Genomic DNA, 71,380 nt, shown 5'->3' with positions numbered 1-71,380 from the left:
TTCACCTTCGGTGGCTTAATCTGATTGCATTTCTGTCCTAAGTTGCAGGTGGTAAGTGCTGTGAGAGAAATTAGAACAGGGGAGGACTGTAGACGTTGCTCGGTTGGCAGAGAGGCTGCAGAGATGGCATTTGGTAAAGTGCAGGGATCTGAGTTCAGTCCTCAGCATCCATGTAGAAAGCCAGGCACTGGGTCACATGCTTGGGAGGCAGAGATAGGAGGGTCCCTGGGCCCTGCTTGGCAAGATAGTCTAACTGAATCGATGAATTCCAAATTCTCTGAGAGACCATGTCTCAAAAAGTAGGATTGGAGAGCAGTTAACAAAGACATAGAGTGACCTCTGGCTACCACATGAACACATGTACACACATGAACATTTGTACACAATACATGAACACGTATATATACATGAACACACACATGCACAGGGACTATGATAGCAGTCATGCCAAATCATGTCTGGATTCCACTGCTCAGGCTGATTTTGTCCTTGTGTCCTTGGGAGTTGGTTTTTGGGCCACTTTGTCTTGGAACCAGGTTTTGTGAGAAGCTGAAGCTACATGGAGTGTCCCTGGGTAGGTGCCATGGCATCAATGTCAGCCTTGGGGGTGGGGGTGTCTGCTCATCCCACAGCAGAGGGAGCCTTCCGATGTCAGAGCCCTCCACATCTGACTGCAGCCGCCACGGAGAGCCATCTGCTGAGCCCAGTCAGTCTCCTGAGCCGTGAAAGATGGCTGCTCTAAGCTGGTATTTTGGGTGGTTTGTTATATAATAAGATCCTACTGGAGGCCAGCAAGATGGTACAGTGGGGAGAAGCTCTTGCTACACAGCGTGTTGACCTGAGTTTGATGCCCAGTATCGACTTTCAGAAGCTGCCCTCTGACCTCCCACATGTGCTATGGTACCGCCCACCCCACTAAATATAGTAATAACAACAATAATAGCAATGATGATGATAATAATAATAATAATAATAATAATAAAACAAAGTGAACTTTAAAACTAAAGGACTGGAATAATGGTGACCTAAATGGAATATCTTTGAGTACAGACCACGGAGAAGGAAAGGGCTTTGGGTATCTGAAAGACCAAAAAATGGTCAAGTTTAGCTGGAGTCTAGCAGGCAGCTGGTGTGGCAGAAGCAAGCATGAGCCAGACTACAGGGACTGTTGAATGAACCCTCCTGGTGTCTGAGAGTAGGTGGCAGAAGGACACAAGACACCCTGGGGTACTCCTGGGCTTATGGGTGATTCCGGTGACTTGGAGCATGGAGGTCAGACTTAGTGGTTTGGGAGTAAAACTAACTCATCAGGTCTGGATGCGTAGGACAAAGGCTGAGGGAAGTTGGTGGGGTTTGGTTCTGAGCAACTGAAGGGCCAGTGATGCCTGTTACTAAGGTAGGACAGGGCAAAGAAGGAGCAGGTTAGAAAAGAGGATTCTTATTTAATCCATGGGAAGCTTGGAAGCCTCAGGAACAGCCTCACAGGGATGGATGTGAGTGAACAGTGGATGTGTCAATCTAGCATTTAGATGGATGTGAGTGGACAGTGGATATGTCAATCTAGCATTTAGATGGATGTGAGTGGACGGTGGATGTGTCAGTCTAGCATTTAGATGGATGTGAGTGGACGATGGATGTGTCAGTCTAGCATTTAGAGGAGCGTTCTGGGCTGGTCAGCGCACAAAGCTTCAGCTAGATGAGCTGAGCAAGTGGTATCAGGTAAAGAGGTGAGTGAGCTCTCAGGGGTCCTGTCGTCCGGGGTCAGGAAGAAGAAGAGGAAGCAGAGTGAAGCAGATGAAGAAGAGTGGCCCCATCAGTCAAGCAAAAAGCCCCGTGGCACAGGCCTGCTTTCTCTGTTCCCGGCCACCTTGAGGTAGGTCCTCTGCTCACTGTGCCGTCCCTGACAAAATGGAATGAAAACCCTCGAGCCGTGAACCAAGAACCAACACGAACCCTTCCCCTAAGGTTGCTCCAGTCGGATATTTTCTCACAGCAATGAAACGTTTGGCTAACACACACATTTTTAATACTTATTACTTATAAGATGTAGGTCCCTTCTGTCTGTGTTAGTAATCCTTGCCTATCTCTAGCCACCCCCAACCCTGGAGACAAGCGCCACGTCCTTAAAACAACTGCGTGGCTAATCACAGTACAGACCAGATGGTTTCATCATTTGATCATTCTGTGTTTACTTTAAGGAAAAAGAAAAGGGTATTTCCACAATGAATAAATCGGCAAATCAGGTCCAACGTGTTTCATTAGTATGGTGGTTCTCAATCTGTGGGTTGAGGCCCATTTGGAAAACCTCTATCTCTAAAAATGTTTGTAATTGTGCCTCATAACCACAGCAAAATTGCAGTTATGAAGTAACTATGAGAATAGTTTTATAGTTGGGAGGGGGTCACCACATGAGGAACCGTGCTGCCGTGTTAGGAAGGTTGAAAACCACTGCACCAAGAGCTCATTTCTTGAAGGAAGGCTGAGAAAGTGGACATTTAGAATGAACCCTCTGCACACTTTTAAAGATGCCATTCATAGCCTGGCGGTGGTGGCGCACACCTTTAATCCCAGCAGAGGCAGGCGGACCTCTGAGTTCAAGGTTAGCCTGGGTCTACGGAGTGAATTCCGGGACAGCCAGGGCTGCACAGAAAAACCCTGTTTCCAAAAACCAAGCAAATAAATAAAAATAAAGATGTCACTGCTGTTACTGTTTGAATGTGAGATGTCCCCTGCAGGATCGTGAATCTGAACATTTGATTCTCACCTTATGGAATGTTTAGGTAGGAGGATGTGGAACAGTTGTCAGGATGGCCAAGCGGACTAAGGAGGCTGTGGAACCTTTAGTTGGGGCTCATGGGTTATCGCCTGAGCACACTGTAAGGGCTAAGAGACTGACTCCAGCCCCTACCCAAGGTTTCAAATGTGCAATGCTTCTCCGGTGCAAAGGAGAGGGTGAAAGATCTGTATAATAACTTCACACACACTCTGAAGGTCATGTCCTTCATTTCAACTGCTCTTTATTGTTCTGTTTCTACTCTAATAATCCCATCCTACTTCTAACCTCTCCATACTTCTTCTATTCTAAAATCTCTTCTCCTATAGGAGCCTTGAAGCGATAAGAAGCTGAGCCGCTCACTGTGGCAACACAAAGGCCCAAAGCCATAGCAGCAAAATCTCAACCAAACAGGGGGAGCACAGTGCCCAGTGACAACTTTGAGACACAGATCCAATGTTAACAGACTGGCAAGTGAAGGATTGGCATGCTTTTTCTCAGTAACCTTGGTTGGACATCTGTGACTCTCACCTTGTGGAAGCTGTAATGTTTTCTTTTTACAAAAAGCCTTGAGTCTAGTTGAACTTGTTCTGAGGTGAAAGCGAACTAATTGTGTGTAGTTATCAAGGAAGGCTTTTAGGTGTCTGTGTTCCTCGTGAGACAACAGAACTAGTTATGAAGCATGTCCCGGTATATAGCCTACATATCAAAACTGTGTAGCTAAATCGAAAGTCATCTATCTGCCATCCAGGAATATGTGTGCCCATAAGATTAAGATGCAATCTTAAGATTTCATTGTATGAAAACGCATGGTGGTGGGGAGATATCATAGCTGTTATTGCACAAGCGAAATTCCAGGAGACAGCAACAGTTCTTAGAGTCAGCTGTAATTGCTTCAAGGCCTGCAATAGCTCGTGATGAACGCTCCTGACAGCACACTCCCGTCCCTGCCTGTCCCTTTCTGATCCACTGAGGTTTGAGCAAGCAGTCTCCTGCTCTGGCTGCCAAGGACCTGGCCATTCTGAAGGGCCCCCATGACTTCGTGCCATGATGGGTTGACTGCACCCTGTCAACCCATGGGTCATGTTTCCCCTTAGCTGCTACAGATAGCACAGTGGAGAGAACTATGTAGTAACTGTAGAGTTAACTGTCGATACCTGTGGCTTGCCAGTCCCAGTGCTGGGCTCTGGGCACTCAAAAGGTGAGAGGATGAGGTCTTCTGTCTCCAGAAGCTCATAATAAAGTAGCAGAGGTAAGGTGAGTCCTTAAATCTTGTCAACTGTAATAAATGTCAGCAACCCGATGGATGATGCCCTGTAAATCATCACATGCTGAGGGCTGAGAACCTCCAAGGAGTGCGAAGGACAGACATGTGCTTCTGACCAGAGTCTATTGAAGAAGTCTTCTTAATGGCCTTTGAGCCGGCCAGGTAATGGAAATCCACAGCTTGTAGTCACTGGAAGAAACAGAAGAAGGTAGGGGCAACTCGAGAGAGACAACAGCCTGAACAAAACCACAAGAACCTTCTTACCTTAAGATTTCATTTTCTGCTTGTGTGCGTGAGAGTGCTGTACCATGGAGGCATCAGGTGCCCCTGGAGGTGGAATTTCCATTGGTTGTGAGCAACCTGGTGTGAGTGCTGGGAATTGAACCTGGGTCTTCTGCAAGAGCAGCCTGAGCTCTTAGCTGCCGTGCTAACTCTTCATCCTAGTATCTTTTTATTTTAAGATGCTCTAATGAGATACCGTGTATGAACCACATGCTCACCTCCTGAAAGCGTGGGATCCAGTGTTCTCAAGTCTGCTTAGGACTCACAAGGCTACCATTGTTGTCTTTAAGTTTACAGGAGTTGCATCATTCCCAGAGAAAGCATTCATTAGCGGTCACTCTTGGCTCCACCCCTATGCACCCATGGCTGATCTACTCTCTGCCTACTGGTCTATTTGGGGCTATTTCACATAATGGAACCACAATGTGTGGTCTGTTGTGAGCAGCTTCTTTCTGGTAGGAAAATGTTTCAAACCCCATCCATGTTGTGGACACATCACTCCTCCCTTCCTTTCCATTGCAGGCTATTATTCCACTGTGTAGCTGGCCTCTATTGCCCCTTATCAGTTAGCTCAAGTCTGGACTGTGCCCACTCTTCGGCTGCTGTGAATGTTCACGGACAACTTTTGGATAGACCTGCAGCTCACTTTCTGGTTTCACCCTGGGAGGAGCCAGCTGGTCAGATGTTTACTCTGTGCTTAACCCTTTGTAATATGCAATGGTTTCCCCCAACAGCTGCAACACAGAGTGTCTCTAGGAGCTATGAGAGTGTCCCCGCTCTCCACATCCTGCCTAAGGGTCACAGTCCCAGGTAGGTGTGATGGATCACCTTGTGGTTTTGAAGTGAAAACTTCCCAGCTAAATATCTTTCCAGGTGCTCAGTAAGCCTTTTGTATAGAGCCCTTCCCTCTCTCTCCCCCGACTTCTTGTGTGGTGTGCTTACATGTATGTGTGTGGTGTGTGCGCGTGCACATGCGCGTGTGCATTTTATGCGATGATGACATAAAATCATCAATCCATTCCTCCTCTGGGTCATTGTAAGGGGCAAATGGTAAATGCATTCACAGTGCCTCACCCCGGGTCCCACATTAGCACGTGGTTACTTTTACTGCAATTATTGTTAAAATCTAGCTCTGGGCCTGGGAAGATGGCTCAGCAGTTAAGAGCACTTCATGCACAGGCACCAAAGCTACACAGAGAAACCCCAAAACAAAACAAAATGAAAAAGGGTGCCTCATGCCCTTGCAGAGAACCTGAGTTCAGTTCTTAACTCCCACATCAGGTGGTTCACAATCACCTGTAGCTCCAGTTCTAGGAGATCAGACACCTGCATGCATGCAGTGCACGCACGCGCATGCACACACATACATGTAAGCACATGTATAGGCACACATACATACACATAAAATAAAATAAATAAGTGTTTAAAAACAGAAGTTATAACTAAAATATTAATCCAGCTCTGCCCATTATTTGGTGGTGACTTTGGCCTCAAGTCATTTCCCTTTGCTGGGCTTCATTTTTCTCAGGACCACCAGGAGCCTCAGTAACACAGACTGTGGTAGCATCCAGTTCAAGAAGCACACCCCCTTCACCAAAGAGTGGGCCAGTGAAGCAGGAAAGAGAAAAGGGGGGTTCTCTATGATGGATGGGAGACAAATCACTAGGGCTAAGAGGATTTGGCACTGCAAAGCACTGGGTGTGGGCGGCTTGTCAGCACTGAGAAGAGCCAGCCAGGCCTGGGAAAGAATGGAGGGGGAGCTGGCAGAGAAAACCCTTTCGGGGGTTTGGGGTTGGTGGTGCCTGGTGGGGCTGGGATGCTGCTGTTCATCTCAGCCAGCCCTGTAGGGCAGGACCACTGTAGCTCCCTCCTCCTCCATCCCCATCATGGCCCCTACCCAATTCCCTCTACTCGGCTTTGCCCAAGCCTCCCAGCCCACCTCCTGCCTACCTCCCACCCACCTCCTCTCTGTTGTGTCCACCATGGAAGGCTTCTCTGCCATCTCCCTTTTTGGGCAACTTTGCAGCTATCCCTCCCAGGTGTCCCCACTTCTACCCTCGCCCAACACTCCCTAGCTGGATACAGCTTTCTAGAGGAACAAAAAGATTGGCTGCCAATGCCATCCAACCCTCTAGGAGGTACCTGTCATGAAAACACATCCCAACATTTTCCTGTCCTGAGAACAAGCCAAGGTTTTGAAGAGCCTCATGCTTAAATACCAGTGCAGGACAGCATTCCCATTCAGGTTTAACATGTACATAGAGAGGGCACAGATCAGCAGTGTGTGTGGGCTCGTGTCTTTAATCCCAGTACTAGGGAGCTGAGGCAGGAGAATTACTGAGAGTTTGAGGCCTAGGCTGCTTAGAGAGTGAAATCATCTCAAAAGAACAAGAAAGGGAAATGTGGGGAAATGGTTTAGTGGATAAAGGGTTTGCCTAGCAGTTGTGAGGACTTGGAGTTCATATCCCCGCATGTAAAAGCCAGGCAGGTCTGGTGGCCACCTAGAATTCCAACACAAGGAGACAGAGACAAGGCATTCCCAGAGCAAGCTGGCTAGTTCAACTGGCAGGAATTGGTGGGCTCCAGGCTCAAGGAGAGCTCTCGCCCCAATAAACTAAGTGGAGGTTGATGAAGGAAGACACCAATGTCAACTTCAGCACCCCCCCCACACGTGCACGCACACTTGAGCACACGCACACACATGCGCGCAGACACATGCACATTTGCACGTGCATGCACCACCTCACATGCAAACATACACATAAAGGCAGGCCTAGGGATGTAGCCTATTTGGTAGAGGGTCTGTCCGGACACGCACAAAACCCTGGATCCCATCCCCAGTACTGCATGTATACTCAGGAGTTGAAGGCAGGAGGATGAGAAGTTTGGAGTCATCTTCTGCTTCAGAGCAGCCTGAGGGTCAGCCTGAGATACCTGAGACCCTGTCTTAACTAAAACATTTCGTTATTGTGACAAAATACAAGGACAAAGGCAGCTTCAGAGGGGGGCGGGGTTATTCTACCACTTCAAGGGATACAGTCCACCATAAATGGGAAGGCACAGGCGACAGGACCAGAGTGCTACCTGGTCACATTGGATCTGCACTCAGGAAACAGAGTGGATTGGCGGTGGCCTGGGCTATAGCCTCAGTTCCCACCTCCAGTGAGACTCCACCTCCTGTAGGTTCCATCCCCATCAGCACCACCAGCTGGAACCAAGTGCTCAAACGTATGAGTTTATGGAGAATATGAATTTCATATTCAAACCCTTCCCCAGGCAGGGGGAGGAAAGAGGAGGAGACGCAAATGTTAAGTACACAGTTACCCGTGTGTTTTCTTAAACAACCCAGTCGGGCAACCCAGCATCCAGACTCCAAACACTGCAGTTCCCACCCCTGCCCCCAGAGGCCACCGCCACCCTGACCTCCATCATGGTGGGTCAGCAATGTCTGGGATGGAGCTGCCAGTGTGTGAAACCGTCCCATCTGTGCTTACCAGCAGATGAGACGCAGACTGCTGTCCCACAGCGCCATGTGGCCATTTCCCCTTCCTATGACAATATCTGCCTGACTGGCCCACGGATTCAGTATCTATGCTGTAAATGTCGGACCCTACATTGTTTTCAGCACTGGGGTGTCTGGGAAGAAAGATGCCCTGAGAATTCTCTGTTTAAATTGTTTTTATTGAGCTAAACATTCTTCTCTGCTCCCTTCCTTTCCTCCCCTTCCCCCTTTTACCTCTCCTGTAACTCTCATGCTCCCAATTTACCAGGAAATTTTGTCTTTTTCACCTTCCTGCGTAGATCCATATATGTCTCTCTTAGGGTCCTCTTTGTGGTCTAGTTTCTCTGGGGTAGTGACCTGTAGGCTGGGTTGTTTTTGTTTTTTTTTGTTTTTGTGTTTTGCTTTATGCATAAATGCCATTTATGAGTGAGTACATATTTATCTTTCTGGGTCTGGGTTACCTCACTCAATATGTTTTTTCTAGCTCCATCCATTTGCCTGCAAAGTTCAAGATGTCATTATTTTTTTAACTGTTGTGTAGTAATCCATTGTGTACCAAAATGTACCACATTTTCTTTATCCATTCTTCAGCCGAGAGGCATTTAGGCTGTTTCCAGATTCTGGCTATGACAAATAATGCTGCTATGAACATAGTTGAGCATGTGTCCTTGTAGCATGATTGAACATCTTTTGGGTATATACCCAACAGCAGTATCACTGGGTCTTGAGGTAGGTTGTTTCCTAATTTTCTGAGAAATCGCCATACTGATTTCCAAAGCAGCTAAACAAGTTTGCACTTCCACCAGCAAGGGAGGAGCGGTCTCCTTATCCCACATCCTTTCCAGCATAAGCTGTCATCAGTGGTTTTGATCTTGGCCATTCTGACAAGATGGATGGAATCTCGGAGTTGTTTTGATTTGCATTTCTCTGATGGCTAAGGATGTTTAGCATTTCCTTAAGCCCTTTGAGATTCCTCTGTTGAGAGTGCACTGAGAATTCTTGCTTGTGACTTTTGCAGGGCATGTGGGCTTGCATCTGTCTGCTCTCTGTCCAGCAGGGCTTGCTGGCCCAAAGGGAAAGATAAGCATGCCTCTATTTAAGCTTCTGCCTAATGTTCCCCAGGATGATGTGCCAAATCTCCCCTCCCAAAGCCTGTTGCACATCTTTGCTGACACAGTGTGTGTGTGTGTGTGTGTGTGTTACACTTACTGATAGACTGCTGTTTAGACTTTACTGTGGTGTAACAATATGCTCACGTGGGGATAACGTTCTTCACTTGTAGGGACACATTTAAAAATAAAAAATAAACAAACACAGCAGGGCAGGCTGTGATGACAAGACTGTAACCTTAGCACTTGGGCGGTGGAGGCAAGAGGATCAAGAAGTGAAGGTCATCCTTGGCTACAGAGTGAATTCAAGACCAGCCTGGGCTACAGGAGACCCTGATTCAAAACAAGAGAGTGAATAAACAAACAAAAGAAACAAATAAAAACTCCAGTCCCAAACCAAAGCCATGCGAGCTGGTCAAGTCTCTGTTGTGAAGCGGGCTTTGGCCCAGCCACAGGCTGTTGGAGTGGCCAGAGCATCTCTGAGGGAGTCTGAGCTGAACACGGATGTCCAGCTGGTCGTGCAGCAAATTCATTGTGCGGAAGAGGGTGAGGAGGTTTGCAGGGGCACTCGCCTGGGTGGGCTCAAGTGGAGGCCGGAAATGATGGCCAGATTTCTTCCTCAATCACTTCTTCATTTTAATTTTTGAGCCAGGGCTCTCTCCGGAACTGGGAGCTTGATGTTTTCATCTAGACTGACTGGCCAGGGATCCTCCTGTCTCAGCACCCCAATGCTGAGGTTATGGAGACAGTGCTGCCAAACTCAGCTTTTTACCTCCCGAGCCGTCTCCCAGCCCATAAACACATTTCTACTGTAAGGTTTTAAAGTTATTCTAGGACTCACTGGAAGTGGACAAATGTGTACTTTTTAAATTCCTTAATTTTATTCCCCTGGCAAGGCAACGGTAACTCTTCTTTTGGCGGATCGGATTTAAGGAGGAGACTACAAAGAAAAATGATGAAGAGCCATTTGGACACAAAAGTAAATATTTAGTAAGACGGAAAAGAAAGCACAGCAAATTGCTGGAGCCCTCTAAGCTGTGGATTCCTTTCTCCTGAAGTTTCTGAAGCTGTTTCCGGGGAGTACTTTCTCTCGGAGGCCTCCTGAGGTGGCCTGGCCCTGCCGGGGACACAGCGCAGATCCCAACGCTGGGCCCACCCAGATGCGCAGATGTCCCAGCCACCAGGAAGTTATCTCCCCCTCTCCCCTTCCAGCCTCCCCACCCAGCTGACAGGCTACCCTCGCTGCCTCCAGCAGCCCAGCTGCCACACTCCCTGCTTGTCCCTGACCGATCCCACTCAGGCTCTCTCCACAGCAGCTTCCTTGCTCCTGCCCGAGTCCGCCCCGTGTGTGTAAGGTACATTATACCAACAAATGGTCACGTGCCGGTTAAACTCACGGAGAAGCTGCCTCTGGAGGTGGGGTTTACCGCCCTCGTGTCTCAAAAGAAAAAAAACGTCCCCTAAGGCTCCTTGTCTGGGGATGGGCTGGCTACCCTAGCTCTGTGACATGGAGTGAAAGAACACAGTAAAGCAGTCGGAGAATAAAAACATGTGTCCTTAAAAACAGTTAGAAGGTAACTGTTCTCAGCGGACATTGCTGTGTTTATTCCACAATACAGAAGCTCAGTTGATAAACCATCCTCAGCCCGTCTCTGCCGGAGGTTGTAAACACCCAGTCTGCTGGTGTTGTCGTTTTGTTTTTGTTTTTTTGTGTTGTTTTGTTTTGTTTTGTTAAGGCAGGGTTTCAGCGCGTAACCCTAGCTGTCCTTGAACTCATAATATAGACCAGGCTGGCCTCGAACTCTCAGAGACCTGCCTGCCTCCTCTGGGATTAAATGTGTTTGTTCTTTCACCTGGAAGCCGTACCTGAGGGGACACTATGCTCTGCTTATGACTCTCTGTTCTGAGAACTGAAGCTGCCTGCCTCAGTCCAGCTTCCTGAGTCCATTTCTGCTGGATGTTTCAAACACCCAATCTGATTATGTTTTGATCTCTCTTTGGCTTGCTATCTACTTAACAAGTTCACTCACTCAAAATTAAAAACGTGACTAGCGTGGATTAGTCTCAGAACCACACAAAATGGTGTGACAGGTGATGGAAGCTGGGAACAGTGACTGTGGGCCACCTTGTCTGGCTGGTGCTCTGGGCTCTACCTATTTCTAACCTGTGTGACCTTGGGCCTGTGCAGTGACCTCCCTAGCCTCTCTTTGATCTGTTCTACTGCAGGACGGGGCTGTCAGGACCCAGGACCTCATGCATGCACGACATTTAAATGAAGCTTGGCTCTTAGGCCACCTGGCCAGCGGGTTCCTGGGATCCATCTGCCTCCACTCCCAATGCTGGAGTTATCTAGGTGTTGGGGATTCAGAGTCAGGTCCTCATGCCTACAGAATGGGCTCTTACCCACTGAGCCATTTTCCCAGCCTCAGCTTGGATCTTAGCCACATCTCCACTCTCCTCAGCCCAAGTCCCTCTTCTTGGCTCTTTTTTCTCCCTGGAGTCTGCCCTGACACTCCATAGGGTGGTAGTCTTGCCTTGGTGACCTTGTGTCCCTAAAGCCCAGTGTAGCACCTATCCATATTTACTCTGATCCATCCAGGTGTCTCCGAGCTATAGCTTCCAAGATGCTCTGAACCCTGCCCCACCCCTCTACCCACCCCGCCCCCGCTGGGCCCAGCAGCCCCTCTGCATTCCCTGTTGTGGGAGCTGATTAAACAAAGGAGCCCTGCCCCTGGGACCTATGCTGATCCCATCGGTGTGTGTCTTGCAGCCAGAGTTCCTGCTGCCCTCTGTGTTCTTGCCCTCAGTGATTCGTAAGGCCCCTCCCTTCTGTAATCTCAGTCCAAGACTGGGTAATAGGCAGTGTCCAGGTGCTCCATTACAACAGAGGCTCAGAGAGGGCAAGTTACTTTCTCATAGTCACACAGCAAAAGAGTGCTGGAAGACAGGGCATTAACCACCCAGAATTCCTCAGTGGCTCCATCTCACCTTGGATCCCTTCTAGGGAACTTAGCCAGCTAGCCATGTGGGGCCACTCAGCTCTTCCAAGAAAGGTAGGCTCAACTTTTGTTCTTTTTCTTTAAATGAGCATGCTCTGATCTCACCCATGTCTCAGTTTCCCCACCATAAAAATGGTAATCTTAGCAAATGGAGGCAAACCACTGTTCTGGCTGACCTAGCAGGCATTTTCCCTTAGTCTGTCTGTCTGTCCATTCCAGAATCACTCCACAGGAATGGATGTTGAACTGACGAAGCTAGACTTCCTGCTCTTGCCTCTGTCTGTCTTTACTTTCTTTTTCAGAGGAAGGGCCTCACGGCGTAGCCCAGGCTAGCCTCACCATGTAGCCTAGGATGACCTGAAACTCATCCTCCTCCTGCTGCAGCCTCAGTTCTGGGATGACAGGTACTACACTGCTCAATACTTCCTGACCTAGGGCAGTGGCTCAGGACACTATCCTGAGGTGGCTCATTGTCCCTTTGTGAAGTGTGCAGGTTAAGGGTGACCTGCAGGTGGCCAGAGCGGAAGTAGTGGTGAAAGATTAGGTGCTTACCAGGGCCCCTAGGAGCGCTCTGACTTTACCCTGGAGCACATGTAATCATGGACAGCTGTCATGAGACAGGTAACATGCTCCCGCATTGATGGCACTGCTCCTCCCTCTCCCTCACTTCACAGCAAAGACCCAGGGAGGGAGGGAGATTTTCACTGATAGTGCCCAGGCAGAGTCCCAGAGACTGAGCCCAGGCCCCTGCTCTGAGCTCAACCCTTTCCCGCCCCAGGCTCATATTAATTATCTGGACAGCTTTACTGAGATAGAACTCGCATGCTTCCCAAGTCACCCGTTTAAAGTACACAGCTCGATGGCTCCAGTCCAGACGGCTGCATCCATCGGTACAGGTTACAATGTTTCCATTACCGCTTTGGTTCTAGTTCCGCCTCCCTCAGTTCCTCAAGCCCCAGGCAGCCACCCATCGTGGCTGGGTCCACTCCCTGTAAGTGGACCGTGCATTCCGCTAGCGTTCATTTCTGTTTTCTTCCACTTACATGATGTGTGCATCCTTACTGATACAACATGTTTATTTGTCTCTTAATTAATGGGCATCTGGGTTGCTTCCACTTTTTGACTCCTATGAACGATGCGACTGTGGACAAGACCGAACAACTTTCTGTGTTCATGCATGTTTTCATTTCTCTTGAATAAATACCTGCAGGTGGAATTTCTGGGGTGTAGGGTAACTCCATATTTATCTGTCTGGTCTTTTCCGTCCTGACTTTCTCAGCCCCTGGGGCTGCTGATGACGAAACAATATGTGGATAAACTCAGGACGGGATAAACTTCCAGGTTCGGGAAACAAGCCCACCTGCTCTCTCCACGTCCTCTCCCCTCCTCTTTAGGCCTTTCTTCAGAGAGTTGTGGGCCAGCGGGATCCCAGCTCCTTTCTGCTTGCTGGGGCTTGGGTGAGTCTGTGACCTGTGATTCTGTTGCTCTGGTTGACGGCTGTGGATTCGTGTGAAAAACAAAATGGTGTTTCGTGTCTGCAGTTTCCCTCAGTGACCACTGAGAGTCTGGCCCTGCTCCTCAAGGCTAGACATGCTGTCCATTGGGCACAGCTTCTCATTTGGATGAACTATTTCTTTATCTCTCTTGTCAAGAACCCACAGGCTGCCTGGGGTTCCTAGGCCCTGTGTACTTGCTCAGGCCTGAGCTCAGGAGGAAGCAGGGAGGCCCTAAATAACACCCCTGGCCTGACAATCGATACTCGTGGCATACACGACTTGTCTTTTTTCTCCTCCTCCACTCCCCACTCCCCAACTCCCCATCCCCCGTGGCTTCCCTTTCCCCGTCTTCCAGAGAAAACATACCTTTTGGAACCTAATAATTAACTGTAGAATGAACCTTTACCAAGAACCAAAAAGACTCGAGTCACGCACTTCCCTAATCAGTAACTTTTCTTTAGACCTGCTGAACCCAGAGTACCCAGTGGCCTGCAGATAACGGGCAGCTTGGGAGAAAGGCCGACCCCACCCCCAGCCGGTCTGCCCCCACAGCCCTCTGTCTGTACAGGCACAGTGCTCATGCCTGGAGACGCTTTCTGAACAAATCTTTTCTTTGTCCCAGCCGCATGCCCTCCAGCCGCTGGCTTTTTTGACTGGGTGTCCCTGTAGCTCCAGCCCGGTAAAAGCGCTTAGAGGAGGCGTTGGCTTGGCCCCACCCACCCTCTCTTTTGGACTGCCTCAGTGTTCTGTTATTCCAGGCTTGGCCAGAGGCTGAGGGGTGAGCTGGCAGACATCCTAGGCAAATAAGAGCAGCTGGAAAGGAAAGAGGCCCCTGGGGTAGGAGGATGGACCTGACCCCCTACACAGCGAGAGCTGCCAGGCCTGTATGAAGGCCTCCATCCCAGGAGTCCTGGCTCCTGGTGAACATGGAGAATGCTGGGAGGAACAGGCCTTCGTGCCACGCTCTGTGCTGGGCATAGCTGCTTGTGTAGACTAAGGTTCAGTTTTGCAACCTGCCAGCTGTGTGACTTGGGGCAAATTGCTTAACTTCTCTGTCCCTCCATTTCTGTATCTACAAATAGGTGAAATGGCACAACCTCCAGGGTTTCTAAGTCCCAGAGGAAGATCTGGGAGTACGCCACATCAACACGTTTGAGACATTCTGCCTCTCCACGGAAGACCCACAACAGGAGCCAACCTGTGTGTGTGTCCTGTGCTAACAGCTCTGTTTCTCCAGGCTTCCACTGGAACTTTCTCTAAGTAGACAAAGGACCTGTTGTGTGAATGTGAGTGTGTGTGTATATGGGAAAATGTGTGTGTGTGTATGTGTGTGTGTGTGTGTGTGTGTGTGTGTGTGTACGTGCACACGGAGGCCAGAGGTCAAGATCAGGTTTCTTCCTCAACGTCTCCTCAGCTTACTTTTTGAGACAGGGTCTGTCACTGAACCCAGAGATCACCGATTTAGCTAGATTTAGCTAGACTGGCTGACCCTAAAATCCATTTGCCTTACCTGCTCAGCTTTGTCCTCTAGGACTGGGACTGCAGACTTGGGTGCTATGAACCCAGCTTTTATGTGTGTGCTAAGGATCCAGACTCTCAAGTCCTCACGCTTGTGCGACAGACATTTTTTCCTAGCCATGGCTCCAACTGTGGCTGTGCTTTCAGAGCATGAGGAACAAGAAGCAACAAGTAGAAGTGTTTATTGGGGAGACAGGGCTGGGTAAGCAAAAGAGGGGGCGCAAATCGGCTGAGCTAGGTACAGCAGGGCTGGCTGGGGCAGCTTGGTCTCTCCGTGTAAGGGGTTAGAGGTGAGCAGGCAGGCAGGCAGGCAGGCAGAGTTGGTGGCCTTGACTTCTCTGGAAGCCTCTTGCTGTGAGTCTGCCCCTGCCCTAGAGCACCCAGAACACAGGCAGGTGTAGAAATGGCTGCTCACAGCGCTGGCTGCCACCTGCATAAACATCTAAGGCAGAAGCATCTGGCACAGCCTAGAAAGGCCTCAGAGAGGGGACCTCGGTGGAACCAGGTTTCGCAAGCCCAGTAAGAGTCCTCCGTACGGGAAGTCAATGTCAGTAGGTCCCACCCAGCCCATCCTTTCCCTTGCTTGACCACCGCTGCTTTCCAGGGGACTTTCCCAGAGTCCTTTGCCAGCTGGTCTCTGGTAAGGATCTGCCAGCAGGTAACATGAAGGAGGATTAGCCAGAGCAGCCTGCTTCTGTAGTAATCCCTCGACAGTGGGCTAGCCTTTGGCACCCAATTGTGTGTATGTGTCCGCATGTGGAGATCAGAAGACAACTTTCAGAATCTCCCCTTCCACCACGTGGGTTCAGTCACCAGGCTTGGTGGTAGATACTTTTTCCTGTTGAGCCATCTCACTGGCCCTGTTTCTGACTTCTAGCACGTCACTTGTTGAGACAATGCCCAAGCTACTCTACCCAGCACAGGAATATAGTATTCAGGGACCACAGGAACTTGGCACCCAGGAAAGGTAATGTTGGGGTTATTTTGCTTTTTGTGTGTATGTGCACGTGTGTATAGGTGTGCAGACATGTGTGTGTGTGTGTGTGTGTGTATGTCTATACCAAATGTCAATCCTAGGTGTCATTTCTCAGGCACTGTTCATCTTGTTTTTGAGACAGTCTCTGGTGATGGAGGAGAGTTATCTGTCTATGTTTCTTTTATTGGTTAATTAATAAAGAAAACTGCCTTGGCCCTTTAAGAAAAAATTAGGTAGGTGGAGTAGACAAAACAAAATTGTGAAAACAAAAAAATAGAGTTGGGGAGACGCTTCAGACAGTCGCCATAGGAGTCTCCATGCTGCTGCTCTCCGAGATGGACACAGGTTAAGATCTCTCCTGGTAAGCCACAACTCGTGGTGCTACCCAGATTACTAAATATGGGTTAAAACAAGATGTAAAAATTAGCCAATAAGAGGCTACAGATAATGGGCCAGACAGTGTTTTAAAAAAATACAGTTTCCGTGTAATTATTTCGGGTGTAAAGCTAGCCGGCTGTCGGGTGGCGGGACACAGCCCCACCGCTTTACACTACAGATTGGCGCCCAACGTGGGGCGAGGGGGAGTGTGGCGGGGCGCGCGAGCGGCACGCGGAGCCGAGGGAAGCCGAGGGGGCGGATCGCGCGCGGGCGTGCGCGCACGGCTCTCAATGGCGGGTGTCTGTACCTGGCTACTGGGACGCACGCTGAGCGCAGGAGGGAGCTGCGGTTTCTGGTCCCGCTGCGCAGAGCGGAGCGACCAGTGAGGCCGGGCAAACAGCTCCTGGGCCGAGCAAAGCAGCAGGCCCGGCACAGTAAAGGATACTGTGTTGCTCCGAATGGAGGCGTGGGAATAATAATAATTAAAAAAAAATGCGTTCTCCGGCTCAATCAGCTTAATTAAAGTTGAGCCGGCTCCACCCGCCTATGAATTTTGAGCAGGAATCTGCTGACCGCAGCAGACTGTGGGATAGGAGTGGTTTCAGGTGGCTTGGCTGCCGTAATTATTTCGGGTGTAAAGCTAGCCGGCGGCCGGCGGGTGGTGGGACACAGCCCTGCCGTTCCTTCTACACTCTGGTTGGCCTGGAGCTCACTTAGTAGGCTAAACTGTTTAGCCACTGAACTGGGATTACATCCCTAGAGCTGGGTTTATAGATGGGCACCACCACGTCATGGTTTGTTACCCTAGCACACAACCAAAGGTGACCTTCGTGTTAAGCCAAGCAGATGACTCCAAGCACAGGGAACCGCATGCAAAAACTAAGAGGTGCACAAGAGGGAAGGACATTGGGGAACACAGGAAGTTCCTGGCTCTGCTAGTGGGAGGGCTTTGTGGGTAGAACCTTGAGTGTCAGGAAAGTGTGGGATCGGGTTGAAGCATGGGTGATGAAGTGTGGGCACAGGTGTGAGTGAGCCTCTCCACCCACCCCCCTCAAAAGCTCCCAAAGGATAAGGGCAGACCTTGTTTGAATGTGAAAAATAGACCTTTATTTCAGTGCTCACACGTGCTTCAAAAGCATGCCTACTCCTGCCTGGAACCCGAAGCTCGCACAAACCAACAGAAGCAGAGCTGTGTGGGAATGGGGCAGATACATGGCTCATGGTGCAATTCTCTGTGTAAAGCGGAACGTGTTAAAGGCATCTGTGTGATTCTTCCCAAGCTCCTCTCTGGGATTTCAGGGGGTCCCAGGGTCTCAGACCTCTTTACCCCGAGACCCCCCTCTACCTCTGAAGTCTTCCAGCTTGAGGGCCCAGTCATGGGGAGGTAGTAGGGGATGGTGACTCATAGGCTCCCATGCTTTTTCTGTAGACAAGTGTCGTGTCTGGGGTTGCTGGCCAAGGAGGAAGGGCTGGTCGGTGGAGGCATGGCCCTGGTGGGAAGTGACCAGCATGGACACTTAAGGCTCCTCCTGTGAAGTCTAGTCTAGGCACTGTGAAGGCAGCTTCTGGGTAGTCCTGGGACTGCATCTGAGGGATCCGGACATAGGTCTGGTGCTGCTGTCTCCTTCCCAGAGTGCCCTGGGCCTGGGTGGCAGGTTTCAGAAGCAGAGGGCCAAGAGACTCTGGAGGTGGGACTGCCAATCATTGCTCTGGTGAAGGAGCATCAAGCCCAGAAGAGGAGGGCAAAGTGTGGCCCTCCTTGGGGCTCAGACCTAGGCTCTGACTCCCAGCTCCCCAGCCTCTCTGACCTCTCCTTACCTCCTCAGCCCAACTGTGTCCTTCCAGATTGGTCCCATATGACCTCTCTGACTCACTCAGGTCAGGGCTGATGTCACAGCAAGAGTACTAGAGTCCAAGTCAGACAGCGCAGGCTCTGTTTCCAGGCTCACCCACTGGCCCTGTAAGTGGTGGCCAGCCTCCTGGCACAGCGCAGCATGGGCAGTCTCAATTTCCACCCTGCAGTTTCTCATGGACATTGAACAGGCTGGTGACCCTGTGAGAACCTGAGGTGTCTAGCACAGAGTTCCCTTTTTGGGGGGGACTGGGGGTGAGAGACCAATGGCCAGGGCAGCTGGGTTCCTTCATTGAGCCAGTGGACTCACCATCCCTTTGCGCTTGCTCTGAGGATCTAGGGACAGTCCAAACAACACAGGGTGCTGGCAATGGCTCTCCTCTTCTCCTAGCTCTGGTCTGCCAAGGCCAGGGTTCCAACTGTGTTGGCACAGAACATTCCTCACAGCTAAGGGGACAGGTGGGGAACAAGACCAGAGGAACGGGATGGATTAGGAGTACATCTCCTCCCAAGGAGCCCCAGGCAGCCATGTCAGCCTGAAGGGGTAGAGTTGCTCATTATCTCGGGATTAAGACCAGGCTGAGTTGAGGGTTGGCAGCAGGTGGGGTGGAGCCGGGTGAAAGGGTCCCTTAGGCTGGGCCAATGATGACGTTCCGGTAGCCCTTCACTGACTTCAGCTTGTCACACTGGAAGTTCACCACCAGCTTGTGGAGGCCAGCTTCAGTCGGGAACAGGTCGACCCTCACCTTGACCACTTCTCCTGCTGGCACAGGGTCTGAGCTGAAGAAAGAAGGAAAGCGAGTGAGGAGACAGGCCTGGCTGCCACGTGAAGCGTGGGGCACCAGTGAAGACACACAAGACATAGGCCAGAGCCTCAGCGAAGGAGGACTAAGGCCAGAATTCACGACAGTTCCTGCTCATGGCCTCTGCAGGGCCCACAGAGTTGGTAAGAAGTTCCACACCTCCTAGAGTGGTGTGGGTGTCGGTGTGCACGCATTTGAGTGTGTACACAAGTTTGGGTGTGTTTGAGATGATAAGTATATATGCTCATGTGTGCACAAGTATCTATAGGCGTGCGCAAGAATGTTGCTTGTCGATGGGCAATCATATGTGGTGAGTAGATGTGCCCCATGTGCTGGCAATGGGGGTGGGTAACACATACATGCTCAGTGGCTACAGGAGAGATAATACATTGTGTGCATTGTGCATGTGCATTGTGTGTGCACTTGACTTGTTTTGACTGTGTGAGTTACATGGCACCAGAAATGAAAAACAGCATGTGTGTGTGTGTGTGTGTGTGTGTGTGTGTGTGCAGATTTGAGTGGGTGAGGACACACTCATGCCTGTGTGTGCATTTATACATAGACACATCTGCGGGCACCGAGTTCTGTGAGGACTCTGGAGATGGCACACTGTGACCCATGTGTCTCAGGTCAGGTGTGTGCTGGTGTGGCCAGCAGTTGGCACACTGTGAGAGCTGAAAGGCTACCTGTGGGTACTCTGGCTTGGGGCTTAGGGTGGGTGGGACGCAGGTGAGCAGGAGATGAGTGGAGTGGGCTACAGGCTGGGCTGGGTCCAAGGGCCTTGCCTCCTGGCTCCTCCAGCCTCCTCCTCTCTGAGACTTGGCTTCCCAGTACCTACACTTCCACAGACTTCTGCTCCTTGGTCAGGCCAGCCCCCTCCACGGTGAAGATGCAGTCATTCAGGGACTCAGAGAGTGGGTTCCTCAGGGACACCTCAGCCACCAGTTTGCGGTTCTGCTTGGGCTCCCCCAACATCTGGAAAGGAAACAGATGAAGGTTAGGGCAGGGAGTCAGACTGGATGCCTATGGAGTTCGTCCCAGTGTTTGCTAAATGAAGCTGCTCTCAGCTCTGACACTCCCAGAAGAAATCTTGGTGACTGTTTCCTATCTGTAGAACAGGTGATGGCTGCTCCCAGGCCTCTTTTGGGGGGCTTTATTGAGGCTCCCCCATGAACCCGGGATGTGTGAAGGGTCTCCTGTTTCCCAGAAGTTGAAGTTGAGAGGTCAGGACTGGAGCTTACTGACCCTGCTCTGCTCTACTGTGTGATACTGGACCCTCTCTGAGCTCTGCAAAAGTTGCCAGTTCTTCAGAACAGGTGAACTAAGGTGTGTAGCACTCGGCAGACCCTGGACCATGACTACAAGGTACTCTAGTGCAACTGAGTCTGGGGCTCAGGGGTACCTCAGAAGAGGGCTTGGAGGAAGATGGTGGTGATGGCACAGTCAGCTTTTACCAAGTCTCCAAACATGCAGGGCACACCCTAGATATTTCCTGTGGCCTTACTTGGATTCTCACAGCATCCCTAAGTGCCAGCATTGACCTGGTCCTATAGAGGAGTGAACTGGTGCTCAGAAGGGTGAATTAGCATCTTTGGCACCACCCAGGAATAAGCCTGGGTCACCATGCTTGTCACCCTTCTCTGGCCCCAGCAGTATCACCAAGGTGGGTACCTGGGTCCCAGATCCCAACAGTCCCCTGACCCCAGGGCTCTAGAAGCCCTTCCCAGAAGCTCCAGTCCTGCATTCTCTTATCTTTATGATACTCTCCTTTTACAAGGATCCTGAAACACAGAAGGGCTCCAGGCTGCCGGGAAGCAGGCGTATGCATGGGTGCAGGCTGCCTTCTCCCCAACCCTGGACTGTTCTGGGGCCCTGACTGCTCCTTACCCTGATCTTGATTTCAGGATTCTCCAGGTAGATATCTCTCTCAGCCAGCAGGTAGCTGTTGGAAGCTGGCTCGACGAGGAGACCCCGCACCTTGATGAGGTTTGATTCTGTGAGGTACTCATTGTACTTCTCGTAGAGGATGCGAAGGGGGATGCTGTTCTCTGTGATGAGGGAGAGGGGGGTGATGTGATGTGTGAGTTGTGAGGGCTGGATCCAACCAACTGCTGAGATTACAGACACGCCGGTATCACCACACCGGGACAGAACCCAGAGTCTCAAGCACGCCAAGCAAGCACTGGGTCACTGAATTGTGTTCCCAGTTTGCCTCTGTTCCTTCTAGCGGATGACACAGCAAGTGTCCACCTTCTGGGACCTATTAATAGTATCTGGGCAGTATGGGTACTTAGGAGGCTAGGAAGGGTTTCCAGAATGGGACGGGGAGGCACCTAGCTGCTGCAGGGGGTGGACAACAGCTGGCCACCAGACACCATGCCTCTCCCAATGCCTCCCATTTTACCTTCTTGACAACCTAAGTGTGGCTGTGTTTAGAACATCACCCCCGGCTTACACGCCAGGAAACCAAGGCCTGGGCAAGTAAAATGGTATTGTCATGCATCATCACACAGCTGAACATGCCACCCAGGCACCTGAACCAGAGCCCAAGCATCACCTGTCCCCTGAGGGTGAACTCACTCCCCACTGGGCCCACAGCCTTGACCCATTTTACAGATGAAGACATGCCTCTGCCAGGAAGCACTCACCAACTGGCTGTGAGAGCCCAGGAAGATGGCCACCCTGTCTGTTCCCTCTGTTCCTGGGGTTACTAGCATATGCAGGGCAGAGCTCTGACCTTAACAATGGCACACAACCGAGGGACTGAGGGTGGACTTAATCCCATTTTCTTTTCCTGGCAAGAAAATGGAGGCCTGAGGGCAATAGGATTCTGTAGGACGCAGGAAGGTTTGGAGAAAGGAGCCCAGAGCTGGGATCTACTGCTTGCGCATTCTGTCTCCTCATCTACTGAGATCCTGAGCAAATCCCTTTTGCTATCACATCACCATCACCACCATCACCACCACCATCACCATCATCACCACCATCACCACCATCACCATCACCACCACCATCACCATCATCATCACCATCATCATCACCATCATCACCACCACCATCACCATCATCACCATCATCACCACCACCATCACCACCATCACCACCATCATCACCACCATCATCATCATCACCATCATCACCACCATCATCATCATCACCATCATCACCACCACCATCACCATCATCACCACCATCACCATCATCACCATCACCACCTTCATCACCACCTTCATCACCATCATCACCATCATCATTATCACCATCATCACCACCATCATCACCACCATCATCACCATCATCACCATCATCACCACCATCACCACCACCATCACCATCATCACCACCATCACCACCATCATCATCATCACCACCACCATCACCATCATCACCACCATCACCACCATCATCATCACCACCTTCATCACCACCTTCATCACCATCATCACCATCATCATCACCATCACCACCATCACCACCATCATCACCACCATCACCACCATCATCACCACCATCACCACCATCATCACCACCATCACCACCATCATCATCATTATCACCACCATCATCATCACCACCACCACCACCACCACCACCATCACCACCACTACCACCATGATCACCTTCATGATCATAATCACCACCATCACCATCACCACCATCATTACTATCATCTTTTGCTAAGAGAAGGTCTTCAACATTATTTATAGCAAACTAACACCACAATAAATATAAATACAAACCAACAAAGTCTTGCTTACTGCACTCTGGCAGAACGTTCACGTCACGGGGGCCAGGGCTAATTGATAATGAGGGGACTTGCTAGGCCTGGGAAGCCAAGGACAAATTAGCACTGCTCAGTTCCTACCAGGGGACTGCTGCTCGGGTCAGCTGGAGGATTGAGAAAGCTGGAGGGCAGTGGCCTGCTCGCTGTTGGCTCAAGCAGCAGGTGGTGCAGGCTTTACAAAACTAGGCAGTGGATGGCCTTCCCAGGTGCATCGCCCCCAGAGGGACCTATTCCAGCCCAATGACATGATTGGGAATCCAAGCCCTGTGCCAATGAGGACAAAAATGTGGAATGAACAGCCCAACCCTGGGGGCAAAATAAAGGAAACACTGGACATTAGGAAGATGTGGCCATAATTGTTGGCTTTGCCAGAAGGGCCAGGCCAGGGCAGGGCAGGTCCTGGAGAGCCAGTGTTCAACAGATCAGTAACCAGGCCTCAGCCTCGGGCCAAATGCTTGCTGGGAGGAGAAACTAAATGTTGTCAGCCTCAGTCCTCCCTTGGACATCATGCCCTGTTCTAGAAGGCCCCCTGGGGATGGTCAGTGAGGCACACTGACTGCTTTCCTGACCTACTGGTGGCCGAGGAAGGAGAGAGAGAGAGCAGGGTGGAGGAGGGGGAGAGCAACTGGGCTGCAGCCAGCCTGGGACAACTGGACTCCATTCAACTGTCCTGGGCCTGGTTTCCTGTCCATTAGCACATGGAAGTCCCCAGATCATATCAGCAAAGAGCAATAAGCGTCAGCAACTGCCAAAAAGGGAGAAGAATCGGCCAGGTGCTCCCTGGATTTGGAAGCCCCAACAGGCCATGTTGGATTAGCTGTGCCTTCCAGCCAGAGCCCAGCACACAGAGCCCCTGCCCTGTCCTCCCTGTTCCCTGGGCTGTCCCTCATGGATTCCTGGCAGGCAGAATATCCTCAACTGCACTGTGAGCCCTGCCAGAGCTCCTGCAGCACAATGCAGGCGCTCTGATGCTATCTGTGGGGCAGAGGTGATTCCGCAGGGGGAGTAAGGGCTTGGCCGAGGTTCATCACTGCCTCCCTCAGGGTAGCTCATAAAAGGCTCAAGTGAGTGGTACCACCTGCAGGGCCTCAAAATGGGGGCCTGTGGCCTAAATGGGAAGAGAAATGCCCAGGGCAACAGCACAGGTGGTGGCAACTAGAATATGGGTATCCAGGCTACCTTACATAGCTGTGGTGATGAAGCCCTGCCCTTTACTTGGGATCTAGATAGAGAGGGGTCACTTGTGTTCTTCCCATGCCATCAAGGGTCACTGAGATACCCTGAGCTGATACTGCCTCTTGTCACCCTAGGGGTAAGGAAAGACCCGGCCTCTCAGTTGCCCTGGGTCTCACACTGAAGCAGAAGTGTGGCACCAGGTCCTGGCCACAGTGACTCTACATCTGCTCTGAGTCCCCAAAGCTGTCCATCAGGTGATGGGCGTGGTCACCTTGCCAGTCTGTACATTGTGCACTGTGAAGGTGGCAGAGGCAAACACCACGCAGGTCCAGCTGGCTTCAGAACGCATCTTTTCTGTAGTGTCAGTGCTGGGACCCTGGCCCAGGCTAAGGGGATTTTCCAGGCCTGGGAGTCAAGAGCTGGTCCCAAACACAGGCCTGTCTGTCCAGGAAAGCTGGCCTTGACAAAGGGCCTGAAGCATCTGAGTGCGGGCAGGGGTGGGAGCAGGGAGCCTGGCTGCCCCTTCTGCTCTCCATGACCAAGTATTGACGGTCCAACAGTACACGAAGTCCACACTGGCCAACGGTGAATGGGCTATGGAGCGGGACTGTGTCCTGGCACTGTGCTAGCTACGTGTGTGATCTCAGGGTCCAGAACAATTTTAGGAGAGCACTGAGGAAGGGAATTGGCTGTGGCAGAGGAGCACAGTGGCTGGGAAAGCCAGCAGGGTCGTGGGAAGATGCCATGAAACATGACAGGCTCGAACCCCTGGCTTGACCACTGTGTGCCTCCATCTCTTCATCTAGAAAATGGGTGCAGGGATGGAATCTACACCTGCACCCCCACCGCTATTTTTTCTTGAGACAAGATCTCACTATGTGGCCCAGGCTGGCCACAGATTCTCAATCTTCCTGCCTCAGCCGCCAGAGATCTGGGATTGCAGGAGTCTTCTGTCATGCCGGCCCCCACTTCTCTTTGGGCTGTAAGAATTAAGCATGCTGGGAGGCTAGGGAGACCGCTCAGTTAGTAAAGTGCTTGCCTTGCAAGCATGAGAACCCAAGCGGGAGATGAGGGGGCTTGGGAGTGGGAGCATGGGAGGGGAATCAGGGTGGCAAGGAGGGAGGGACTCAGCGGCAGAGCCTGGCTTGTAATCGCAGTGCTGATAAGAAGGGACAAACAGATCCTTGGGACTAGCTGACCAGTGAGAGAGCCTGACATATACAAAGATGATACCTGAGGGATGACCGTCTGGCTTATACACGCACACACTCACACCTGCACACATGCATGCACATGCACATGTGCACGCTTAAATACCACGGTACTAAGAAAGTGCTTAGCACGGGCTTGGTCCCCGTGATGCCTGGCAAAGGGTCTGGGAGGTGAGGTGCACACGTGAAGTACTGGATGCTCTAGGTAGGCAGAGCCTTACCAGAGTAGGGGTCCAGGGTCAGGCTGAGGTTCTCAACACCGCACTCGGGCCCCAGCACCCCGTTGTAGCTGACGGTGCGGGCACAGAGCAGGAGGCGACAGTCACGGCTCTCGGAGGTGTCATTGCCGATGTGGGCGAACACGTCAAAATCGTTGCCCATGCTCATGCTCTCGCCCACGCGGATCCGCATGGACACCCCTGTCTCCTCCTCCTCCGCCAGTTTGTTCAGGTGGTTGGCCCTGGTGAAGGCTTCTCTCTCCTCAGGCGACCCTGCACAAGAGGGAAGAGAACTCTGACCTGATCTGCAACAATGGGAGAGGGTTGGGACAGAGCAAGCTGGCTACAAGGTTACATTTTTGTTTTAAATCTCCATGCCACATTCAGAGCTGTGACAGTGGCTGGTGCACAGGAAACGGGGACACAGTGGTTTGTTTGGACCGGGACTACTCCGCCTGACTGCCCTTCCCTCTTCCTCACTGAGTCTTCCTCTGTGTTCCACTTACCTCTCTCCCGTGGGCCTTTTCTTTTTCTTCCCCATGTTATTAGGTACATATCTGTTCTTCATTTTTTAAAGATTTATTATTGCATGTGTATGGGTGCTTATATGCATATATGTATGCAAAGCACATGCATGTCTGGTGCCCATGGAGGCCAGAAGAGGGGGTCGGATTCCACGAAACTGGAGTTACCAATGGTTGTGAGCCACTGTGTTGGGGGGTGCTGGCACTTTGGAGGTGCTGGGAACCAACCCATGGATTGTCGTAAGAGTAGCAAAGCCAACCCTCCAGCTCCACATCTGTTTTTCTATCGGTCTATCAGCCCTGGACCTTTTGAAAGCCAGAGGAAGCATGTTTTCTTCTGTCTTTTCCTTTCCAGCTAGAGCATATCCATACCGTACTAATCCCTAGGCAGCCCTGGACCCAGCAAGGGCCAGGCAGGGCAAGGATTACAGTATTTCAGTCAGCTCTGTTAGTGTCACGGAGGCTGGCACACAGTGAGACTTGGTACTGAGTGGGCTGGTAGACACAAAGCCTTTTCCTTTCCTTACTGATTCTCCAGTAGCAAGAAAAGATGCTGCCGTCTAGGTGGGACTGAACCTGTTACTGTCAGGTTTCTAGGAATGTACCTCATGTCCTCCCTGAACTGCAAGTTCTTCTGGCACAGATATACTGTAACAATGTACAGCTAAAGACCACACCCTTATGCACCCATTAGTACCATAAAACAACCTAGACATACCACTTTCCCTCCTGAGATCCATGTCTCTCCTACTTAGCAGCTACGCTCTCCAGTTTTATTGAGACTCAGAGCAATGAAAAAAGGAGACTAACAAACCAGGGGGACAAAGGTGGGGACATGAGTCAGCTCACTTCAGATCCTTGGCACCCTTGTAAGAACCAGGCACCCTTGTAAGAACCAGTCTCGGGGAGATAAAGATAGGGGGCTCCTTGTAGTTTACTGGCTGGCCAGTTTAGCCAACTGGTGAGCTCTGGGTTTAGTGAGAGACTGACTTAAAGACTGGGAGATGCTCAGAGGTTAAGAGCACTTCCCACGCCACCACAAAAGCCATTTCCTGATTTCTCCACAAAGCCTTGTTGTGGCTGTAGAACCTTCAAACGGTGTGAACTATATGCAGATATCCTGCAAATCCTGAAACCGGAGGTTAAGAAAGAAGGGCCTAGGCTGGCGAGATGGCTCAGTGGGTGAAGGCTTTTACCACCAAGACTGACAACGTGACTGAGTCCCAACCCCAGGACCCATAGGGTGGAAGGAGAGAACTGATTCCTGGAAGCTGTCCTCTGACTTCCATGTACATGCTACGTCACACATGCTCTGTAAAAAATGGTGACGGGGCAGAGAATGTAATAAAAAAATTAAAATAAAAAAAGCAAGACCTGAAAATCTAATTTTTCTATCTGGTACCAGTCAGGTCCTCCAGGTGCTCCTGACTCTGCATGAATGATACCCTGATGAATCTTGTTTAACCTTGGTTGGTTTAGCAATGGAATAATGAAAATACAGTGTCATTTGTTTCTAAATGCATGAGCCCTGGGAGGAAAAGGAGCACTTCCTGTTCTTCCAGGGTACCTTAGTTCATTTCCCAGCACCCACATCAGTCAACCCACAACTGTCTGTAACGCCAGCTCCAGTCCAGCACTCCATTCTGGACTCCTTGGGCACACACACACACACACACACACACAGACACACACAAACACACACACACACTTCACATGAATAAAAACTAAGTCTTTTTAAAGAATGGAGAGCAGTAGAGGAGGAAACTAACACCTCTGGCCTCCAAATGCTTGCACATATGTGCATATGCATATGTCACACGGACACACACATACCAGATGCATACATGTGCACGTGCATATGCATATGTCACATGGACACACACATACCAGATGCATGCATACAGGTACATGTGCATATGCATATGTCACATGGACACACATAAAACCAAATGCATGCATACATGTACATGTGCATATGTCACATGGACACACATATACCAGATGCATGCACACATGTACTTGTGCATATGTCACATGGACACACATACAACACATTCTCTCTCTCTCTCTCTCTCTCTCTCTCTCTCTCTCTCTCTCTCTCTCTCCCCAGATCAAATTCTATTTTTTTTTTAAGATCTCGGAGTTGAAGAGATGGTTCAGTGGTTAAGAGCACTGGCTATTTTTCCAGAGGACCTGGGTTCAATTCTCAGCACCCACATGGTAGCTCACAACTCCAGTTCCAGGGGGTCTGACACCCTCATATTGGAATACATGTAGGCAAAACACCAATGCATATAAAATAAAAATAAAACAAATTATCTATAAAACAAAAAAGATAAAGGACTTGCTGTGTTGACTTGAACTCATGATTCTCCTGTCTTAGCTTCCCAAACAGTTGGGATTACAGGCATGTACCTGTGTCCAGCTCAGACGAAATCTTTTTGCTGAATGAGTTTTCTAGACAAAATCACCCTTTCCTACTATACATCAGTGTCTACACCTCTTCTTGAGGAGTTTCTTAAGACAGAATGTAACACACAGGTCACTGACATACATGGGTTGCCATGTACACATGTATACACAAGGCTGACAGGCTAGTAAAATTAGCTGCTCATCCGCAAGGCTCAGTTAAAGGCTCTGAGAGTGTGGACACCTACCTTCTGGGTACTTGTAGGTGTGGGTGATGTCCTCCCGCTCGTCACGGCCCACGCTCTTAGTGCTGATCTTCTGCCCTACCACCAAGGAGCGATTGATGGACTTGTGCACAGACCCATCTTCCTGCCGGATCCAGTCCACCACATCAGCATTGACCTCAGCGAACACAAAGGGTGCGTCGTACTTGGTGCTCAGGTCACCCTCCTTGATGGCCCGCACCGAGACTGGGCCACAGCAGTAGGTCCCTGTTTGGGATAGGGGGAGAAGTGGGCAGAGCTACAGTGGGTGACACCTGAGCCCTCCATGATTGCCCCATGTGCAGCAGACGCTCTCAGGGCCAGACAACTCTTTGACCAGGGAGGTCTTTCCCAGAATCCATCTGGGTTAAGGATTCAGGGCACAGACTCCAGAATTGGATGTTGGCATTGAAGTCCGAGCTCGGCCTCCTGTTAGCTGTGTGACCTTGGGCAAGCCAGTCACTTCTCCAAGCTGCATTTTACTGTGGAGTTCTGTCTGCACCCACCTGATGATGGTCCATGAACCACAAAGGTAAAGCTACTCTGTATGAAGCTCCACAGTCTTTGATAAGACAAACAGAAATGCACCCTAAGGCATCTTCAGAGCATCAGGAGGCCAGGTCTCACTCCTACCAACTGGGTACATTGAGTGGAAATCAACACCCGAGACACTTTGGCCTCAGCCAATGCAGAATGTGAGATCTGGGTTTACGTGCCCGGCACTGTTCACACCTACAGTGTTAGGGGTTAGAGATGGGTGGGGATATTCTGTCGTGTCCTGAGATGGGACATTGTCACAGCAAATGAAAACTGAACTCACAGGATTGTCACACTGGGATAATAAGGACAAGGCCACAAAAGGCTCTTTAGTCCCTGCCCAGCTTCTAACAGAACCTAGGGGTCCAGTGACTTTAGGTGTAGAAAAATGACATCTTTAACTTACAGAACTTTGGCAGCTTGTCCCCTAATGACAAAATCAAGTGACGAAGCACGGGGCAGTGACAACTGCTACAATAAGAACCACAGACATTCCCCATGACCTTGCAGTTGTCCCAGATAGCAGGAGCTGTCACATACACGGGCCCCAGCACTAGAACTCACTCTGTAAGGATCAAGTGTTGCTATGCCATAAAGGGGGTTTTCTAGAACTTTCTAGAACTTTGGTGGTCTTTGTATCCCCATGCCTTGGATTCTGTGCATTTAAAAAATATTCCGAGGGGATTTCCATGCCCTTTGTCAGACCTTGCCTTGGTGCTGTCTGTCTCACACTTACAAACATCATATTTGGGATTGCTGGAAGCAATTTGACGAGGCTATTTTTTTGGGGTGGGGGTGAAGATGTTGCTTTTTCTTTGTGCTCGTTGGCATTTGCCTCCTGCACAAGGGGTGTGCCGATTTCACAGACAAAGTGCTGCCGCGCCATCGCTGGCTTCTGGCTGGCATCTCAGCACCACCCTGCTGCAGCTCCTCCATCCCAGCTTCCCTCTAGCAAATGCTGTCCCTACTAACCTTCGCTCTTCTCTTGCGGTGTGGGGTCAATGGCCTGCCACCCCTCGTAGCCTGGCGTCAGGTCCGGCCTGGTCATCCAGGACTCCACCCAGCAGTGGAAGTTCCTAGGTGGGGACAGAGGCAGGGGACAGAAGACAATTTTCCGGTCACTCCCAGGGACCCTACTCACCACCGCCTATGGGAGACTGGGAAGCCCTGAACCCACCACCTCTCTGGCCTCCCCTGGAGCTGTCTCAGTAGCAAGTTCTTTAGTGGGGACTCCTTCTCATCCTCTGACCTTCCACAATCTCAGAACCCTTTCTTCTCCTCCAGGTCTGGCTGCCTAACCTCTCCTTCCTTAGCTCTAGCTCCACCCCCTGAGCACTCCAGCCCCAGCTCCCTGCTCCAATCCTGGCTCAGTCCTCACCTACCCTGAAGCTGAGAGCAGTCCTGGAAGCCAGCCAGGATCCCAACTCACATTCCAGACCCCCACCCCCTCCCAGTTCCTCCTGCCATCCCTTGCAGGGCTGTCTATGGGGGGCTTCCTGTCTCTCAGCCTCTACCCAGTTTGCTTCAGGCCAGTTCCCCTGCCCATTGCTGTTCAGCCATCGAGGTCCAGTTCTTGGTATACGGCCTGTCCTAAGAAGCTGCACCGGTTTCCCCTGCCGGCCTCACTGCAGGCCGCTCACCAGATCATCTCGCTCTTGCCGCTCTCCAGCTCCCCGAACTCATTCCGGAAGTACTCGATGAGCAGGTTGCTGTTCTGGTCGTGGGCTGAGTAGTAGTTGGTCACCACTCTGGTGGGGATGCCGAGGCACCGCAGCACTGGAGATTGGGCAGTGGGGAGATGAAGAAGAGCCCACAATGTTGCTGAGGCTCCGGACAAAGCTACCCTGCTCGGGCCTCCACAGACCCATCTGCACCCCAGGGGACGATAGGCCAACCAACCGTGTGGTGAGATTATGCACCAGCAACTCTTGCCCAGCAATGATGCTTGCCTGGCTGGTCACCCCATGCCTACGGCAATGATGCCTGCCTGACTGGTCACCCCATGCTCACTATGTTCCTCTGTCATGATTCTGAAATACAAATAAAACCTTTGGTGGTGCCCATAGCACTGGACACCAAAGCCAGATCTCTGGTGTGGCCCCTGAGCCCTGATCAACTCCTTGCACATTTCACTCCGGCCACACCGACCTCCAGTACCCTCTGGCATGACAGCCCTGGGAGCAAAGGGCAGATGGTGAGGGAGGTCAGACCTGGTCTGGAACAGCAGGGGGCGGAGCAAGGTGCTAAGTAGTCAGGTAGGCTAAGCTCAACTCTCCAGGGCTCAACACAAAGAGGAGGACAAGAATCACGAACGCCCCTCCCCACTTTGTTTATTTCCGGACAGGGTCTCTTGTGACCTGGTTGGGCTAATTGCGTAGTCAAGGGTGACCTCGAATTCTTGAACTTTGAATGTCTGTTCTTGATCCTCCTGCCGCCATCTCCTGTGTTCTGAGATTGCCGGCATTCACTATAACGCCCATTAATGTGGAGGTGGGGTGCCAACCAGGGTCTCGTATATGCTAGGTATTCTACCAACTGAGCTACAGCCCCAACTCTTGTTTCTTTGCAAGTGACTTGGACCCACTAGGCAAGCTGGGTAACTCTGAGACACACTCAGCCCTTACTGTAAAAGGGACGTTCCCGGGGTGGGAAAAAAAATGTAAGTATGTAAGAGATAAAGGGGTGGGAAAAAGAATGTAAGTATCTAAGAGATAAAGCCAGACCAAAAGTTCACCAAGAGAGCCAGTCACGGGACTTGTGCCTTACTTTTCGTTTTGATTGACTTAGAATCTTTGAAGGGGGAGGCTGGGTGTGGCCTTTGCCCTTTGCCCTACATTACTTGTGAAAGAGCTTCCCAGATGGCCTTGCCTTCTGGCCAGGAGACAGAAGTGTTTGGAGGGGGAGGGACAGCAGTGACCTGCTACCTCTTGCCTTGTTCCTGCAGCCTCAGCTGAAGCTGGTGTAAGCCCTAGGCCTTGTTCTATATGCAGTGTGCCTCCAGGTTGCCTGGTTGCTGTCATGGAGGCAGCACCCTTCCTGTTCCCGGGACAGTGTCCTGAAAGACCTCATCACCACAGTCTAAGGACTTGGGGCTTCCCCAGAGTCATACGTTACCTGGCTCAGGGCCAGACTGTACCCTGAGCCAGCAGTGTGACCTTGGGCAAGTCACTTCCTCTCTTTCCACTTCCCACTGGGGAAGAGGAGCCTATAATAGCAGCTTGCTAGGATGTGGTGATTGGGAGAAGACATGGGTGTGGTGGTCTCTTCTGCCCAGAGCAGCACTGGGAGGTACTACGGGACAGCCAGTGTGTCACATGTCCTCCAAGGCAAACGTCATTGTGGTTGGTGCTGCTGAGGGCTGGGCACTGATAAAATACCCAGGGGGCTACCAAGATGATGCCCTGGGACCCCAGCCCAAACTGTTCTTGGCTTGAACACTCAGCTGAGCGGCACTGTCTCAGAGCTCCCTATGATCAGTTTATCACGATTGCCTCTATTTCTCATGTGGGGACATTGAGGCGTGGAGACACCGATTCTCCGGCCCAAATCCACCTGGAGACTGGAAAGTTAGACTAAGCATTGCTCCCTGGGTCTCTGAGCTGTGAACTTGACTGAGGGTTTGTCTCTTTACATACCAATCTGGAAGGTGGCCATAGCCAGAGACAAAGGCACCTAGGTGGGAGGCTGGGGTATGGGATCTCTCTAGGAGACTTCAGGAGGTCCCTTGGAGGGAAGGGGGGTCTTAGGTCCTAGAGAAAAGGGTTAGCATATGGAATCCATGGGAAAAAGAGAAACAGAAAGGGGACTAATGAGTTGCCACATTCTCCAGGCCACACAGTATCTTAAGGGCAGAAACAGTACTGACATCAGTTCTCCCTGTGTCCCCATGGGCTACCGGAGGCTGAGACTGGTCCCAGGCTACCCAGCCGCAGCTTACCTGTGCAGGCTACGGCCGCAAACACCCAGCATTGCCCGTACTTCACTTGCTGACAGCCATGTTCCTTCCAGCGCCGCAGGATGTCCACGCTGCCAATCCAGGCCATGGGACTGATACCATCCCCATAATTGTTGTCCCATCGGCCCAGAAGTACACCCTGGTCATCATTGCAGTTGACCTGCAATTAACAGAGCATCATGGGAGGCAAAGTCTGGGCCAGGGAGGAGGGTAGGTCAGGAGGAGTAGGCATATAGCAAGGGATCAAAGTCAGGTCACCTTAGGAGGAAGGGTTGGAGCTGCAGTGTGCCGTAGCACACCAGATGGGATGTTAGGGATAATTGGGGGTACAGCCAAGGGCTCAGGAGACAGAGAGGAAGACCTAGCAAAGCCATGAGCAAGGATCTGATTCAGGGCCTGAACCTGCCTTGTGAATCCAGGGTCATGATGTGAATGAGTTTCCCAAACACCCACACTGGCTCCACGTGTCTCTCAAGCATCCACTGCTTCCAGAACAGAATCCAACCTCTGGTTCATAGCCCAAGGCTCTGGGTGCTCTGGCCCTGCCCACCCAGCTCTTTCTGCATCCATTCGCTCCCCTTGCTCACTCTATTCAAGCCTCTCTTCATGCCCTCAGCACAAGCTGCGTATCTTTTCCTGAGCTCTGGGGACCACACCAGAGGGAGGCCCCTCAGCCCGCCCTGTGGTGAGACTTTATGCTCGGTCACTTGCTTGCCCTGCCCCCCCCAAACCTGCGCATCTTGACTGATGCGTGTGCACTCATTCCTCATGTTTCCACAGTGTCTGCCTCCTCTCAACCACTAGAATAGAGTATTATGGGATTTAGGGCCACACACAGTTTAGACCCAGCTCTGCCCTAGTGCCTAGGACATTAGTGGCTTTTAGTCAATATTTTCTGGGTGAATGACTGAACTGCATTGGGAACCTTGTTTGTGTAAAGCTTTCTAAACTCCTTCTGCTGAGACTTGTCTCTGCTCCCACATCCTCATTATCCCCAACACAGAGCACAGCCTCATCATCCCAAAAGGGAACGGCCTGCCAGAACCCCCAAACTCACCATGCCGCTCACCACCCGGCCCACGTAGATGGGACTGTTGCGGCGTGAGCAGTCCCTGGCACGGTCCTTCAGGAATTTGGGGTTCACGTCCAGGAGCATCAGGCAGGTCTCTAGGATGCCATCTTCAAACTGTGTCCAAGCAAACAATAGAACAGGAAGTTGGGATGCCAGCCTCTCTCTCCAGGAAGCGGTCCTATACCCCCACAGCTGCAGGGACCACACTCCATCTCACTAGTAGATGGGAGTCCAGCTGGTTCTGGGCGTTCCCAGGACACCAGCTGCTGAAGGCCGAGGAGGGACAGTGTGACATCTGGGGGGCATGGGTGTGAAGAAGGGGAGGGGCATGCCCATCTGGCACCTCAAGGGTTCTCCTTCCTTCCTCTGTTCCTCATCTTGTACTGTTCTGGATCAAGCCTTGTTCCATGTGACAGAACAGCCCTCTAGGGCTTGCTGTGGTCCCTATTGTCATCAGCCTGATGCCCGGAGATATTTACAACCAGGGTTTTTCCCATCTCACCTCTTAAGGTTCCATTACCCACAATGTCCTTCTCAGACAGGATTTAAGTTTTCCCCACCTCTGAGTTCTCCCCACAGAGCTAGCCTCTTGTATGGCAAACTCTTACTTGCTCTTCAAAGCCCAGCTCAAATGCTTCCTATTTCTAGAAGCCCTCCCCGATCACCAAGGACAATGAGGCTTCCTCTCCATGAAATCTCGGCAAAGGAGAACCATGAAGGTCAAAGAAGAGACGTGACCCTGTTCCTCAGAAGAGAATGCAAAGCCCTGGGAGCTGAGACTGATTTGTGGTTTATGCGTCACGGAGACACGGCTCACTTACTCCCACAGCCAGGCTGCCTGTACTGGGTAGGGATCTTTGCTGCTATGATCCCTCAGGAGGAAGCTGTGGTCAGCATGACCCTGAGGCATACAGAAGGACTTCGCTCCACCTAAGGAGGGTCTGAACATCAGACTTAGATCCAGAGGCTGCAAGATGAGCTCCACCCTTGGAGACCCCCAGTACACCAGCGGCCGGGTGCCATGGTTCTGCTTTCTAAGTTTTCTCTGCAGGATCAAGAGGTTTTCTGGGAGGCTGGGTAATGAAGGAAATGAGTTTCTGGGTTTGCAGAACCGGCCCTGCCTGGGAACCGGAAACAGCAGGACAGATAGTTAGCCAGCTAGCTATCTGAGTCCAGCCCAGCTGGGACTCCACAGCCATTGCTGGTCTCCATTTGGAAGGAGCCATGGCCTGGTTGAATGGTTATTACTTTCAGCCACTTATGTGGTAGGCTTGTTTGTTACTGAGCAGTGGCTGATACAAACACATGTTCTCTGGACAGCATCAGCACCCCTGGGAGTGCTTGAGAAAGGTAAACTCCAGCCCCACCCAGATCCGTCTATCAAAAGCTAGGTGTGTGGCTTGGCCGCTTCTGCTTTCAGGTATCTCTGAGAGAGACTCTCCTTAGGAATTATTGTCTCAACAAGGTCCTCACCCACTTCCTGGCACAGGCTGAGCACACACTGAATACCTGCTGAGTGCCATCACTTTATCAAGGGTCCTTCACTACCTCCTCCTCTGAAAACCCCAGCTGGTTTCATTGCTCCCCAGACTCTCCTCATCCTTCTCCCTGAGCCCATGGGTGCTGACTCTGCTGTGTGACTTTAGGCAAGCCTTAGACCTCTCTGGGCGTGCAGCTATATGGGCACCCTGTATTTCTAACAGGATGGGACCGGTGACTCTGTAACCCCCTCGCATCTTGAAATCTCAGGCTCCTACAACACAGGCTGGCTTGTGGTCACTGTGAGGGGCAGGCACTGTCCTACCTGCCCAAAGTTCCAAGGCACACTCTTGATGAACTTGACGGAGCCCTGGTAGATGAAGCCCTGCTGGGTCAGGACGTATTCCCGTCGCTCCTCCTCTGAGTCTAGGTACACGTCGTCCGCTGTGGACAGAAGCAAGGGGGCTCAGCTTGAGCTGGCAAGACAGGGGCCCTGCAACATGGCAGCTGGGAGCTAACTCCCTAGTCCAAGCCTCTCACAATTAGAAAAATGAATCGTTTAGAGACAAGACTGCCAACATCCACTTCCCAGCATGCCCAGAGTTGTGATGAAAGCAGAACACATGTGAATCCATTTACTCTCCCTATCTTAAAGACAGGGAAACTGAGGCTCAGGTGTGTACCGCAGTTGAGAAAGCTAACATCCAAATAAGTTATGGGGAAGGCTGGACTAGGAAGCTGTTTTGTTTTTCAAGACAGGGCTTCTCTGTGTAGCCCTAGCTGTCCTGGAACTAGCTCTGTAGACCAAGCTGGCCTCGAACTCAGAGATCCACCCGTCTCTGCCTCCTGAGTGCTGGGATTAAAGGTGTGTGCCACCACTCTGTGCATCAGCGCCCCACTCCGATGCTCATCTTCAATGTGACCTGGGCCTTTGAGCCCATCAGCACCTCCTGGAGTTGCCTGAAGGTGTGGCAGATGCGGGGTGCTGGGAACAGACTCCTAAGCCAGCCTAGGAAGGTGCAGGACTCCCAAAGACACCAAGAAGGGTTACTGCCATACTAGGGAGGCAGAGCTTGGCCAGCTTTGGTCAGGGATGCTCGGTGAGACATGACCGAGGAGGCTGGAAGGTCACAGCATAAGCCTAGGACACCTGCCAAAGCTGTGGTTCAGAGAAGGTATGGGTTACAGGGTTCCCTGTGACTAGTGGGGAGGAGACAGGCCAACGAGGCTGAGGCTTAGTGGTCAGGCTGGCTCTATGATGTCAGGGAAACTGAGGCAGGGAGGGAAAACCCAGGGCCTCATGATGACTCTGGTACCCCTAGCCTGGGTGTCTATTCTCTTTGAATTCCCCCCTCCATCACTGAGAAAATTCAACTATGCTTGATGTCTTGATATCACACAATGAAACAGTTCACTTAAACAAAAAAAACAACAAACGTTTTTAAGGCAGGGTCTCATGGATTGCAGGTCGACTTCAAACTATCTACGCAGTTAAAGGTAAAACCTCGCCTTTCTGATCCTCCTGTCTCTATCTCTTGAGTGCTGGGATCACAAGTGTGAGTCACCTTGCCTACCTTTTGTGGTGCTAGGTCTCAAACCTAGGGCTTCATGTATGGTAGGCTAACACCTTATCAACTTAGGTGCAACCCCAGCACTGCCCCCCCTTTTTAAAAAAGAAATTAAAATATCTTCATGGTGTCTAAAAGAACGACAAACTCCAGTCCCTGCTGAACCTGCTGGAGAAAGGGTCCTGGGGGCTACTACAAGGCAAGGTTAGACCACCAGGTAGACCTGTGCAGTGCCCAGCACCTCTGGGTTGCAGGGAGGAAGGTAAGCGTGATGGCACCCTGGGCACACTGCTCTCTGGCTCTGGAGCTGGGGCAGGGGCTGGGGGAGGGGTCTTAGTTTTCCATTATTGAGCGCCACCGCAAAGAGTGAAAGAGGGGCGTAAAAGAGAAAGTGAAAGTCAGGGTTGCTGCATGGAGTGTGGTTATCACATGTGGTATTGGGATCATAGCTCCGACTTCTGGTGACGTTGAGAATGCTCTGGGGACATGAAGCCATACGCACGCCGGCACCATCCTGTGGCCTTAGATCCAGGGCAGGGGAACCCATTTCCTGGCAGAGCCAGCCCTTTCCCATCCATTCTAGAAATTTCCCCCTACAGCTGTCCCCACCCAAGCCCAACTTCCTGTCTCCTCCAGACCCTGCAATGTGGGTCACCTTAGTCACTCATTGTACTGCTTGGCCAGGACCCACTACAACCCTAAGGGCGGGGTGAGGCGGAGCCAGAGGAAGGGGGACATCCCCGGGAGCTGCCCTCTCCCTGCCCTGTGGGTTGGCAAGGGATTTTCCTTTATCCAAACAAATGGCAGTTTGTCTCAGCAAAGTCACCTCTGTTCCAAAAAATCATTGTATTGTGTGCTCTGTAAGACACCCCACATGCCACTGGGGATGACCTCAAGGCCATTAACAGGGCACTGGGCAGATGCAATCCATGTTGGCAAGGACCAAGGCATTGGGACTCTTGGAAAGACTGGGCAACTGTGTTCAGAGCACTGTGCACAGGTCTGAAGACGGCTGTAGGAGAAACCAGATTTTAGCTGGTTGGACCCAGGCCTTCAAGCATGCTAAGCAAGCACTCGGCCACTGAGCTACATCCCCAGCCTTCTCTTTTTGAGACAGGGTCTCACCAAGTTGCCCAGTCTGGCCTTGAACTCACAATCCTCCCATCTCAGCCTTCAAGTATGAATATCAGGCCTGCAGTATCAGGCCTGCCCTTTCATGTTTGATAGAAGACATCTTGGAAATAGCAATCTCCCCAGTGTGTATGGACAGAACTTAGACTGACAGACAACAGAGTTCCCGGTGTGTGTGTGTGTGTGTGTGTGTGTGTGAGAGAGAGAGAGAGAGAGAGAGAGAGAGAGAGTGTTTGTGTATGCGAGTATGCATGTGTGTGTGAGAGAAAGCGTGTGTGTGTGTATGTATGTGTGGGAGAGCATTGTGTACATGTGAGTGTGTGTGTGAGCTATCGAATGTGTGTGTATACAAGTGTGCATGTGTGTGTGAGAAAGCATGTGTGTGTGCGCGTGTGAGGAGAGAGCATTATGTACATGTGAGTGTGTGTGTGTGTGTGCATGTGTATGTGTGTGTGAGTGTATGGGTGTTTTGCTGACATATATGTGTGCACACCACCAAGGGTGTCAGAAGAGGACATCGGATCTCCTGGAACTGGAGTTACAGATGGCTGTTACCCACTATGTGGGTGCTGGGGTTCAAACCCTGATCCTTTAGACAAGTAGCCAGTGCTTTTAGCCACAGAGTCATCTCTCCAGCCCCACAAAACAAAGTGATCATTTTTAACTGGGTGTGGAAGCAGGAGGATTGGAAGTTCAAGGTCATCCTCAGTTACAGTTAGTTAGAGGCTAGCTAACCTGAATTATATGAGATGCTGCCTCTAAATTTTTTTTTTTTTAAAAAAAAAAGGTTGTTCTGGCATCTGTTAGAATTAGACAAGTCAAAGTAGGCACAATAGAGGAATTTTAAAAGCCTCCGATCGAGTATGTCATAAAATTTCCCAAAATAGAGAAGAGTTGCCTAACAGCAGAGAGGCCAGACACGGGGCGGGGGGCGGGCGGGGAAGGGAGGGCTAGCCTGGAAGGCTACTGAATTCCCAGGCTTGACGGCCTGAGAGTCCCCCCCTGCCTTCCTGTGTCAGAGCAAGGAGCAAACTTGAGATGGGGAAACTGAGGCTGGGGAGGTGAACCCCAGCCTGACCTCCTCCCAGTACCCAAGCTGGCCTGGGCTTTTCCCAGGTCTCTTCTTTCACTTCCTCCTCTGCCACTGTCCCCTGCCGACTGAAGGAGCTTCCAAGAACCACTTCACTCCTCTGAGTCTGTTTCCTGTCTGAGCAACAAGGAAACTGCCATCTTCTTCCCTGGCAGCTACGCAAGGAGGTGGTTTACCAGTCCGACTCGACCCAGTTTCCCATCCTCACGCCAGCCTAGATGAGTGTAAACCAGGGCCTCGTGAACAGAATGAGAACAGTGCCTGGCACTGGCCGTGAGCTGGGGGTGCCTCTCCCCTAAGGGAGACTCGTGAACCACACACCGCCTTGTGCCCCCAAGGTTCTTGCTTTGTGACTTGAGCCCGAGGTAATGGTGTTAGGAGGGAGGTCCGACGAATGTGTGTCGTGTCCTTAACAGAGGACTGGGTTAGGTACCTCCAGGTTGGGATGGCTATAGAAGACTTTGGTCCTCTCTCCCTCTCTCACCATGTGATGCTTTTCAGCATGCTGGGTCACAATAAGAAGGCCCTCACTGGATGTGACTCACATCTTGTACTTCCCGATCCCCAGAACTGTCAGCCATGTTTATAACCAGTCTATGGGATTCTGTGACACCAGTCAAATGGATCCAGACACCCAGCTGCTAGTGCTGTTGGAACTCATGGGCCCCAGACCTGGACTGCAGCCTTTGGTACCGGAGGAGTCACCTGGCTTCCTGTCTATAAACTGGGATGTCAAAAGAATCCTTCTTTTGAGGCTGGACAGGAGCTGACCCACGGCCCCGCCCAATCAATCCTCTTTGACATTTCTTCTATTGGTTCCTGCCACTCCCAATCCCCCATAGATGGAAAATGGCTCACCTGGGCACCAGGCATTGAAGAGCAGGATGAAGTGGCCCAGGACAAAGCTGGAGCCTTGGTAGCCAGTAGAGGCCTCTAGGCTGAGGCGGTACTGGCCGATCGGGGCATTGGCTGGGGTGCAGAGTTGGAGTGCGAGGACATTGTCCTGTTGGTCCAGCACTGAGGCTGTCCAGGATCCCTCCTCTACGTCATCAGACAGTGGGAAGCGGACCTTGGTCCCAGTCTCTTCACTGGGAACTGGGCCTGTAGAGAGGGGAGGTGGAGCTGTAAGTGAAGAGCTGGCAGGACACTGTCCAGGCTCCCAGGCCTGGGATCAAGGCTTAGTTCCACCTCCAGCCACGGGAGGAACTCTGCCAAGAGGCCCCACCTCCTTAAACCTCTGTTTTCTCATTGGCCAAGTAGGCATTGCAAGCCCACTTGAAAAGCCATAGGCATGGTGAGTCTACAAGCAGAAAGTCTCCAGGAAGAGGACAGTACAGCCTGGGGGAGCTGCGGTGATCCACCTCCGATCAGAAGGGATGTTAGACAGGCCCAGCTTGCCTGTCTATGACACCAAGCAGGAATGACGGCGGACATTGCCAAGGACCCTCAGTTCTCTCTGAATCCCTCTCCTGCATAACCGCTGCTCCCCTCCCAAGATAGCTGCATACTCCTAAGACAGGACCTGAACATCTGAGATCCTGGCTATAGGTTTGTGGAAGACAATAGCCTATCAGGGATCCTCCGGCTACAGGTTCAAATCCCATGGGCAGCACATGAGGGCCATCACTTCCCTACAGCCCTATGCATCTTATAGACAGCTCTGACTCTCTGGGCTTCCCTTCAGCTGCTGGAGAGTGGAGAAGGAAAGCCTGGAGAGGAGGGCTCTTAGGAGACCCCGGGTTTCTGGGGTCTTGAGGCCACACATTGCTTCTTTTCCAAAGGTGCTACGTCCTGGTGGGCTCCAAGGGTCCTGTGTCACGGTCTGCACAGACCTCTTCCAGGTAAGGGGTGGCCTGGCCCACGCAGGCAGGCCTGAGTCACAGAGGGCAGGGCTGGTCACTTTGGCCTTGGGCAGAGAACCGAGAAACAGAGGAGCTTTCTGGATAGCTGGGAGGCAGCCTGGCAGTTTATTTTTATTTCTCCACCCCCTCCCTGTGCCTCTGCCATCCACTGCTGACAATATTGGGGCCTGCTCACCGAGGGGCTCCCTCCCAGCCTCCACCCCTCCTCTCCGTCTGCCAGCACCACTGCACCCAGGCCCAAATATAACCGTGAGCTAATAGGCATGACACAGGCCTCAAGAGGCTGTCTGGGTGCCAGGGGCTGAGGTGGAAGCATCCAAACCCTCCCTGACTTCCAGAGCTGACATTTGGGAAAGAGCCAGATAGGCCTGGGACTGAAGAAAGTTACCCTGAGTTTAGTTTCCACCTCTGCTGCCACCCAGCACTGTGCAACCGAAGCCAAGAACCCAGTCTTCTCTGACCCATAGTATCTTCATCAAAGAAACAGGCTTGGACCACATGCCCCACAAGGGCCAGCTTCAAGTCTGGAACTGGCTTGTAACTTTGTAGCAAGGGACTTTGTTTCTGTAAGCCAGAGTTCTACTATCTGTGACATGGGGCCTTTCTCTATCTATGAAATGAAGTCATTCCTCTTAAGGTTGCCAAGAAGCTTCAAGAAGGCAAGCCAGGCACACAGTAAGTGCTCAGTAAACAGTTACTATGGCCTATTATTCTCACCCTGTGTCCTGGCACAGCTGGTGGGTTTGGTGAGGGCACATGGAAAGCATTTAGAGCAGTGACTGTCCTCAGACATGTTCCCTCCAAAAGGGACATGAGAATCTGAGTTCTCAGGCCAGATAGCAGGCTCTGAGGACCGCGACACAAGACAGAGACTTTTAGCACAATGAAATAACTTCACAGATGTGGAAACTGAGGCAAAGGGAGTCAGGCTGGTTAGGAGTGGGTGGGGCAGGTCAGTCAGAATTACGCTTGCGGCAACCCCAACCATCGCCCTTCCCTTCTCAGAAATGTCCCTGTTTGGATGATCAATTATCTGGTCACTCTGGTAACCTGCCTGGGTCAGGTCCCACTGCCACTGTCTCTGTTGACATACCATTCCTAGGGCAGGTCAGGAAACACACATCCCACCTCTCTATCCGGGAACAGTCACACATGTGCTTGTGTACGTACGTATGTACACACACACACACACACACACACACACACACCTTTCTTCCAGGAGGGCTTGCTGGAACACACTCTCCTGTGCTTCCACCATTGCTTCCATAGCTATCTTCACAAAGTTCCTGGCTGGGGTTCTACAAGATAGTCTCTGTGCAGTCAAGAGTACCATGACAGCCATTTTAGACCCATGTAACTCTAGAGACCCAAGGGGTCTTGGCACTGTCCAGACCATGGTGACAGCCTGGGCTGGGGCAAGTATAGCTTCCAGGGTAACACCTTCAGTGAGCCTCACAACTGTTCCCTTCTCCCCCCTTGGACTGGCTTCATCTCCTTCCTCCACCCTCCAAAAAGGAAGTGTTTGGTCCTTTAACAAGGGCTGTTTGTCCACTGTGGCCTGAGACTGCTGCAGAGCCCACCAGACCCCAAACTGCCAAGGGAAAATAAACAGCTGGGGTGGGGCCACACACCCCTTCTCTGAGTGGCTTGACTAACTCTCTCCTTTCTCTGGGCCTCAGTTTCCCTGAAGTGGTAGGACAGGCTGAACATAATCTAGAGCGCTCTGATGGATAAGGAGATCCCCAGCCAGGCCTGGGCTGGGCACTGACTCAAGCCTGGCCTGGAGGTAGGAGCCTGGCTTCCTGGTATTGTCCCTCAGCATCCCCGGCACCCGGGAGGGTCTTGGATAGTGGACAGGGAAGCCACGACTGCCTACAGATGGAAGTGACCCACGGGGACTGGTGAACAGAGATTAGCTACAGGGTTCAGGAGGTCAGTGCACCTCCCAGCACTGACTTCAGGATGCTAAGTGCCTCTGTTCTGCTCCCCAGACCATGGAGATGGAGGAGGAGATACGTGGGTGCTGACAGTCTACTCAGGCTGACAGCTCACCCGTCACCCATGCAGGTCACAGAGGAGTACATCGAGGCCAGGCAGGTGGACACGGGGTAAATGGCAGAGAGCCTCAACTCACACCTGGGTCGGGGACTGAAGCCTGCTGTGCATCTAACCACTGAGGGAGAGCCTTACCTCAGGCTCCCTGTCTGCAAAATGAGAGCCCATTATGGTTCCGCCCTGGGGGCATTAGCATGGCATGAGCATGGGCATGTGGACTACCCCACCATGTGTGCCACCTTCCCAAGCACGATCCAGCTCTGCACAACTGCATAGCACCGCCCTTCCACTCCGCAGGGCCTGGAAGACCAGAGACTGGCTAGGACCCTTTGGTAGGTAGAAAGAGCCCTACAGGTGCTGGGGTGGGTGTCCCTGGGTAATGGCTCCGTATGTGGATGAGGAGGGAGGAGGAAGGGATGGAGGGGATATCCTGGCAGCCTGTGAACCCCGAGATAAGCTTATCAAACAGCCCTCAGATAGAAAGGGCCTCAGCTGGGCTGGGTCGACAAGTTCTGCCCGTCACTCTTTCTACCCCCAAAGATGGAAGAAAGCTGGCCTTTCTCACCCTTGGGCCAGAGTCCCAGTCAGGTGACCCCTTGCTGACCCTGAGGGAGTGGTTCCTACCAGAAGCCAGACAACTGATTTGGCATTCAAGGCCAGTTTCCTAGGAAGAGTCAACCAGAGAGATTGGGAACAGGGTGGACAGGGTCCAGTACTCTTTGCCCATCCCAGGAGCCTCTGGAATGAGACAAGCAGCCATCAGTATCTAGACATTTCCCGGGCCATCTTGTTAACCCTCCAGTGTGGACCGTTGATGAAATCAGTCTCAGAGAGCCTGAGGGTCTTGTCATATGTCACACTGCAGGTCAGCAGTCGACCCTTCCTCTAGAAGGCCCCTTTCGCCACTACCCAGAGCTAGTTTAAGCCAGATCCCAGAGGTCTGGTGGGTTCTAGGAAGCCCTGGTGAGAAGAGACAGGAAGGTTGTTCAGTGTGGGAAACATTACGCTGCCTCATGCCGTGCAATAATCCTTTTGTACACTATGAAGATGCGCTGCTCTCATTGTTAATAACTAATAAAAGTCTCTGCGTGGTTATTTGGGAACTGGCTGGCTGGACAGAAAAGTCACCTATAGGATTGTGATGAACCTCCAAGGCAGAAAGCTGCGGAAAGTGGCAACCCAGTACACAGGCTTGGGTGGCCTGATGCGGCCACTCCCTCTTCTGTTCTGGGCCTCAGTTTCTCATCTGTGAAAAGGGGCTAATGACAGCTGAGATTCTCAGAGGATGGGAAAGGCTTTGGAAAGAGTTGGAATTCATCTGCCCCATCCCCACCAGGAGCAGGACACAGAGGAGATCCATGTACCCACCAGTCACAGCACCAAAGGTAAGGTTGTCCACACTGGACTCATAGCCACGGCCCTCAAAGTACAGCGTCAGCCGGAAGCGCTGGCCACGCCGCAGGACCAGCTTCTCGTGGCACAGGTCAGCCGTGTGATGGTCACGGCCGTTGGCCTGTATCTCCAAGTCACACCTCTCCAGGATCAGCTCTACAGAGAATGAAAAGGGGGTATGAGCTGCCATGGCATCTCTCAGGGGGCTGCGGTCGTCAGTGATACAATCCCACTACCTACCTATGGGGCCTCGGCACCCCCTGTGACCTCTTTAGACCCTGGTGACATTCTCTCACCTCTGTAAGGCACAGCCCTGACCTATTCAACCCCACAGCTTCCCATGGTCACAGGAGTCTGACAAGGCTAAGTGTCTCCAGTGTTCTAATCACAAGGTCATGCTTGCAGCAGAAGGGACCTGTGCTGTGCCCGAGTCATGGGATCACCAGCAATTCAAAGTTTCTGGGCCTTGGCTTCCGGGATCTCTCAGGGCCATGGCAAGCATTAAGTAAACTGATTGTGTGAAGATGCATAGGCCCCTGGACCACACGGCCTACCACATAGTCACAACCCCCAAGTGGGTTTTAGTGGGATTTATTGACATTACTCAGCATCTGCTGCCAGAGCCAAATAATTTCCCACTTACCTCTCCTCTCCTCCCCTCCCCTCTTCTTCTTCCTTCTATTCCTTACCCTTTCTCCCCTTCCCATTTTGTTACACAAAGCCTCACTATCTAGCCAAGCCTGACCTTAAACTCCTGTTCCTCCTGCCTGAAGACAGCCTGTGCTCTCCTGTCTAACTCAGACCCAATTTTCAATGTACAGAAAATATCATAGACTAAGGATCAGGCTAAAGGAGAGGACCAGGGCACAGTCAACAAAATTCAGGCTCCGGGAGACCTCCAGCAAAGGATCTGATTTCCCTAACGCCTCAACTGCAAGAAAGAACAAACAAGCAACAACAAACCTAAAAGCTTGAAGGGAGGTCCCATAATGAGAGACCGAGGGTGGTTCTGCCCATTGCCATGTGCGAGGCTTACTAAGACTGGCTTTACAAGAAGACTTTAAAACATTCGCTCTGCACAGGAGACAGCCGGGAATTGAATCTGTAACAAATTGGAGACCTTAGGGGATTCTGCTGACTTGTCTATTTGTGAAGTGGAGTCCTTATTTTTGATGGCATGTGTTGACAGACTCGTGGCTGATACGACATGAGATTTTTCTCCCCGAGCACAGCAAAGGGGCCGGACGCGGGAGCGGGCTGGATAGTGAGAGCGGAGGAATTTATTGCACCGCGTTATCCTCTCGGCTTTACAGATGACCAGTCGTCTCCAGAATAAAAGGTTTTAAAATGACACTTGGCGAGTATGACAGACCTTCATTTTCTTCCACTGTGCTGCTCTGTGATCCTAGACAAGTGTCCCTACCTCTCTGTGCCTCCTTCTCCAACCCCTCAAAGGGGCTAGGAAGTAAAGAGAGGACCCAGCCCAGAAGCGTGAGGAGCAGAAGTTCTAGTTTTCTGTTCCAGAGGGAGCTGAGGACCTGGGCAAGCACAGGTGGCAGGGGTCGGGGGGTTGGAGGAGAGCAGGTGGAGGTCTGAGCAAGCTCATGGTCAGGACTGAGGAGTCATTCAGGTCGGGAGTGGACACAAAGCTCTCAGAGTTGTCGGGGGCAGTGGAGGACCTGTGGTCCAGTGGAGGCCCAGGGAGTGGATGGGCCCCCGAGGTCATCCAGGCCAGGTGTTGGGCCTCCTGCTGTACAAGAATTCCAAACTGAGGGGAAGGAAATGTCCAGGAAGTGCAGAGGGCTGCTCTGGGAACCACCTCAAATGAAATGCTATGTGGTCCTGGTCTCACAGCAGGTGGCTATTTGGTTTGGAGCAGGACTCAAAGATGGCCCTGGTAATAACCTCACCACATAGAGAAGTTAATGCCCCTGCTGTCGAGGCAGGACAGACCCACAAACTCCTCAACCATGGAAGGCTAGGGCAGGCGGGAAAGAGGCTGTCTCTCTAGAGACTCTGGGGGTAACTACCCCCCAGACTGGGGAGACAGGGTGTAGGACCCCACCCACAGGCTGAGGGTGCAGCAGACAGCTCAGGATCACAGAACTCAAAGCCTCATCCCTTCTGATCCAACTGGACCCTGCTGGAGGAAGCCCCAAGATCTAGGCCATCAACTTTTGGAAATAGGGATGGAAAACTGCCTTGGGGTAAGCAGTCCCTTAGGTGACATATCACACAGCCTGTTGGGGTTCCAGAGAAGGGAGTGACCAAGGCCACACAGTAGGGCTAGTCCTCTGAAACTTCCTTGTCTACATGTTTCAGGTCCCTCTTCATGTCCCCTCTCCCCTTGCCCGGGGTCCCTTCCTTGGGGTCACAGTGCAGACAGAGGCCATCCCTGAGTGGATTTGACTCAATGGTCAGCTGGGATTCTTGTCAGACAGTTAGGAAGATCCTCCATCGTACCAATCCTGACCCATGTGTGCCCGTGTGCCCATGTAAGAGCACATGGCATACGAAGGAGGCGGGCAGAAAATGAACAGAACCCTGGACCCTTTCCTCTCTTCTCAGCCCTCCTGGGTGCACCAAGGTTGGCATTATTGTCCTTAACCTACAGCCGGGAACATCCAGCTTCCAATGGTGGTCAAGATCTGGGCTTGGAGAACAGGAAGGCTCAAAGCGACCTCAGAGAAAAGGCCTGACTTCAGTGGTGCTCAACCAAATGCTGGAATGCCCCTTCGACTTGAGGCCACAGAATCAGTCAGAAAGGCTGCACCTCGCCAAGGGGTGCAACCTTCCAGCCAGCATCCCTGTACCTGGCACACAGTAGGGACGCAGATCTAAGTAGTCTTCCAAGTACACATTCCGGTAGCATTTTTACCTCAATCAGGGGTAGGGCTAAGAGCTGTGCCCTGGAGTTGGGGGAACTGAGCCCACAACTTAAGGCCAACAAGGTTCCCTCCTACCGGCCCACCTGTTGTTCCCCTCTGCGGACTTGGAACCTGCCCGGCCTGGTCCCGACCCCACCTCCGTACGGCGCAGGCACTCACCCTCGGCCATGGCTAGGTTAGCGGATACAGCTCGGACGCGACAGGACACTCGGGCGTGGACCACCAGCGCGGTGCTGCGGGCCAGCCGCCCGGCGCGAACTTATAGCCAGTGGCCGGGCGGGCCCGGGTGGGGCGGGGCGGACACTCGGATCAGTCAGTTCAGAGACCTAGAGGGCCAGGGGCGCCCCCTGCCGGACACAGGGCGACTTCGGAACAGAACCCTGAACGGCGATCTACACCCAAATCAGACCAGAGCCAATAAACACGGACCACACAGATATGATTCACAGTCCAGACAGACCAGTGGCCAAGAACACTCAGCCCTCCACGCACACACATATGTACAACATACCACACACCACTCATATCGCATACATAGATACACACGTACACACCACATGCATATGAGCATGCGCACATGCACCACATACACTCACACACTATAGACACACATGAACATGCCACACATATGGACACAGAGCACACATACAACCAAGCATATAGACATAGAGATCCGTTCCTAGTCCCCCAGAGTCCACTAACAGTTTTGGACACAGTGATTTAGATCACATCTGACATTAAATCACACTGGAAGCTTAGAGATCAGCCAGGATATAGCCACACCTAGACGTGAGGTTGGATTCCCGCTAAGCCACATATAACCCTCAAATGAGTAGGTATCTGAATGTGGGAGCTTCCAGGCTCTCTCTTGGCAGACGGGCACAGGCACTGGCTTGTGGACACCCACAGACACCCATATCCTTCCTGTCCCACCCAGTCACTCATTCCGTTAATCCCCCACCCACCCATTGCTCTCTCACCCACTCACCTATTCCCTTCTTCCCTCTCTCCCTCCCTCTGCCCCCCCTTCTTTGTAGCCAGACCACTGTGAACTAAAGCACGAAGAGTCCCCTTGCAGGGACCTCTGACCCTCCCCATGGACCAAGTCCCACCCTAACTCCTCTGGTGACAGCTGGCTACACTCCTTTATGAATCCTGAGTGGGGGGATTCCTGAAGAGGCACAGGCCTGCGGGTCCCCCAGCCCTTTTTCTGAAACACTTTTCATGACTGGCTGCTTTGACCTGAAAGAACACACTGAGGCTCTATTTGAATGTCACTCAGATGCCAGAACTAACTCACACAGTTTCTGGGGGCTCTGGGTCACCCCACTTTATGGCCATTCCACTTTATGGAATTGTTCCCTGTGGCTGGTGAAGGACCAGAGGGAAGATTTAGTGAGCGACTGCCAGCCGAGAGGCTGACCCTGAGTGCCCATGCTGGCCCTGACTGCTAAGAGCTCAAGAAGGCATCTCACCTTTGGGGGCTTCCTTTCTGTCCCATGAAGAACAAGGACAAGAATTCATTCCTCACAGGTTTGAATGGGGCATAGTCAAAATGCTCAACACCTAAGGACTCTTGGGGCCAGGCTGGCCTAATGGCCAGGTGTCCCCAGGGTGTCGGCTCTGACAACAGAAGGACCGAGATGCCTCTGCTGACCTTTCCCATTCCAGGAGGGTACATTCTTCCGACCTGTGTCTCCACCCTATGTGCCTCAGAGGACAGGAATGCCGTGAAGTTGTCCAGCCCCTTGCTACTACTGTCATAAGGCCCACAAGCAACCCCTCTGTGGCTGATGTGAAGGCCTGACACTATTGCCAACACAGTGTCTATTGTTTTGGAGGCTTCCCCTCCTCCTGAAGTCATGTCTGCGGTCCCCTCACAATGGTGTGGTTTGGGTTTTCCTTAATAACTGTAGCTCAGTTTCCCACCTGTATGGTGGAGGCGTGCATGGTATCACCATGCAGGGCTTGAGAGGTCTGTGTGGGCTCAGACAGTGACAGGACCGATGTAGAGGTCAGCAGGCAGTGACTCACTGAGCAGACTGAGGGAGGACACCCTGTCAGTTATTTCTGATGCCTGCAAGAAACTCAGCACGGAACTGAAGATGTGCTCCTCACCCCACGGCCAGTCCTGCATCCTTACAGAACCATAGCCTCCTGAGTGACTCAGGGCCTTGAGCCATACAGGGCTGAGTAGTTAAATCAGGACTGGTTGCAGAGAAGGTTGCAGGCAGGGGCCAGGGCAGAGCTGAACCCAGAGGCTTGGTTCCCAGTCTTATTACCAGGGTCCCTTGCCCACCCTCTGAGCTCTGAGATTTCTGAGATTTCTGCGCTCTGGTTCCTCCCTCTGTAAAAATGGAAGGGTCCCCTGCTGGGAGAATTAGATATTGTCTGCCTGGTGTTGGTCACAGAACTGGCCACATACACATATAGAATCAGTAAGCATCACCAATGACTTCCTTAGGAAGATACCCGCAAGGATCTGGTGCCTCCTCACACAGTGGTGCTCCCCATGGATGGGGAGCAGGTCATACAAGCTGAACACGGTTTGCTGGGGGTGCTCCAAAGGGCTCTCTGTGCCCCGAGGACTCTGTGTGCCTGGGTCAGAGTGCTGAGTGTTATACCCCTCAGTTCTTGGTCTCTCATCTGAAGGGATAATTGGGTCTCACAGTGGTGGCCAAAGGTGAGCTTTTGGATACTTGAATTCTCCATTTATGGTCATGTATCCTGTTGAAGCCTTGCTACATATTTTTTGCCGTTTGTTAACTGACGTAACAAGAGGACCAAAGAGGTGATGGGACTTGCCTAACTTTACATAGTCATGGGCTTTAGATAAAAGGGTTAGGCTGACTCTTAGGGCTCAGGTCAGCCCTAGGGAAGCCCTCAGGGGCCTCTGTCAGTTCAGTCTTGAGCCCTCAGCAAGGGAGGCCCTCAGGGCTGTGGCTCATGAATTTGACCTGTGGTCTGTCATATGCTGAGGGAGTCCAAAATGTCTGTGACGTTACAGCAAAAGGTATGAGTTGGAAAAAAAACTGAAGGAAAAAATAGCAAAGAACGGCAGAAGGGGAAGATCAAACTCGGAGACTGAGCAAACCTGAGGTCACACAGCATGACTGGGCTCCCAGACACCCTCTATTCCCAAGGGCAAAGGTCCCTGGGCCAGAGCTGACCCTGGGTTGCCTGAAAGGGTGGGACAGGGATTGGAGGGGTACTAAGACGCCTTCACTCGTCTACCGATGGTGACTAACAGGAATGAGCAGTATCTGAAGTGAGGCACCCAGGGCAGCTGGGCCACTCCCCTGAGCTGAGATGATGGTGCCGTGGGGCCATTAGTATGGGGGACATGTGGAAATGTCAAGGGGCTGGCAGACTCTGCAAGCCTTTGAAGAAGATGGCAGCATGTCTCAGTCACAGGGGTGGAGACAGTGGTGCTCTGACTGGAAGACCACCAGCATCCCTCCAGAGGTCAATGGTGAATGTCTTTATCTATGCTCTACCAGTACTGGGGGTTCAGGCAGTTGTTTACCATGCATTCAGCTTGTGTGTAGGATCAGCTCAGGTCCTGGTGCTTGCCCGACAGAACCTGTACTAACTGAGGTATCTTTTCGGCCTTCCCATCTTCGCTTTTCTCTTGTTCCCGTGATAAAAATCCTCTGACAAGAGCAACTTAAGATGGAGAGAGTTTACCTTAGCTCACAGTCCGAGGTTATAAGCCATTACTTCGGAGGGAGTTTGGAGTCAGCAGCTTGACACAACAGCTGACCATATTGCATCTACAGTTAGGAAGAGAGGAGGGATGAACACATGCTGCTCTCTGCCCCACCCTTTCTCCACACAGTCCAGAGTCCCATCAAGGAATGGTGCTCCCCACAGTGGGCACATCTTCCCATATCAACTGACTATGACAACCAAGGTACTCCCCACCGGCATTCTCAGGGGTCTATCTCCCCCATCATCATCCCAGATTCTGTCAAATAAGTAGTGACAGCCTGCAGATTCTGTTAAGTCCACCGCTAACAGTGTCACAACCCAGGAACCCAACACAGGCTGGGGGCGTGACAGACCTAGGTCTGCGAGCTACTTTCTGTGGTCTGTTGTGCCATGGGGTCACTAGTCTTGGGAGAGGGAACATAACACTGCCAGCAGGATTTTCTCACGGGGATGTCCACTCAGGTGCAACTGGGATCTTGGATCAGACAGCAAACAATTCCAGGGACAACCAGAATAAAGCCAAGTTGAAGTTTGTTAAGAACAGGACTGGGGAGCTGGAGAGATGCCTTCATGAGTAAGGGAGATTACTGCTCGTGCAAAGGCCCTGAGTTCAGTTCCCAGCACCCACAAGGCAGCTCACCATCTGTAACTCCACTTTCAAGGATTCTAACATCCTCTCCTGGCCTCCACAGGCACTGAATACAGGTGGTGCATACACATACAGGTAAAACAGCCAAATATATACAATAAAAAATATCCTTGAAAAAAGAGCATAGCCAGGCATGGTGGCACACACCTTTAATCCCAGCACTTTGGAGGCAGAGTCAGGAAGTTCTCTGTGAGTTCGAGGCCAGCCTGGTCTAAAAGTGAGTTCCAGGACAGGACAGCCAGGGCTACACAGAGAAACCCTGTCTCAAAAGAAAGAAAGAAAGAAAGAAAGAAAGAAAGAAAGAAAGAAAGAAAGAAAGAGAGAGAGAGAGAAAGAAAGAGGAAGAAAGAAAGAAAGAAAGAAAGAAAGAAAGAAAGAAAGAAAGAAAGAAAGCATTTGTGTCTGAATGTCTTTGATATAGTTATATGGAAAAACTAAAGGCCAACCTGAATTACATAAAATTCTATCTCAGAAAAATGCAAAAAAATAGACATTTAAAAAATTATAACTACAGTCATTACCGTGTCTGTGAGCATCATAGAGGCACACAGACTTACAGAAGGCCATGTGATGAGGTCACACTGTGTTCTGGCTGTTTTAACTGTTGTATTTGAGGTATTACCAGAAAGGGGGGTACCTTTTTTTTGGCCTCCATGCAGACAATCTTCGCAACTGTTAGTCTTGAAGTAATACCAGCCAGTTACAGACTGAAGTCACATCCGCGCCCCTCCTTGGGGCCTCATAACTTTCCCTGTCTTCTATCTGGTCTCAATGGTCTACCTCAAGCCTCAGTTTCCTTCTCCGTAAAGAGGGCCGTGACTGCAGGACCGAACTCAGAGGCTTTGAGTCTAACACCACACTTGAGAGGCCTTGAGCATTCACAGAAGGGGGCTGCTTATTGGAATAATAATAATCATAATAATAATATAATATAATATGCTGAGATACCCTAGGGACTCAGGATTGCATGTGGGTAGATGAACTAGCTGCCACTGACCAACCTGGTGCCACAGATCTCTGCTTTCACAACACCAGGACAGGCAGATCTTTGGAGACAGAGTGGATCTTCACCACCAAAAGCCAAGGAACGATGGGTAATGAGTGAGGGATTTCTTTGGGCACATAAAGAAGGCGTTATAAAATTAGAATGTGGTGGCGGCTGCCCAAACCTGTGACTCTGCCAGAGCCACTTTAAATGGATGACTTTTTTTCCTCATATGTGATTTATAGCTAATGACGCACATTAATGACAGGATACGAAGGGACCAGTGGCAGGTCACTAAAAGCAAAAGCAGAAAGCCAGACCTAAGCCCGGAAGCTTCTACAAACACTGACCCGCACACAGAGGGACCGGTGCACATCTGGCCAGCCGTGTGCAGCAGTTCTTAGACTGTGCAAAGTGCTCCTCGCAGCCCTAGGTCTTCTTACACATTTATGTCTTTATGTGTGTCTGTGTGAGGACACCCCTGTGCCACAGAACATGCATGAAGGTCAGAGGACAGCTTGTGGGAGTCAGTTCGCTCCTTTCATGGTATGGGTTCTGAGGATTGAACTCAAGTTGTTAACCCAGGGCAAGAGCCTCTCCTGCTGAGCCATTTTCCTGGTCCCTGTTGACATCTTCAAATCAATAGGCTCACTCTACCTCCTCAGGTCCATAACCGTGAAAGAGCTCGAATCTCACTTTGTACAACGTTGATTGTTATATCAAAAATCAGCCACGACCTAAGTGCCCAAAAAGGGCTTTAATAAATAAGTCACACCCAGGAATATTATTTAGCAACTAAAAAAAAACAACAAAAAAAAAAGGCAGGGGAAAGAGGTTGGGGATTGATGAGATGGCTTAGTCAGTAAAATCAAATAAGCCAGAGGACCTCAGTTTGGATTCCTCAGAGCCCACATAAGAGTTGGGCACAACAGTGTGCCCTTGATACCAGCGCTGGGCTCGGGGTGGGGCTGACACAGGCAGTTCCCTGAAGCTCAGTGATCAGTCAGCCCAGCCAAACCGTACACTTTGGGTTTAGTGAGAGACCCAGTCTCAAAACACGCAGGAGGGAGGAACTCATGAGGCCTGACCCTTCACTGACGACGAGGGGTGGAACTTGAGTGGGAGCAAAGGGGTCGTTTCACAAGTCACCCACGTTCCAACCTCCCACGTATGTTCACACAGAAACCACAGTTAAACCAAGTGGATCAAGGTGGGGACAAGACATTGAAGTAGGAGGGGACTTGATGAGAAAGGGGGGTTTATCAAGAGAAAGTGGTGAGAGAGGGGGCGAAGGGGTAAAAACTCAGTGTGTGCTTTATGAAAGAGTTACACTGGAGAGATGGCTCAGTGGTTAAGGGCACTGACTGTTCTTCCAGAGGACCAGGGTTCAATTCCCAGCACCCACATGGCAGCTCACAGCTGTCTGTAACTCCAGTTCCAGGGGACCCAATACCCTCACATAGACATACACGCAGGCAAAACATCAATGCACATAAAATAAAAATAAATTATTTAAAAAAATAAAGATTTTTTAAAATTTTCTGCTTATGGGTGTTTTGCCCGTAGGTACAGATGTACCGTGTGCTTAGTCTGGTGCCTTTGGACTCCAGATCCCCCAGAACTGGAGTTACAGACAGTTGTGGGTGCTGGGATCAAATTCAGATCCCCTGCAAGAGCAGCCAGTGCTCTTCACCCAGCCACAGTCCCCTCAATTTTTTAAAAAATGAAGGTGAAGAGTAAGCAAGAAAAGAAACTGTATGTGGATCATGTCTCTACTTGGATTTGCACAGATCCAGATTAACAAATACACACACACACACAGCACACACACACACACACACACACACACACACACACACATTTTTTTTTAAAGAAGAGGCAGGGCTAGGACTATGGCATCACGGCAGAGCTCGAGCTTAGCCCTGAATTAAATACTCCTCAGTTAAAAAAAAAATCTGAGTCCCAGTGTTGAGCGAAAGAGCAATTTGCAGGACAGGGGGTGGGGGGGGGGGGGGGTCTCTGCAGACCGGCCTGTTGTGTGGGGACAGACAGCAAACATGCGCTCACTGTGTGAATACAAACTTGCAGGGGAGGGTTTGGAAAAACCCAGCCAAGCTGCCCACAGTGCTGGGAGGGGCTCTGACCCGGCCTGGGGGTGGGTTGCTGTCCTTAAAGGTTTCAGTGTTCCCGGGGAGGAGAAAACATTTCTCAGTGGAGAAATGCTCTTCCGCCTCACTTAGGTGGAGGTTAATTTAGGAATGAATGGCCTGTTCTGAGCTCTCAGAATGGAGCTTTCAGAACCACAGGGATTCTCCAGGATGGAGGAGCTGGGAACGTGGGTAGATGCAGTACAGAGATAAAAAGAGAAGGGACACATTTACTCTACACCTACAGTCAAGGCAGAAAATACTGCTGCGGATGCTGGCGCCTTCTCTCCTGCCAAAGCCACAAGTGGAGCTAGGAAGAAAAAGAAGATTCAGGGTCCCACATCTGAAGCCTGCGGTTTCCTGACTGGACACCTCACAGCTCTGTTTGTGTATTAAAAAAAAAATCAGTCAGGCTGTCACTATGCTGGCTGGCCTAGAACTCATTATGTAGACCAGGCTAGCCCTGAACTCGCAGCAATCCGCCTTGCCTTGCTCTGGAGGCTGGGATTAATGATGCTTGCTGCTGGACCACTCCACCTCCTCAGACTCAAGTCCCCGAAGGTGCTAAGGACCATCACTTTCTATACAGCAAGGTTTAAAGAGGTGAAGTGAATGGTCCAAGGTCACAGAGCACAGAAGAGAAGAGGGATGGCCATCAATACTGCTAAGATATAAGAGAAAGTCACCTGAGTATGGGCATAGGTGACCGTCCAAGTTTCCAAGGCCCAGTGGGGCTGCCTGGGATGCTGGGATCCTCCGCCCGGATTCTGCAGGGCTGCTCTGCTCATCCCTCCCTCTGACTCAGGGCTGTGTCTGCCAGACACACCCAGTTCAGTCAGACAGAGCCAAGCGCACTTTCTTTCATGGAAACAAATGAGCCTCTAGGGCCCCAGTTGAGGTTGTCCTACTAATTTAAATACATTCGCTACACTGTCTACACTGTCTGTCGCATGTATCCTGCGCCTCCTGAGGGCTTGTCAATCTGTAGCGGCAATCAGTGTGACACACTAAGACCGGATCCCAGTTCTGGGAGAAGGGAGGTCTGGTTCACATCTGGGAAGGCATTGCTTGAGCCCTGGATCAGAGCCCCCCAGCACAGTGACGTCTACATTGAGCGCCCTCTATAGACACAGCAGGCCCAGGGTTTTGCTGCTGGATAATGGTCCTTCCTTCAGGCTCATGTGATTGACAATCAATTCTCAACTCAGCCAATCGGACACTCTCCTGGGACTTTGGATCTTTACAACAAGGACATAATTTTTCAGCAATTCAGTTCAAACTTTTCATCTAACTGGACTTTTCTAGGTGATATATATATATATATATATATATATATATATATATATATATGACGCCCGCCATGCTGGATTCCATACGGTACGGTTCACTCAGGTCAGCTATGACTCAGTGGGGATGCTAGTTCATAGTCATGATCTAGATTCTAGAACATTCTTGTAGCTCCTCAAAGTTGCCTCCAGGCTCTTTTACAAGCTTAGCTGAGCTGCTCCCTCTCCTCTGTACCTGGCAATCGCTGATCATCTACAATGCTGGATTAAAACCCACAGCATCTGGCATGCCAGGCCATGGCTCTACTTCCGAGTTATAGCCCAGGGATTCCTTTTAAATTTTTTTATTTTTACTAAGAAGCCCAAGCTATCCTTGACCCACCCTATATCCCAGACAGGCCTCGAACTTGCAATCTTCCTGTCTCAGCTTCTCCTGAGCACCTGGTAGGCTGAGCCACCAGGCCCAACTTGGCTGTTAGGTCTCTTGTTTCATTGTTTCCAGAGTGTCCTATGAGTGGAATCTTATGCAGCTATGGCTTTCAGTGCCCTGCTTCTCTCACTTAGACTAGCGTGGAGGATTCTTCCACTCACTGCAGACTTCATCAGTTTCTTTTAATTACTAAGTAATATTCCACATCACGGAGGTCCCACAGTTTATTTCAGTGTGATCATGTGACTGGTTTCAGATAGTTCCAGGTGATGCGGAGGTGATGCTGTCAACCTCCGGGTGCTGCTCTTGGAGGACCAGGGTCTTCACTCTCTGGGTGAATGTCTCCTGCTGTCCTTAAGTCCCTCCGGTTGACCTGGGGGATGTCATCCAGCTGGACTCTGAGTGGACACCCTCACAGGCCTCCTCATCTAGTGTAGAATGACTGTGACCCCGTCTCGCCTTTAATGATGCTGTTATCATTCTGCCCAGAAGACCGGAACCTCAGGATGCTCATGGACACACTCATGGACACACACTGGACTTGGGGACTTCCTTGCAAGGTAAGGTGTCAGAGAACCATAGCCCCTGTCTGGGCTCCGTGGCCTTGGAGGTAGGCAGGCACCTCCCCAGTGGAGGAGACAGAGAATGTCCCGAGACTTCCCACGGACTGAAGGAATTCTTGTATATCCTTTCTCTGGGCCTCAGTTTCCCACTGTGAAAAGATTAAATGGGATCAAACAATGCATTTCCGATGGTTCCACCTCCTGCTATGTTTGCTGTTTGCCGTGACTGGACTAGATAGGAGGGACCCTCATCTGCCTCTCTGCTGATTCCAGGGGGTTGGAGCTGCTGGGTGCCTGCCGAGTTAGCATCCCAGGCCATCCATCCCAGAAGAGCAATTTGCACTGTCTGCCTTTTTGGTTTAAGAAGAGAGATACCCCTGTCAGTTTAGATTAGTATCACTCCTCTAGAGGAACCTTCTAGCAGGCTCGGCCCCCTCTCGGAGCCAGTATTTTCAGAATGTTGGAGTTCCTAAATGAGACCTGACAGGCCTTTTTTTTTCTTCTTCACCTTTTGAAAATAAAGCAAATTGTCCCTGCACAATCTGGAGACTCTGATTAGATTAACCCTGTCACTTCCTGGTGGCTGTATGACGTGCAGTAGCTATGTATGCCTGAATGAGGATGTGGAGACGGTAAGACCTGGGTGGTCCGTCGTCTCCCTCCCCTCCCCCCATGCAGGCCCCCCCTCCTTCCAGTCCGTGACTGACTCTTGCTTGTTTGCACCTGATCCCATATTGTCATTCTCTGGGCAGTTCTCCGCAAAATGGCTCCACGCCCTGTGTTCGTGGAGGAGACTAAGGTTGAAGAGCCCAGGGCACCTGCCTATGGCCTCTGCTGGGATTTCCTGTGCTGGGATGGGTGCTGGATCCACCTCTGTGGATCCCACACATCCTGCATCAGCTGCTCTATTCTTCCCATCTCCAAGTGAATACAAAGTGTCACCTCCCTTCCTTGCTCAGTCTCCTAAAGCACCCCACACCAGCAACCCCCCCATGCTGGACTCAAAGCACCCCCATGCTGGACTCAAAGCACCCCCCACCGGCAACCCCCCATGCTAGACTCAAAGCACCCCCCACCAGCAACCCCCCATGCTGGAATCAGGTCTGGCTGGTCTGAGACTGTCCCCAGTCGTCCTTAAGTCTCATTGCCTCGTGATTTTCACCTACACAGTCCTCCCCACCAGGTCCACAGGAGACCCAGACCACTAGCTTAGTTACCACTCATGTTCCACCCGCTTACAGATGGGAAAACTGAGGCGCTTGCTCAGCACTAGGGTTGCCTGCTTCCGGTCCTGGTGTTTTTCACTTACGTTAAATCTTCCTGCTTCCTTGTTAGTCTATGCTAACAAGAAGGACCCTGGGTCTGTTAGGTTTAACTGTCAACTTGACACAGCCTAGATTCCCTCCCTGTGAAGGGAGCTCTAATTGAGGAATTGCTCAGGTCATACTGGGCTTTGGTGATGCCTAGAGTCAACGGTCTTGGTGGTTAGTGGATGTTAGAGGGCCCAGCCCACTGTGGATGACGCAGTTCCCCAGGAGGTGGTCTTTGGCTGTGTAAGAAAGCTAGTTAAGCAGAGCCTTTGAGGGAGCCGGCATTCCTCCAGGGTTTCTCCACGGCTTCCTTAGCTGTGAGTTTCCTGGCTGGAGATAATGTTGCATGCATGAAATAGCAAGTAGCCCTGCCTTCAGGTTCCAGCCTTGCCTCCCTCTCTCAGTGGTGAACTGTGACCTGGAACTGGAAGACAAACCAAACCCTTTCCTTCCCTAAGTTGTCTTTGGTCAGCGTGTTTAGTCTCAGCAAGGGAAAGGCAACTAGATTAGCTCCTTAAGACCCGAGGCAGATTGTCTGGAGCAGGCAATGGCTCCTCTCCACTTCACTTAAGCTGAAGTGCTCATTGCCTCCTGTTATACGGCACTTTTCTCTGGCCATAACAAGATGCCATTCATGGACTTTGCTCCGTAGCCATGGCAACTAGAGCAGTACAACATGCTGGTAGCCAAGTCTGTGGTAATGGGGCTAGAGCTACTAACCCTTCTGAAGGGTTCATCAGACCCTTGCCTGGCATTCCAGCCATTGATCCTTCCACAGCTGCAAGTGACCTTGGGAGATGCCAGAATATACAAGAAGAGAAAGGCTAATTAAAAGCAGGAACGTGGATGAGGTCACCAGTCATGATGGGGTGGGACTTGGTGGTGATGTAATTGTTAGGAATCACCCCCATTCCTGTAAGCAGCTCCTCACCTGTGCTCTGCAGGAAAGCCAGCAAACTCGTTGTCCCACTCAGGTGGACGTTTCAGGTGCCACACCAGTCTAGGCTGATTAGACGTCTGCTTGCATCTACCCCGCAGCTCCTGCATGGCCTGACCATTGTTCTTGGTCCTCCCCTCCCAGCACTGTCCCCGCTCCCTTAACTCCAGCGGAAGTTCATCATTTTTGTGTTGGCATTTTCCCTCTGTCTGGACAGGACAGACAGACACACTTCCCCAGCTTTGGGTCTCTGCTGCGGGAATCTTGGAGAGAGGGAGCTCCACAGTGGAGATCCCACGTGTTAGGCCTGTGTGGCCTCGAGGTCAGCTTCACTTTCTCTGTTTTTTCTTCTGTGGAACTAGCTGGCAGCTTCACAGGGCCCAGGCTGACCTCAGCTGTGAGGAGACAGACAGAAATTGGACATCATGAGATCATGACCTCAGAAGCAGCTAGTTCAGTCTTCCCTCCTTCCCGTCTTTCTTCTACCCTTCCTCTTCCCTCCCCCAATCATCCCCCTTCTCTTCATTCTTTTCTGGTGTTAGCGGTGGAACTCAGGGTGAACTGTAATGCTGGGCCATCTCTTTACCACAGTCCCAGGCCAGCGAGTGATAGCTCCATTGTCAGAGGCCCCCAAAGCTTAGAGGCAGAGCTGTGAGATGTTTTGGAGCTTGACTGACAGAATAATTTCCTAAACATCTATTGAGCCCCTTGTGTGTCCTGAGTTGTAAACAGAATTTTGTTGAGGAACTCTTGCCTCGGTGGGGTAAAGAGGCAGGTTCCAAAATGCTCACCACGTCATGGGTTCGCAGCCTAAACTCAGAGTTACAGACGAGAAGATGTGAGACCCAAGGGACAGTCTGAAAGATCAAGACAGGCTCCACTGAGGTGACAGTCTGGGTGTTGCTGCTTGAGTTAGTCAGGCAAGACAAAGTACAGTATTTCTAACAAGAGACCTAGATGTACACACAGGACCAAGTCCCAGAGCTGGGAAGGCGTGGAGAAGCATGACAGGAGCGTGACAGACTATTATTTATACTAAGAAGATGTGTCTCTGTCTAAGACACCTTCTAGTTGGTTTAATAAACGCTAAATGGCCAATAGCTAGGCAGGAGTTGTTAGGCGGGACTTCTGGGAAGAGAGAGGAACTTGGGCTGGATCTAGGTGCGCAAAAGAGACGCCAGAGAGACACTGAAGAAGTCAAGCATACAGCACAGAGAGGTAACTGAGCCACGTGACAGAGGCAGCCTAATAGAAACAAAAAGCCCTAAGCTAAGGCCAACTTTCCATAGTTAATAGTAAGTCTTTGTGCTGATTTTTGTGAACTGGCGACCCAAATGAAAGTTTGACCACACAGGAGCTTCAAGGCCATGGAGGGAATGAATAGAGAGTGGAGCATAGATAACAAAACACACCAGGCTTGGGTTTCAACAAAGAGCCGATTATTTTGATGCAATGAGAGTGGCATGTTTAGGGCAGAGTCTGGGGATGATGACAGATCATCAGCTGTGGGCAATTAGAGCTGGATTTTGTGATGTCAACGTCCCTGGGCTCCTCTGAAATATGAATACACTGAGGCCAAAGGTGGCAGTGGTGCCCACAGCCACTCAAGGCAGCAGTTCCCATCTAGTCTGTCAGGGGTTGGGGGACAGGGGTTGGGGGACAGGGGTTGAGGATGAGGTTGATCAGCCCCTGGGCCCATGGTGACACCCCTCTCCATATCTTCCTTTCGGTCTTGCCCTGGATTCTCAGAAGACCTTGGTGGGGACAGTAATCCTCACCGTACTCATGCTTTTCCCAGTGTGTGACCCTGGTTGTGCTGTTGCCCCTCTAGATGGGCGTGATAGATGTTACAATGGCTCCAAATGTACAAGGGTACCAAGGAGGAAGAGGGAAGCTGTCACCAGGAGTCCTGTCTATGGCTGTTGGCAAAGGTGGGGAAACTGAGACATATAACTTGATTCATCAAATCCAGTGAGTTCTGGATAGCAGAAGCCTCTAGGACTATGGTCTTGTGCCAACACAGTGGCATGGACACACTCCCTTGAGGGTCTCCTGGGAATATGATAGGCAGCCCTGAGGAAGGTCAGGCTTGCCTAACCTCCCATCTCCAGAAAGCCTCTGTCCCTAGGTATAACTGGGAGCTTTGATGTCAGGCCTGGCTTGGGAGCTGGCACAGCAATGGCCCAGGGCCCTGTTGGGTGTATGGAGGAGCTGGACTAAGTCATAGATCCTGTCTTTCCAGACCCTGAGCATGCCCTGAGCCAGCCTTAGCAGTGCTTAAGACTGGACCTTTCAGGCTGGAGAGATGGTTCAGTGGTTAAGAGCATTGCCTGCTCTTTCAAAGGTCCTGAGTTCAATTCCCAGCAACCACATGGTGGCTCACAACCATCTGTAATGGGGTCTGGTGCCCTCTTCTAGCCTGCGGGCATACACACAGACAGAATATTGTATACATAATAAATAAATAAAATATTAAAAAAAAGACTGGACCTTTCAAAGGGCCCCAGCCAATTGAAACACTACCAAAGAGTTAGGATCACCCTGGAAGCTCAGATCAGTTCCCCTCAGGCACACACACACACACACACACACACACACACACACACACCAATGTCAAATGAGGCTCACACGGCTGCTTAGCAAACAGGGAACAGCACCCACTGCAGGCCCAGTTTGGCCAGCCCTACCAGAGAAAGAGCAATGAGATCAGTGTGTTTTCCCTCTGAGACTCTTCCAGAACATCTGCGCTCTCTCTAATTGATACTGATGCCTGCTCACTGTTTGACATTTACAAAGTCCAAAGAGCTAAAAGAGGAGAGGGAAAGCCACTCTGAAAATCACCAGCAGAGAGCAACTGTTGACATCTCTCCTGCCCTGCTCTATTATATCCGGGCAACTGTAAACATGCATAGCTGTGCATTGCGTTCCTAAAAACGGAATCACTACATCATTCCAGACCTGTGTTTTGAGGGCCTCCTCTGTGCTGAGTACGTGTCAGGTGATGGACAGGAAGGACATGGTGTCTACTTTAGTGAGAGTTGCCATGTGACGTGTGAGCCACCTGCCCCCTTTCGATGTGTCTACTGCTTTTCAAGCTGCTTGCGTTTCTGCAGCGTGTGAATGCAGTCTATAATTTCATGCAATAGATGCGCTCTTTTTTATCCATCCCATATTATTGCACGCTTAAGTTGCTCCTCTTTGTGTTCATTACTGCAAACAGAGGCATCCCTGTAGCCGGAGGCTCATATGGTATAGGTTGACTCATTAAGTGTCCATTTCAACCTCCTTCTGTATGGTTTCTGGCATGCAGAGTCTGGAAGGAGAAAGAAGGTATTTCCCAGACTCCTTTGCACCTAGAGTTTGGAGATCAACTAGGTTATGCCTGTTAAAATGCACCCGTGGAGGCCTGGAGGTGGGGCACAGAACGATGGCTCAGCAGGTAAGAGTATTTCCTGTTTCTTCAGAGGCCCTGGGTTCAGTTCCCAGCAACCGCATCTGGTGTCTCTTCCTAACTGCCTGTGACTCCTGTTCTTCTTCTGTCTTCTGCACACATACACACTCACACACGCACACACACACGAGAGAGAGAGAGAGAGAGAGAGAGAGAGAGAGGGAGGGAGGGAGGGAGGGAGGGAGGGAGGGAGCACATATACATAAATTAAATCTTAAATACTGGCATGGAACGGACAAATAAATCCCAGCAACTGGAAGACAGAATCAAGAATTTTGGCCCAACTTTGAGTCCTGTCAGAGCTCATAGTAAGACGCTATCTCTGAAAACGAACAAGCAAGCACTTGTGTGACATTCAAAGACAAAGGAAGATAGAGGTGACCTCTTCACATTTGTGGGGGTGGAGGCGTTGAAACTTTTTGTGGCTGGGTCTCCGTGCCAGTTACTAGCTTCTGGGCTAAGCAGTGATTTTGGGGTTCCAGCAGTATCTCCAATCCTTAGATAAGAACTAAGGTATACACATTCCCAAACATGATCCTTAATCTGGGCTGTCAGCAGAGAGAATGGCTTCTCTAAACAAACCAGCTTTGAGGTGACATCTGAGAGCCAGTCCTAAAGGTCCAGGGTCACTTCACCAGGGCTTTCGATGATTTCGCAAGAACCCAGTTTCCTGTATTAGATTACTTTCTGTTTAGGGCAGTAAATGTGGTTTTTCTGGGCTCTGGGTGTGACCCCCAAGTAAGAGCCTGTCAACAACTCTCTCTTCAGAATAAGTTTCTGCCTGTGTAGACTTAGGTCAGGCTTCCTCATTCCCTTGGTTGTTTTTGAGATGTGAGTTACCTGCCGAAAAATGTACCACCACCGAGCCTCATAGATTACAGAGCTTAGCTCTCCATTGTCATCAGTATTAGGATACTGTCTTACTTCTGGAACAGGCTTCAGCGAACGGTGGTGGCATACATCTGTTATCCTAGGCTGAGTTATTTGGCTTCCTTCCCAGCTGTAAATGTCTTTATGCAGCTTGGATATAAATTCCTTGAGAAGCTAGGTGCTTTTCTGAGCATTTTTCTCTCATTGCCTTTTGACTTCCTTAGTGATACTGTTTGTAGAGTAAACGTATTGTTGTTGTTTGTTTATTTTATTATCTATTTATTTATTTTGAGAGCAGGTATCACTATGTAGCCCTGGCTGTCCTGGAACTCACAGAGATCCACCTGACCCTGCCTACCGAGTGCTGGGTTTAAAGGTGTGCACCACTAACCTGGCTAAGCAAGCACTGTCTCTGTACCTTCTATCCAGCTCCGCATAAGGACTTCATTGCTGAGTCCACCAATTTTCTCCTCTTGCTGTTTGTATTGTGCTCTTTGGTCTGGTATCTAAGAAGCCTTAGATAAACCCCTTCTTGTGCAGGACTACTCTTAAGTTCCCTGGGGGTGGGGGTTTTAGCATTTGTTGAGATCCACGGCTCATGTTGAGTTGTTTTGTGCACATTGTACGACAGATGCAGATACCCAGCTGAGCTAAACCGATCTATTCGAACACTGTTCCCCTGGGCTGAGTGGGCTTAGCTTGCTGTTGAAAATCAGTCGCTGTAAATGTGCAGGTCTATTTTTGAATGTTTACTCCTTTTTTTAAAATATTTATTTATTTATTATGTATACAATATTCTGTCTGTGTGTATGTCTGCAGGCCAGAAGAGGGCACCAGACCTCATTACAGACGGTTGTGAGCCACCATGTGGTTGCTGGGAATTGAACTCAGGACCTTTGGAAGTGCAGGTGATGCTCTTAACCACTGAGCTATCTCCCCAGCCCTGAATGTTTACTCCTATTCCTTAATCTATGTCTGTCCTTCTGCCGTCTCACACAGCCTTGATTACTTTTGTTTTGTCATTTCGTAAGTGAGAAGCATCAGCCTCCTAACTGGACTCATCTTTCCTGGCTGGAAGCTGAGTCTACTGCCACACACCTGTAATCCCAGCATTCAGGAGACGGAAGCAGGAGCATCAGAAGTTCAAGGCCATCCTCCCACTGCATACCAAGTTCTAGACCAACTGGGTTACGTGAAATCCCAGTTCAAAACAAAACAGCTCATTCTCACTGTTTGGGGTCCCTTGCAATCCTGTGTGAAAAAGAAAGAAAGAAAGAAAGAAAGAAAGAAAGAAAGAAAGAAAGAAAGAAAGAAAGAAAGAAAGAAGGGAGGGAGGGAGGGAGGGAGGGAGGGAGGGAGGGAGGGAGGGAGGGAGGGAGGGAAAGAGAAACCAGCTGGAATTTTTAACGTTAAATTTAGCATCTTATTATATTGCTGTGTGTATATGTGTGTATATGTGGGTGCGCGTGGCTGGCTGGTTTTAGGGTATAGGCATGTATGTCACTAGAGGCCAGAGATCAACCAAAGTTGTTGTTCATCAGGAGTTATCCATTTTATTTTTTCTGAGACAGTCTTTTGCTGACTGACTAGGAGCTTGGTGGCCCCAGGGATCCACCCATCTCCTTCCCAGGGCTGGGATTAAAAGTTCAAACCTCAGTGCCCAGAATTTTTTTTTAAAGTTCATGTAGTTAGTTAGTCATTTAGCTAGACAGTATGTAGGGAGGTGGGACACTCATGTGGCCTGGCACTCCTGTGGAGAACGGGAGACAGATTTCAGGAGTGAGTTTTTCCCTACCTCCATGACCGCCTCTCTCTGCCCAGAGCCCCTCCCCACCCCATCCCCACCCCAGCTTCAGTGATGCCCTGTGGTTTTTACTAAATAAGCCATGAATTTTGACCACATTTGATCTTAAGTATTTTATTCTTCTGGATGCTATTGGAACTGAAGCTACTTTCATGTCAGACTATTCTCTGCCAGTGTGTAGAAGTACCATTGGTTTTGTATATTGGTCTTTTGTCCCTCAAGCCTACTGAACTGGTTCACGAGCTCTAATAATCTCCTCCCGGTCCCTTGCCGTTTTCCCTGTATAAGCTTATGGATCTCTGCAAACAGAGATATTTTGTTGTGTTTATTTGTGCTTTTCTCTTTGAGACAGGGCCATGGTGTGTAGCCCAGGCTGGCCTTGAGCTAGCAATCCTCCTGCCTCAGCGTCCCAAGTGCTGGATTCCAGGGATGCTTCACTATGCCTGGCTGTACTCTCGCCCAGGTCACTGTGAGAATGTACTTTTTAGAAATATCACAGGACCGGCAGAAAAAAAAATGAAGATATTCCAAGGAGATATTTATGTCTCTCAATTTGATTATCAGATTATTGAAGCAATGGACCCCAGAGAAATGGGAATTTCCCCAGGAATCTCTTGCTGGGACAAGGAAAGGCACTAACCAGAGGGGGTGTTTGTCTCTGAAAGATTCCACAGGGCTCTAAGGATTCCTTAGGCCACCTTGCAGAAACAGACTGAAGCCCAGACATGGCCAGTGGCTGGCTGGACCACAAAGTAACTAGAAGTGTTTTACATGAGCACATCTGTTTATACACATGGCCCTCTCTTTATAAACTGCCTTCCCTTCAGAACACCCTGACGGTGGCCGTGTCAGAGGAGCAGCAGGTGGCAGTTGACTTCAGGGTGTCAGCCCACCAGGAGGAACCTCTCTGATGGGTGAATGTCAGATAGACAAGGCCCTGAGACCACAGACCCCGGAACGTCTTTTGCTTCTGCTGTGCCTTTACATGTTTGCAGCTGCCATCTTTCTCTGGTATCCGTTATGGTGTGAACGGGTATGGGGAGACTGCCATTGCCCGTAAGGCAGTGTGTTTATCTCAAGATACATCCTGTTCTGCCGGGCATTTTAACCTGTGGATTATTATGAAGGTGATTTCTTCCTAAGCTGCACTGTCTAGTTGATAATAGTAATGCTAATTGTGATGATAAAGTAAAACAAGGAAGTGTCACACAGCTAGGACACATGAGTTTCTGTTGGGGAGCCGTGTAGACTGTGGCTTAGGTTAATGATTAAGAAAAACAATTGAGTCCCAGTAGCTGAGTTAGCTTAAATTCTTTTAACCTTAATGTTGGGAGGTGTGTTCACAGGTTTTAAAGTGCATGATAGCTGAATCAAACTTTGAAAATATCTTAAGGTTAGACTAGATGTTTTTGCCAAATAGCTTTGAGGTGAAAAACGCAATAAGACAATCTAAATTTTTAGAAAAGCACACAGTCAAGTGAGGAACTCGCTAAGGTCAGGGAGCAAGAACAAAGCAGCCCAATCATCATTGGCAGATGGGCCTTTCTTGCTTTGATTGGTTAATGACCAAAGGTGGTGATTAATTCCTTACACCTATTTTCCCCTTAATCTCCAGACATAAAAAACTGTCGATGTGTAGGTTTGCACTCTAAATGTTTAAAATAGAGCTGACTGATTCTTTTTCATAAATAAAAGTTTAGGTTTGTGATTTCTTTAAGATTCCTTATAAGAGTACCTTTCAAGATAACTAATAAAGTAACTGTCCCTTTCTTTGTAACTGCAAAATGCAGCCTGCCAGTAAAAGACCTGACTGAGAAGAATACCTTGCTGCTCACACAGTCAATCTATAACAAGTTGCTTGGGTATGAATGTATGTGAGTTCTTGGGATAATTTGTTTTTCCCTTGTAATATGTAAAATGTTTACTCATAAAAGGGATGTGGAAAACAAGTTGTGTTTACTGTTTGTTTTGTATTCATTATAATCATTCACTTGAAAACCAGAATGTAACTGCATTGTAATTTTTATATTGTTTGAAAGATTTTGCTGGGCTGTATAAGCTTCCCTGGCAGAAGGGAGTTTCCGGGATCTCTTTCCAATGTGACCACACTGAATAAATCTCTTTCCTGCTTTCCACTATTAGTTTGGCTCTTTTGAAAAAATAGTTTAGATTTATTTATTTTATCATTTTATGTAAATGAGTGTTTTGTCTGTATGAATGTCTGTATATGGTGTCCTTAGAGGTCAGAAGAGGGCATCGGGTCTCCTGGGACTGGAGTTACAGATGGTAATGAGCTGCCACATGGATGCTGGGAATCAAACCCAAGTCCTTTGCAAGAGCAACAAGTTGCTTTTAACTGCTGAGCCATCTCTCTAGCTCGTAATTTGGGTATTTTAACTGGCTTGTTGAACACGGCTTGCTGAGCCTGGCTTGGGGCTCAGCTTACGATCCTCAGGTTTATAACAAAGGCAGCCACATTTCCCCAGGTTACATTGACAAGCAGTGGGGGCTCATGGGCACACACTCTCCTTGGATCTAGTTCTAACCGGTCTGCTCAAGGAGTGGACAAGGCTTTGCAGTGACCATAACTCTAATAAGGCTTTCTGGGAACATTTCCACATTAGCTGGTCTCAAACCTGTCAACCAGAAGCTCCCCACCCCTTAATCACCGCTTCATTGAATAGCAGCATTGTGCTAGTTCATTTTATGTGTCCAGTTGACTAGGTCATGATACCCTGGGTGTGATCCCAGATGTTTCTATGAAAGTCTTTTGTTTCGTTGTTGTCGTTTCAGACAAGATACACAACATCTAACACTGAAATCAGTCAACTTTGAGTAGAGCCAATGGGCCTTCATTCAATTACTTGGGAGAAATGGAGGTCCTTACCCATAAACTCACTTGAGATTCAACAGCCATGTCACCTCCTGCCTGACTTCAGCCTGGTCTGAAGAGCAAGCCTATATATCAATACTCTATCTATCTATCTATCTATCTATCTATCTATCTATCTATCTATCATCTATCGATCGATCTATCATCTATCTATCATCTATATATATCATCTATTCTAGCATCTATTTCTCAATCCATTTATCTCATTTATCTGTCTTACACACACACACACACACACACACGCACATGCACACACACAGTTCTGCTTTCTACTTCTCTGGAAAGCTTTAAGATTGGCATATACACAAGGAAGTGAGCACTTGTCGAGTTTTTAACATTGCCAGACAGATCAGGAAATGGGGCAACAAGCAAGTACCTTCCTGTAGAGCCGTCCCATTTACTTTCACTGGTTACTAGCCACAAAGGCAGGCACCTCCCTCGTGTCTGGCAGTACAGAATAACCCATGCTGCTTTGGAGCTGTGTCTAGGAGGGTACAGCCTTGCGTCTGACTCTCCTACTCTCTTCTGTGTTTGAGTGTGATCTTTCCATCTGTGTCGATGTGAGCAGCGATGTATGGCTCCTCTTCCTTGCTATAAAGAGTTCATGGGGTTGGGGATTCAGTTTAGTGGTAGAGTGCTTGCTAGCAAGTGCAAGGCCCTGGGCTTGGTGTTCAGCTGGGGGCAGTGCAAAATAATAAAAATAACTTTAGCAGGGCAATGGTGGCACACACCTTTAATCTCAGTACTCGGGATGCAGAGGTAGGCAGATCTTTGTGAGTTTGAGGCCGGCCTCATCTACAAAGCGAGTTCCATGACAGTCGAAGCTGTTACACAGAGAAATCCTGTCTTGAAACCCCTCTCTCACTGCTCCCAAAGACTTCACAGTGTGCCTCTCCTTGGGGGAACACATCCCTTCAGCTCTCCTGGCTGTTTCCCACTTGGGGCTGTTATAAGTACAGCTAACTCAAACCTTCTGGCATATGTAAACAGTTTCTCCTTGAGGTTTTGTTTGGAGACAGGGTCTCTGCAGCTAAGGGTGACCTTGAATCCCTGACCCTCTTCCTTGCAGCCTCCAAGCCTGAAATCACAAGTGTCTGTCACCAAGTCCATTATTTTTATCAAGTGTTTCGTCTTTCTTTTCATTTAAATGTTCTGAAATGGGACTCATGGGTGGTAATACACACATACTCCAGTGCAATGCCTCGTCTATCACATACAGAAGGAATAAAAGGGAAGCTATCTATAATAAAATAATGTTTTTCAATATATTCTTGGGAACAACCACCAGGAAGGCACAAGAAACAGATCCGACTCAGGGACGCCCATAAGGAGTAAGTTCAGATTCCAAGGTTGTAGGCACCCAGTGACCCTTAGATCCAGGAAGCACAGGAAGGTGAAAGGACAGGGGCTTCAGCTGAAAATGAAAATAAAGCCCAGCTAGGCAGTGATGGCACACACCTTTAATCCCAGCACTCGGGAGACAAAGTGAGTTCCAGGCTGTCTGGTCTACAGAGCTAGTTTCAGTACAGGTTCCAAAGCTACAGAGAAACCCTGCCTCGAGAAGCAAAACAAAACAAAACAAAACAAAACAAAACAAAAAGCCTGATGCCAGGGCGGGACGTAACAAGTATGCACTCCTTTGTATGTGAACGGAGGAAGCTGGGAAAGGAGAACACACAGGAAGACACATGGCCACCTGTCACTTGGAGAGTGTCAGCAAGGGGCCCCCAGGGCACAGTGGTGAGCAGTTCCCAAGCAGAAAGAGCACCCGGCTCAGAGGTCCGTCCAGCTCAAAGAGGCTAGCGGCACACCTCGTGCAGGATGCGAGGCTGCGGGAGCCTCGTGTCTCCTCCGCTCTTGCAGTTGGTTTTGCTGTTGGCAGTAATTACAGCCACGCTCAGAACCCTTTTCCTCTAACTCTGCAACTGGTTTTTGACCAGACAGGCCGTGTGGAATGAGAAATGATTCAGAAATTGAGTTACTGTCCTTATTCCATTCCTACTTCCCTGTCCATAACAACCTGTTCCCTTCCTGTGACTTCCTGTGAAATCCTTTGGCTCCACTGTGCACAAAAGCCTGGCCTGTTTAGATTTGCAGTGGGCTTTTGTTAGTGGACGTTTGGCCATGGTGAACAAGTAGGACGAGGCTCGCGGGGAGGAGACTGTTCTGGACATTTTGGGAGACCCAGGATCCCTGATTCTTGGACCCAAAATGTCACTCCAGCCCTTAATTGTTGTGACACACGAAATAACCTTATAAATTGTAAAACGCCCCTCAGAGACCTGCTGACTTAAAGCTCGCACTGCCTCGGAGTCCGACTCTAGCTGGCGGTTGAGTCCAAGCCCCGGCTGCTGGAGTCGCTGGCTCCCCGTGTTCCAGCTCATCGTACCCTGCCCTCCAGCCCTGCCGCTCCAGGTCTTTGGACATTTTGGTTCTCGTGTCCTATGACAATATCGCTTCTCATGAGTCAGCGTTCTATTTCCAAGCAATCTACAGACAATTTGTTGACCTCAGAGAGTGAGCCCGTGCTTCATCAACTTGTTCTGAGGAAAAGTTTGGTTGGATGCTAGAGTTCCGTGGTGGACATGGCGTAGCTCTGAGTGGAGAAGGGGTTTGACCAGGATGGCTCAGTGAATCAGCGTAGCCCGGACCCAGCAGTCTGCCTTCGGGTTAACCTGTTCCAGGCCCCTGGGGAGAGGTTAATTCCTCTGATAGTGACTCAGTAGCCTGGAGTAGGACCACACACTGCTCAGATCTGGCCTAAAAAGGGGTGGA

The 71,380-nt window shown here is 50.5% G+C and overlaps 1 protein-coding gene across 1 annotated transcript; it reads right to left on the bottom strand.

Annotated features, from left to right (window-relative positions):
• Window positions 1-17,381: 17,381 nt before the first annotated feature.
• Tgm2 (transglutaminase 2) lies at window positions 17,382-47,866 on the bottom strand. Its single transcript, XM_038330846.1, has 13 exons — window positions 47,729-47,866; window positions 44,658-44,837; window positions 40,231-40,473; window positions 35,909-36,027; window positions 34,090-34,218; window positions 33,015-33,192; window positions 30,718-30,853; window positions 30,050-30,153; window positions 28,526-28,768; window positions 25,348-25,617; window positions 20,843-21,003; window positions 19,794-19,930; window positions 17,382-18,932 (listed from the first exon to the last, which is right to left on the bottom strand). Exons 1-13 carry the CDS (start codon window positions 47,736-47,738, stop codon window positions 18,782-18,784), a joined length of 2,061 nt encoding a protein of 686 aa, XP_038186774.1. The 5' UTR covers window positions 47,739-47,866; the 3' UTR covers window positions 17,382-18,781.
• Between the last annotated feature and the right edge of the window lie 23,514 nt (window positions 47,867-71,380).

This window comes from Arvicola amphibius, chromosome 5 (assembly GCF_903992535.2).
Source record: "Arvicola amphibius chromosome 5, mArvAmp1.2, whole genome shotgun sequence".
Lineage (NCBI taxonomy): Eukaryota > Metazoa > Chordata > Mammalia > Rodentia > Cricetidae > Arvicola > Arvicola amphibius.
Note: the sequence above shows the minus strand (reverse complement) of the source record. Positions and strands in the feature narration are given on the sequence as shown.

What these genes read in the sequence shown, in the direction of transcription:
- Tgm2 (XM_038330846.1), bottom strand. An exon ending in ACCGCAAGAGAAGAGCGAAG is followed by an intron (nt 28,769 to 30,049) that starts GTTAGTAGGGAC and finishes TATCCCAAACAG; the next exon opens with GGACCTACTGCTGTGGCCCA. An exon ending in GAGCAGAAGTCTGTGGAAGT is followed by an intron (nt 18,933 to 19,793) that starts GTAGGTACTGGG and finishes TTCTTTCTTCAG; the next exon opens with CTCAGACCCTGTGCCAGCAG.